Source organism: Rhinatrema bivittatum, unplaced genomic scaffold (genome assembly GCF_901001135.1).
Source record: "Rhinatrema bivittatum unplaced genomic scaffold, aRhiBiv1.1, whole genome shotgun sequence".
Lineage (NCBI taxonomy): Eukaryota > Metazoa > Chordata > Amphibia > Gymnophiona > Rhinatrematidae > Rhinatrema > Rhinatrema bivittatum.
The window spans coordinates 1-72089 of NW_021821327.1; the positions used below are offsets into that span (position 1 = coordinate 1).

At 42.4% G+C, this 72089-nt stretch overlaps 1 protein-coding gene across 1 annotated transcript; it reads left to right on the top strand.

Moving 5' to 3' along the window:
• Window positions 1-2644: 2644 nt before the first annotated feature.
• LOC115082594 (dual oxidase 1-like) lies at window positions 2645-38098 on the top strand (the record flags this gene model as incomplete). Its single annotated transcript, XM_029586810.1, is given in 13 exon segments — window positions 2645-2818; window positions 5564-5713; window positions 5716-5791; window positions 6189-6282; window positions 7781-7956; window positions 13000-13072; window positions 14766-14852; window positions 22092-22270; window positions 23951-24181; window positions 25446-25545; window positions 27314-27363; window positions 30464-30591; window positions 37847-38098. Coding segments are annotated over 13 exon segments (1770 nt in total), but the record flags the coding sequence as incomplete, so codon positions are not given.
• Window positions 38099-72089: the final 33991 nt, after the last annotated feature.

Below are 72089 nucleotides of genomic sequence, written 5' to 3' on the forward strand. Positions count from 1 at the left end.
TGAAAATTTGCAGATGTTGTTTGATGAACGTGTTCGGCTTGATAAGAAATAAAAAGTGGCTCATTTGTCCTGTTTTTCATTTTGTTTCAAACAAATACATATCCCCTGCCATTGGTCGGACCCAGCTAGACCATTTTATGTTCTTAAAGGAACAAGACATTGCTCTCATAAGTAATGGATATAGAAATGATAACAAATAGGAGGCTTATTTCTAGTAAATATACAAAAAGTGGTATATTAGGTAGGAATAAGCAATTGGGTGCATTGAGTCTAATTACATCTTTATTAAGAAATAAGTTAAACATCAGTGGTGTGATAGATATTAGGAATCAGCTGAACAGTAATGGCCGAATCTTGTGGAATTCACTGTCAGGAACACTTCAGTTGACTAGGATGAGTCTCTTTGGTGGAGTCTCAGGAAGAGTTAGGTTAAACAGCCAAAATTTGCTTTACTTCTGCTGCTTTACCTGCAGAAATGCCTTTTAAAATTATCCTCCAAAGGGACTACTTGTATTATCACTCAGAGTGAATTCCGAGAGACTGAATTGTTAATATAGGTTTATTTAGGATCTAAATGCCACACATGCTGGCTTCGCAGTCAGAGAGACCCTTCCCTGTGGCCTGTAAGTAAAAAAAAAGTTAGACTAGACTTGGCTGCCACCTAGTGACCGAGCCTAGCATTTATGTTCTAGGCTGACTTCATCATATACAAAAATAAAAGTTAACAAATAATTATCTATTGGACTAACTTAATGTATTTCTTGGTTAACTTCTGAGAGCTAAAAATCTTTCCCTTAGGTCAGAATCTGAATGAGGAAAAGATAACATCACCTGAAAATATAAAGCCGTAAGTGAACCATGAAAGGTCTTCCAGCAGAAGGAGGTGGGGGAAGGGATTAGAAAGTGAAAGGCCTTTCATGATTCACTTATGGCAACCAGGCTGTTTTATATTTTCAGGTAATGTCATCTTTTGCTCATTCGAATCCTGACCTGAAGAAGAGAGTTTTACCTCCCGAAAGCTAGTCAAGAAATGTATTAAGTTACTCCAATCAAGAGGAATCACTTGATCTCTATATATTTTTTTGTTTGTCAACTTTATTTCTGCACATTCAGATGGACTAACATGGCCACTGCACTCCATACGTCATATATAGGAATGAAAACTGAATGTTATCCAGTCGAGTTTCTTGTGCTTGCAGGAGATGCCATGGCAACCAGACTGAAAACAAAGTCATGAGCAGAGTGTTGTCTAGGTCTAGGAGATGATCCAGTCAGGAAGGAAAGTCCGGCTTCAGGGAAGGGCAGAACCAAAGCTATAGCGATCACACATGGGAAAGAGAAAAACATGCTGCACGAAACGGGGCTACAGACCCGGGGATATTTCAGGCCAGCCAGATGGTTTGTCTGTTTTACTAAATCAAGAATGGGCAGAACTCCCTATTCCATAATCACCTCCCCAGCTTTGTTTATGCTTTTTGCAACAAATTGGGTAACTCCTTTCTCTCACCTGTGCTGTATCCATTTCCCAAATGAAGACCATCCTTATTTGAATAAAAAAGAGTGCTAGTTCATTTTTACAGCAAGTGGTTAATCTAAGTCTATTGACTGTTTATCAATAGACTGGATTGCTGTTGAGGCAGCAGTCAAAAATAGTTTTTGTTGATGAGATGACGTCTTTTTAGGGTGATTACATAGTAACATAGTAAATGATGGGGGGGGGGGGGAGACTGAACCACAAATTTAATATCAAAGAGAGTCAATTTGGCAACCCAAGTATAAACTTTAGCAAGAAAAAGGGGCCAAAAAATTGTTACTTTTTAACACAAGCCTAAATGACGGTGTCAGCAAGCCTGTCATCGTGGTTTTGACAAGAAACCCAACCGGTCTTCTCAATCATTCACCATCATTATTTTTCTTTATTAATTTTCAAAAAAACATTTTTGTTATATTTTTTCAATTTTCTTAAAAAATAATCAACTCTCATCCATGAGAGTTCTCTGTAGAAGATGACTACAGAGACCTTGAGTCCATTTTGAAATCGGCAAAGACTCTTGCAACAATATTTTCATATGCCCCTGAAGAAGCAATTTATTGCGAAACACCGGCCGTGTTGGGCTGTGTTTACCATCTTGTTAAAGAGACTGCCATTTATATATATATATCTCTCATGGATGAGAGTTGATTATTTTTTAAGAAGATTGAAAAATATATAACAAAAACTTTTTTGAAAATTAATAAAGAAAAATGATGGTGAATGATTGAGAAGACCGGTTGGGTTTCTTGTCAAAACCACGATGACAGGCTTGCTGACACCGTCATTTAGGCTTGTGTTAAAAAGTAAAAAATTTTTGGCCCCTTTTTCTTGCTAAGGGGGAAAAAAAGACCCAATGGTCTAGCCAGTCTGCCCGGCAAGCTTTGTGCAGGTTACCCTCTCCCCATGATGTTAGGGGCAGTAACTATTGCTCCATGCAAGTTACCCCCCCCCCCCCCAAGCTATTAAGGGTAGGAACTGCCGCTCCGTGCAGGTTATCCCATGCCTTCTGATAAGAGGAGAGACACACATGCACATGGAAGATTAATATCTGGTATGCTTGAAGGGTTTCTGCACAAATTTGAATTTGATCATGCATCTTTATCTCACTAGGTTTTATTTTTCGATGGCGAAGAAGAAAGAAACAGCTTCATTCAAAAGCTCCACAAAATTGAACTTGCGTTGAATATGTCTGAGATGACGGAGAAAGCACTGCTGAAGCAAGCAGTTACAAAAAAGCAGAGAAGCCAGATCCTGGAGACCTTCTTCAGGCATTCATTTGCACAGGTACAGCAGCCCTCAGGTGCCTCACATTCAGTTTTATAATGAAAACGTTTGGGAGAACTAGTTTATGATTTTCAGTTTGCAAATCTCAATGCCACCACTAGAGCTAAAAAAAAACAACAGATCTTGGGAAAAAAAATAGATTGTGATTGTGTATGTTATTTTGTACATCACCTAGGGCCTCGGCATAGGTGATCAATACATTTTAATAAAATGCAAATACAAAATACAAATTTAGTCTCAGCCAAAAGATCAGGCTTATAACTCTGAACTTACACTTGATCTTAGCCAAGAGGCAGCTGCCAAGAAACTGAGGCAGTCCTGGTTTGTCTCACTGTGGTTTTCGACTGCTAGATCCAGTTTCTCTTAAATCGTAAGACAGGGTGTGGTGGTGAGAAAATAGTTAAGCATCCAGTTCCCTCTTCTGCCTGCACATTTCTCTCTAAGCAAGGCTTGACTCAGGATTCAGAAGATAGCACAGGCTATCTTATAGTGACTTTGTTGTATGTAACTACATTGTAGTGAACATACTGTAAATTGTCCCCTCAACGCACAATTAAACTCTGGAATTTGTTGCCAGAGGATGTGGTTAGTGCAGTTAGTGTAGCTGTGTTTAAAAAAGGATTGGATACGTTCTTGGAGGAGAAGTCCATTACCTGCTATTAAGTTCACTTAGAGAATAGCCACTGCCATTAGCAATGGTTACATGGAATAGACTTAGTTTTTGGGTACTTGCCAGGTTCTTGTGGCCTGGATTGGCCACTGTTGGAAACAGGATGCTGGGCTTGATGGACCCTTGGTCTGACCCAGTATGGCATTTTCTTATGTTCTTAATATTCATTTGAAAATCATATTAAAACTGCATCAGCAAGCCACCAGCTTTTTCAGTTAGTGAAAATGTAAGCAGCATCCCTACAGAAGTTGCCGTATTTCTTCAGAAGAAAAGCCATGTGATTTACTTGTTTTATTTAATCCAGCTCCGAGTTTGCTTGGGTTACATACTTGCATTATTTTGTAGGCCATATGACTTTCCCATGATGGCCTACGTCATTATCCTCTGGTTAGTAACGCAGCCCAAACTCTGAAATAGTTGTACAAAGAGCAACATTTTTTTTTTTAATGGAAAAAAAACAGGCATGCATTCGGGAAAGCCCTTATGTTTGTTTTTGGATCATAACGGGAGAGACTGAATTTGGAGCAGCACAAAGGAGAGACAAGAGGGCAACCAGAGGAGGAAGATCTGGCTGAGTTTTTTTTGTTTGCTGTTGTCGCCGTGCCGCACTGGCCATTCTTCCTCCTATAGCTTGACCCTTGCTTCTCCTTCATGCCTGCTGTTTTTCCATAAGACCCCATTACAAACATGTTTGAAAGTTACAGCTTTATTGTTTTCTGTAGCTGAGACGGAATTTTATAGCCATGAGGAATCATTTCATGAGTTAGCTGAGTTTATTGAGCTTTTGCTGCTGTGCTTTTATGATAGGTTTTCCCTGTTACCATGCAAGTGATGGCAACGTTGTACTACTCTGAGCTGGGGCACTGGTTCTATAATGTTAGGCACAGGGATAGAGAGCACTAGAGTTAATGTTTATTTTTAATAAAGTAATTAATAGAAAAACAATTGACATTTTTGGATTGGATAACTACAGCTGCTTAGTGAAACAAAGAAAAAAAAAAAACCCCTGCAAAGCAGCATGACATTGTACATGAGTTGGTAGCCCAGTCCTGATTTCATTTCTTTTTTTGGATTTTTAGTCTGCCTTTCCAAATAAGGCTCAAAGTGGCTTCCAGCATTCTTGGTATTCATGTACAATATGTCCATTCTCAGAAGAGCTTACAATCTAAATGGATACCAGGGAACAGGAGATAAGGTCACTTGCCCAAGACCAGGCAGTGGGAGAAGTGGGATTTGAACCCTAGGTTCGCTGGTTCTTAACCCAGTGCTGTAACCACTAAGCCTCTCTTTCTCCCAGTCCAGTCTGAGCTTTTTTTGTCTTCTAGACTGCATTGGGATAGGTGTTTTAAGGGTTTGTTCAAAAAAAGCAGACTAGACGATAATGATTTTACGATAAAATTACAAACTTCTCGAGCATGAAGATCTCGTCAAAGTGCATCAATCACTAATAGTGCCCAGAACACAACAGGAACGCTTCTTGGATTGAAGCCAGATGATATTGTAGATGATGAAACATGAATCCAAACAGATGATCAGAAAGGGAAATATTACATCCTATATAAGGTATGTAAAATAGTAAAAAAAAAAAAAAAAAAAAAAAAGTTTATGGAATACCCCTAGTCAACCAGTCATTTTTTTTTTTTGTAATTCTGGGACTAACGTATAAATTTAGTCATTTCTTCCCTGACAAATCTTTTATCCCTTGTCGGGCTTATCATCGAATCTGTGATCCCTGAGTTTCTCCCTGATAGTTGTAGCAGAAATGGTGGGATCGGGCAGCAATCAAGCCCATATAGAAATTGTACCCTTTTACATGTAGGATCTAGATGAGGTAGGATGGGTTGTCCATTTCTATAAAACTGACCACTAGTATGCACATTTATTTACAGTGTTCCTCTAATTGGCTGCGCTATTGAAATCAATGAATGTGCCCGAAATCAAGTTTGGTTAAAGTCTATCAGCAAATGAATGGAAAGCAATCTTTCCTTCCCATTCTCCTAGAATTAGTTAAGTAAGGAATCTGGGCCCCGTGCACGGACCATTTGCTCATGCAGTGCCCGTCTCTGTGTCCGCAGGTACTTGATATTGAAAGGTCAGATGCTGGAGAGTTTACCTGTGAAACCCCTTGGAAAGTGAGAGAAGCTCTGAAATGTGAGTTGAGCAGAGCTGAGTTTGCCGAATCCCTTGGGTTGAAACCCCAGTCTATGTTTGTGGAGTCCATGTTCTCTCTCTCGCTGATGAAGACTGCAATGGATATTTGTCCTTCAGGGAGTTCCTGGCGATCCTGGTGATCTTCATGAAAGGTGAGAGCCAGCTCCATTAGGACAAGGCAGTGTTTGAGAAAAGATGTAACCAGCGTGCAAATCATGAAAGGGGCTTTTGCTTCATTCTGAGTTATTTCCATTGTCTAGCACTTTTTGCATACGTTCCCCAGCCATCTATCCCCACTAATCTCTGGTATTCATGACTATTGTAATTTAAAGAGGCAACACAATTCTTGGGATTAGAGTTGCCACCAAATCAGGTGCCTTATACAGCTCTGCTGGCAATTTTTACCAGAGAAGAATATCCATGACTTATGTATAAACATTTTTTCAGATTATACATAAGCCATGTATAATCTAAACATTAGACAATAGCGCAGAAACATGACCAACTGATCTCTCTCTCTCTCTCTTTCTTTGCTTTCTTCTTTGACAGGTTCGCCTGAAGAAAAATCTAAGCTGATGTTTACAATGTATGACATTGATGGAAATGGATTCCTTTCCAAGGAGGAGTTTTTCACAATGCTAAAGTATTTTGCTATTTTACCTCTTTAGATTAAAACATGGACTCCTGTATATGTACGATATTTATATACTTAGCCCTATTTACCTGCCCCCTCTCCCCACTGGGAACACCCCTTCCCTCCGTGGCTGAACGTATGCATGCCGTTAAACAGCCCACCTACACTCCCCAGCAGATGAACAAATCCGTGCCGAGTCGGCGTGCGCATTTCTCCCTGTGGATACAAGGATGCATTCTGTTACAGAGCACGCACATTGCTACATGCAAAGAGGCCAGACAATGATCAGAATACCATGTTATACATGTGAACAAATTTTTACCTGCCTGAAACATGCAGAAAATGGCTGTCTGTACAATCCAGGAGAAAAATATATATATACATTTTTTGCATTTCGTATTCAAGAACAGTTTTGGTGGGATACAGCGCAAATAATGGTTTTTGAACGGCGACTGCGTGACCAGTACATAATTGTATTGAGTGTTTGTGCCGGTCTTGCAGGATTATACTCCATGCGATGGGCATTTCAGTTTCTGCAGTTCATTGATTTTGTAGTTGTACATAGCACACAGGAGATTTGACCACAAGAGACATCAGGAGAAAGTCTTAAATGGTATATTCTTTCTGCAAAGTCAACCGTCCATTATGTCCCCTTGTCTATATACCTACTGTGCTATCTAAATTTAAAGAGTTGTTTTAAGGAACAGCATGCAAACTCCAAGAAGCATGCAAAAATACCACAACCTCTGAACAGTTTTTCATAGCGCATTGAACATCATACAGGCCTTCTGTCCACTAGTGGGGCCTTTCTGGCACCTACTTGCAATATGCGTGCCATCTTTTAAAACAAGACTTGAATTTACAAGCAGCTTTTATGTGTCCAAGGCCCACTTTCATGGAATGTATTGCCTGGGGTAACCAAGGAAGAATTGTCTCTGTTGAAGTTTTGAAAATTGTTAAAAGCATACTTACCTCAACAAGCTTTTAGCAACTGATAGGCCCTTAGAAGGGCTAGTTTTGATGGTGTTATGCAATATGGAATCCCTGATGTCGATATTTAAGGGGGGCGATGTTCTTTGTTTTTATATCTTTATATGATTTTTTAAATCATTTTCATGATTTTAGGGTTTTATGTGTTTAATACTGTTTTTATGACTATCATTTTTTTATTTGGCTTATGGAGGTTATTGTTGTAAACCGCTTGGGATTTATGATAGGCGGCCTAGAAATATTGTTCGTAAGTAAATAAATAAATAAATAAGAGAATGCTTCCCCTACAGTTTGTCCCTATAGAAAATAAATAGCTCTGCTGGAGTTGGCCATCATGTTGATCGTTATGTGGGTAATGGGATAAGGAGATCAAAATAAAGAACACTAAAAGAATTTATTTTTTTTTTCCTTTATTCCTGCCCTCTTAGCTTTGTTTAGTTGAATTAATGCAACTTTCTGGTAGTCTCTATTTCAGGGACTTCTATTTTAAGCTTTTGGGTTTTGCCCCTTATTTCAGGTCCTTTATTGAGATCTCGAACAACTGCCTCTCAAGAGACCAGGTTGAACAGGTCATTGAGTCTATGTACCGAGAGGCAGGGTTTCAAGACAAGGAAGAGCTGACCTGGGAGGACTTTCACTACATGCTGAGGGACCACAACATGGAGTTGAGTTTCACGCATCTCTGCTTCAAAGGTCAGTGGGGAAAATACATCTAGAGACATCCGAGAGTGTGCTTGAAATATTTCTCCTAGGTACGAGGATCCCTTGTAGAATAGAGGAGCTTTGTGTGCTGGAGAAGTCTGAACTGGAAACTCTCATTAGTCAACTCACACTGTTTGGAGCACGACTCATTTCTCTGTGGGGAGAAATGCACTAGACAGGTTTGAACTGGTCTTTTCGAGGGTAAGTTTCAAAGGCATTTCTGTGGGTAAAGCAGCATTTTACCTGAGGAAATGGCTTGAAATAAAATTGCTTGCCCAGTGTGCCAGTAAACTTACCTGCATATACCTTGTTTTGCACATAAGCTTATCCGGACAGCGCAGAGCTGCTCCTGTAACTATCTTGGATCTTCAAAAGTATGCATGTAAAATTGCAAGGAAATTGCAAGGAAATAGCAGGTATAACTTGTGAGGGTTCTCAAAGGGCAATTCCAGGAATAAGTTCCCTTTCAAAATTGGTATAATTTATGCACATATTTGCTGCACAAATTAGGTGCGATATTACAAAATGACCCTATGAATGTTTACAAAAGCTACGCTTCACATGTTTCTTTTACAAATCTGTAACATTTTAACTCTAATCCAAGTTCTCTTGACATCCTTGACATTATTAAAAGAAGAACTTTTTGCATCTCACTGAACTCAATTTCAGGTCTGAATGAATTCACTTTATATAGTATTCATGACGTAAAATGGGGAAAATACTATATGGAGGCAAAGTGAAATGAGTGTTCAGGACTGGTGACACCCGGGTTGCAAGCTATTCATTAGCACAGGGTGGCAGCTTCTGGTGGTGATTTTGGGACGGCTGGAATTCTCTCTCTCTCTCTCATGCAGATCAGTATCAGAAGGCACAGCAGGCTGCTACTTGCTTCTCTCAGTTAATAGGGGAGGTGAAAGATAGCAGCTGTGTGCTGAAGTTACTGCCTTCGGCACCCAAAGGAGAGGGGGTAGGCTGGCTGAGAGGAAGGAGAAAGGTGGAGAGAATGAAAGGAGAGAAATGGAGAGAGCAGCAAAGAGGAGGCAAGAGTAAATGCTGGTGGGAGATGAGGGGTGAATGCTCACTCCAGTCATGGTATGAATTGCCCCATTGTACTTTTTCCTATTACTAAACCTTTTTGTATTTTGCGCCTGGAGGATGGTGCTGAAGTGTCCTCACTTCAGCGCCTTCCTCTGATATGGCTGGTGCCATTTTTTAAAGCACTGAGTCCTGAGCGTGAGGGAGTCGGCGTTGATCCTGCCCTTTTCAATGAGGATATGGGAAGAAGGTAAGTGGGAGGCCAGGGTGGGAGTTATCTTTAAATGGGGAGAGAGGATGGGAGGTTGGAAGGGACCCTGCCCTCATCCTGCTCCGGCATTGAACAGGCCCTGGCCAGACCGGATTAATTTTTGGCCCAGGAGGTGGGGTCATAAGGGTCTAGAAAACCCGAACCAGAGTCTCTGGAGGCCTGTTTACCCCCCCCCCCCCCCCCCCCAAAATGCCACAAATACCCAAAACATTTTGGGTATTTTCATAGAAGGCTGTTTTCAGTTCGTTCCATTTGGAACGGACTGAAAATGGTCTAATGCATTGCATTTTTGGCATTTTCTTGAAATGAAAGCACATCCTTAAGATTTACCACTGTAAAAAGTAGCTGCCTTAGCCAGAAAAAGAGAATGAAAAACAACAGAGACAGGGCAGGGAGATTGAAGAGACAGGAGATAGTGTTACCAGAAATGGAAAGGGTTTTGTAGTTACTGCCTTGGAGACCCACAAGCCGTGCTTTAAGGTGAGTCTCTGCTTCAGGAGATGGTCTTGCACAATACCAAATACATTCTTATAAGCTTCAGCTCGAAACACGACGCGTGTTGGTATTGATGGGAACTGTGAAATATTTATGAAAAGCAAGAAGAAGCATAAACACAAAAATAAGTGCTTTCTCTATTTTGTTTACATAAGAAATAAAAAAAAAAAAATACCCTGAATTTGGGACCAATGATTAATCATAAAGCAATGAAGGCTTATAGGGGTGGGTAGTGCTTAGTATGAAGGTCCTTTCTAACTCTTAGCGGTCCTAATTTTTAAATGTTTTCTTGTCAAGTTAAGTTGTTACCATTCCTCTGATGTTGGATTGCATTTGATTTGATGGTTTGGTTATCCACTGATATATGTTTTGCCAGGGCAAGGCGCTGGCCATAGTGCCCACCTATGTTAACCTTTCCAACTCCTCCCCTCCCCCCACAAAAAAAAAAAATCAGTTCTGACTACGCCCATGGATCAGAGTGAAAGATGGAGAAACAAAGTGGAAAAATGGTACATTACTTTGATCAACCAGAGGGAGTGTCCTGCTTAAATCTCAGAGTATTGAATCCAACATTTCAACAGGATGAGTCAAAGCACTGGGAGTTAGGAGGGAGGCATCTTATTTATTTATTTATTTATTTGTGTTTTTCTATACCGGCATTCACGGCAGTTCGTATCATGTCGGTTTACATAAAACAAGGGGTGAGCAATACATTATAACGTACATAGCTTCCCTTAACGAGTGAACAGAACTCAGACTGAATTATTAAAGTATCTATTTCTCGTTCTCTCTCCCATCTCCCTTTCCCCAAGATCCTCTCCGTCTCCCTCTCCTCCCTTCTCTTTCACTTCTTCTGTCCTCTAGGTCCTGAGTCTTGTTGTTTCCAGGTGGTTTCAGATCCTTGTCACTCCTTCATCCATGCGTATGTGCAGCCTGGGCATCACATGTGTGTGTACACAAAGCCATAGCCTCACACATGCTTAGGGTACATTTTCAAAAGCTTAAACTTTTACATGGGTAAAAATAGAACTAACCTACGTCAAGCAGCCATATTTGGCTAAATGGTTTTTTAGCCAACAGAAAGCATGAATGTACTTTCCTAACTTTTGACTGTACAGAAAAGAGGCATTCTGGGTGAGACATGTTTGGAAGCTATGCATATATATTTCATTATAGAAAATGTATGTGGATAGAAGGCACACCATTAACACACATACTTTATGACCATGTTTAAAACTGTGCACAGCAAGTTGATATTTAATCATTTTTAAACCACTGTTTACAAATTAAAAATCTGATTAAAGCGGTGAACTTACAATTATACCTGCTCATTTCTATGCTTCTTTTAGTTCTGCAGTGTGCCAAATCCCTAGAGCAGTATTTTGCGTAGTAATGGGTCATTGCTAGGATTTATATTTGATGTACCTTAAAATCTATTGCCAAATCCAATGCATCATATTAAAGGGAGGCTTATGGAACATCTATCTGGTTCAGTGTAATGCCAGAGCCTTGGTGAAGAAAAACTGCAGTCCCAACATGTAATTAAAAAAGAAATTAAATGATTTAATTATTAAAATATCTAAAGGCTTTTGAAAACTTCAGATGATTAGTGAGCATGTTAAACTGCCTGCCTCAGGGAAGCTCCTTTATATCTCCGTGAACGCAGCAGGCTCCGACAGATAGACAGGCACGTTCTTGATGCCGAAACGCTGCAGCACTGGGATACGGAGAATTTGATGAGTTGCGGTTGAGTGGATTTTCGGTGGAAGGGTTTGCGCCGATTTGGTTTTTTTCAAGCCTCTTTTGGATGGATTTTTGGATGGACTAGAGGTTGACATAACAGAAGGTCTTCTCTGACGAAAGCGTTTAAGATACAAATATGGTTTCCTTCCAGTGCCCGATATGATTAATTGATAAATTTGAGACAAGCAAAGTGGAGAGGCTGCCAAGCGCCAGAACTGTGATATACCAATGATGTAACATTTTCTCTGAGCCGCTTAGAGAAACCATTCGGCGAAAGGAACTTTTTGTTCGCATTAGGAATATTCTGACTTGGGCTTTGTGTATTGTCCATGATATCGCTCCTGATAAACTGTTCTTTGGGATTACTCACTAGTGGAGGCCTTTGATTAGATTTTATGGTCCTTGTATTTTTCTGTTTTTTGTCTTTGTGTTTTTTAATGTTGTGTTTGTTTTGGTCTTTTTGACGGTTTGGGACCTTGTCTTTAGGTTTGGTGTCGGGTCCTGGTATTTGTATGTGTTTTTATGAATATTTTATGGTTTTCAATGTATTTCTGCTTCCATTTGTATATGATCTATGTTTTGTAGAGTACATTAAAGGACAAAGAGGTATTGTTCTTAAAGCAAGAATTGTGATTTTTTTTTTTATCAAAGCATTTTTTCAAATAAAAGGTTGATACACTTTGTACTGTTCTAGGTAAGTTTGTAGGGCTTTGTTGTATCCTGCCAACAATACCAGTAAAGAACAGCAGCTTTGGTGTACATGTGGTGTTTAGCTAACAGTGGCAGGGCTGATAAGCAAAAGAGCCCCAGAGAGGAACAACCAGAAAGGCAAACCCTAAGGGCCTCAAAAGTGTCTTCTCAAACTCTGGGAAGTCATGAGGCCTATCCTTGGCTATGACTGTCCCAATGAGCCCCTGTGCCCAAACCGAGATCAGAAAAGGTTGTCAAATTCAGCCCATTACTAGCAGTGTCTCCCTTGAACTAGAAGGCAAGAGGAAGGATTTGGTTGGAGAAAGGAGGTAGCTGCCATATACCAAGCAGTAACTGGAGAGCTCCAGGGAGGAAGAGTCCTTAATTCAGTGAGCTGACTGGAACTATGCTGAATTTTCAGACCAGAGATTGAGTTTACATTTTGTCTGCACCAACACCAGGAAAGACTTTACTGTAGAACAATTTGAGTGTCAGTGTGCTGATTTTTTGGACTGATTGGGTTAGAGTGCAGAAGAGTCCCAGAGCAAAGAAAAAACCCTAAGAGCCTTGAAAGATTTCTTTTTACCCCCCCTGTGCAGGAACCGTGGGAGGCCATGGGGCCTGAGCTGGGCCATGATGGTCCCTGGGTGCTCCCGTGTGCCCAAGAACTTGCCGGGATGTGGGGGCCACACTATCATCCAGTGTTGCATTCTAAGGTCCAGGATTGTTTCCCGTCATGTTCTCTGCCTCTTTCCTTTTTTGAATTCTAGTTAAAAAAAAAAAAAATCTTTTCATCACAGGTGTTGAGGTTCCTGAAGCATTTAACCAGATGTGCCGAAGAGTCTCCTTTCTGACTGCACCTGAGGATAGCTGGTAAGAACTCATAGGTTGGCACGCATTGGTTGAAAATACAGTTAAGGTCAGTCCAACAGACTCGCTGGGATTTCAAATATAAACGGGGCTTAGGTCGTTGAAGCAAGCATGCTTACAATATTTCCAGCCATGGACCAACGTTAACCAAAAAGGAAAAGCAATAAGTATGGTAAAACACACACATATTTAAACAACAGATAGAAATTCATTTTGACTTTTTTGGTCTCTGAACTTCCATTTTATTATTAGACTTGCCATTAACTAAGGTTCATGATTACCATTGTTTATTGTATTTGCTTTGATCTTGTTGGTATTTTTTTTTATATATATTATATCTTTGTTATTTCAATTTCCTTGTAAAGCCTGTTGCTGAATTATTGTTTATTGTAAACCGAGGTGATGTTGTTAAAGTGCCGCGGTATATAAAAAAAAAAAATCACGAAATAAATAAATAAATAATAAATAAAATAATTTGGAACCAGTGGTATTTGGTTTATAAACTAAATTTAGCCAGTTAGTTCTAAATTCAATCTTGTTGCAGGAATGCCGCTGTCCCATCCCCCTTTTTAATTGACTAAATTTGTGTGACTTGAAATTTTAACTGCACACATTTAGATGGTTGGGGGCTGTTCATTTTTAACTGGGTAGATTTACCTGGGTAAAACCTGATTTTAGCTGAGTAAATATTTAGCATATCAACCCCTAATACATCAATATTAGTCTGAAGACAGAAACATCTAGGATGTGCCTACTAATTTTTTTGTCTTTTGTTTGTTTATTTTTCAGAATTTTTTAAATTCAGTTTTCATTTCTGGGGTGTTTATTTTTTTGTTTTTGGGAAATAGTGCGCCCTATTAGCAAATATGGAGCATGGTTAGTGTGCGTTATTTGCTAATAGGGCGCACTATTTCCAAAAAACAAGAAATTCACAAAATTTTAGGGTTCCTAAACATTTTGTGGTTTGTTTGAAATAAACATGAAAATGGGTTCATTTGTTACGTTTTACACTTTCATTTCAAATGAATGGACATCCCTTACAGCCAGCACTCTAGGAAGGACTGCCTCAATTAACAGGAAAAGCAAACAAAGCTTCCTGTGTTCAATTATCAAGCGTTGTAGTAGAGCGAGGCTTTTATTCAGGAAGGGAATGTTAAAGGAAGTCAGATATAAATAAATGTAATATTCTAGCGATGGTACAACAACAGATACATTACCTCTGTAAGATGGCCGCCATTACTGTGGAAATGCGTGATTCCTCCTCAAAGTTCCGAGAGACGTGGACGCCATACTTGCAATGGGAAGCCGGCCACACTGGAAGATAGTCTTTTTCCATAAAACTGTAACACTCCTGCCACCAGAGGCCTGGCTCCTATCTCATATGCTAATTATTAGACGCTATTAACAGGCAACAGATCTTAACATAGTGGATAAGTCTTATATGCTAACTCTGTAGGTTTCTCTATTGACTCTGTATAGATTATGGATGATCTCATGGACAGTCGGGGGGGGGAGAAGGTACAGTGTTAGAGGAGCTACAAGTTATGTTCCTACAAGACTGTACAGACTTCATGTTTATGTATTACTACTGTTAAGGTTTCTATATTATTGCTGTTATCTCCTCTTTGGTAAAATCAATGAACAATAAATTGAAAAGAAAAATGTAATATACTTTTTTTTTTTATTCTCTTCACAGTACAATGACTCACAGTAAATCTGACAAGAACATGTATTTAGCAGAATCCGAGACACAACATCTAAGAAAGAGGTCCCATAAGAACAAGTATGTGTCCTATATGCTCTTACTTTTAAAGAAACGGCAGCTAGATGAGGTACACCTAGGATTTAGAAGAGGAAAAGGAACACGAGATTTTATTTACTTATTACAAACGATGCCTGACAGAATGATCTTAAAAAGAAAGATCCGTTTCCCTCCTTTGTTGAAGATGCCAAAGGTTTTGATAAGGTGAATCATAGTAAATTGGTAGAAATAATGTACAGAGCTGAGTTATCAAAATATGAAATTAGGCTAATCATTAATTTATACCGAAGTAAAATGGCTACAGTCAGAAAAACAGCAGGTAACACACAGAACCTGGAAATAGGAAGGGTAATTTTGTAGCATTGCACGTAACTTATGCAGCAAATAAGCGCATAACATAAGAAATGTAACTGGTTCAGACTAAAGGTCTATCAAGCCCAACATCCTGTATCTAATAGTAGCCATCCAGGCCTCGAGTACCCAACAGGATCCCAAAGAATAGATTCAATCATTTTTCCTCATAACCAGAGATATATAAACTTGGGAAAGCCACTTAACTAATAATGGTTTATAGACTTTTCTTACAGGAACTTGTCTAAACCCTTTATAAACCCAGCTGCACTAATTGCTTTTGCCACATCCACCGGCAACAAATTCCTCAGTTTGTGTACTGAATGAAAAAAATATTTTCCCCAATTAATTTTAAATGTGCTGTCTATTAGCTTAATGGAGTATTCTTAGTGCTAATTCTATTTGATAAGGTAAATAACCGATCCCTGGTCATTCATTCCTTGCCACTAAAGATTTTATAGACCTCTATCATATCCCCCCCTCAGCCATCTCTGCTCCAGGCTGAAGAGCCCTAACCTAGTTAGCCTTTCCTCATAGGGGAGCCGATTCATCCTTTTCATAATTTTGTCATCCTTCTCTGTATCTTTTCTAATTTCGCTATATCTTCTTTAAGATGGGGCAACCAGAGCTAAATACAATACTTAAGATGAGGTCGCACTATGGATTGATAGTCATTATGATATCCTCTGTTTTATTTTCCACTCCTTTGCTACTACCTATTTGCTTTTTTGACCACTGCTGTGTGCTGGGTGAAGGGTTTCAAAGAATTGTACACATTGACTTCAAAATCTTTTTCCTGGGTACTCGAGCGGTGATTCCCACAGGTCTGGAGACAAACTAGACTGACTCCAGCCTTCTTAAAACAGTACTCTTTTATATTATGTTATAACCTCACACAAGCACAACCACAGACTGTCTTCTCCTCAAGACAGTGTACACGCTTTACTTACAGTGTGTTGTTTCATCTCAGCTCAGTGTTTGGACAGTACTGCATACAGGAGCTGCCCCCCTCCTGGAGACCTGGCCTGGTCTCATTATCTCCATCTGGATTCCAGCTCTTATTTCCCAGTCTTTGCTCATGCCCTCTGAGCCCCACCTGCCCTGCAGGATCAAGCCCATAGAGCATACGCTCCTTAGAGGATTTAAGGTAGAGCAGGTGTCTAGCCTTCATTTGAAAATAGGGGAACAATAGGGGGTGCTGCCTCACATATCCCTCCCCTCAGCTTAGATCCTTTGGGCCCAGCATCTCTATTCTCTCCTGGCTCCCATCCAGGAGAGTCAAAGACCTCCCAGTCCCCTTCTCCTAGGGTTACCCTCAACCACATCATGACCACCAACCTGTATGCTGTTCACACAGGGGTAGATTTTTAAAGAAGCGCACGTGGGGTGCATTTGTGCGCACTACCCGGCGTGCACAAATGTACACCCAGTTTTATAACATGCACGCGCTGCTGCATGCATGTTATAAAATCCGGGGTCGGCTCATGCAAGGGGGTGCACATTTGTGTACGCTGAGCCCAAGAGGAGCCCCGATGGCTTTTTCCCATTCCCTCCAAGGCCGCTCCGAAATCGGAGTGGCTTCAGAGGGAATTTTTCTTCTGCTCCTCCCACCTTCCCCTATCTAACCCACCCCCCAGCCCTACGTAAATCCCCCCCCCCACCTTGTTTTACTTATTTACGACTGCCTCTGGCAGGTGTATCTTGCGCACACCAATCGGATGACGGTGCGCCATCCCCCGGCACAGCCGCTGTGCCGGAGGCCTCGGTCCCGCCCCCGGACCGGCATCATGCCCACAACCCCGCCCCCTTCCCGCCCCTTTTTCAAAGCCCTGGGACATGGCTCGGCACGCGCAGGAGCAGGTTTTCTGGGTTACACGCGTAACCCTTTGAAAATCTACCCCACAATGCACATCCTCAGTCCTTTAAGTCCTTTGCAGTCTCCAGGTTCAAATTCCATCCTGATGGAGCTTCATGGACCAACTAAGGAACCACCAATGCTGTTTATTTTGTATTCTCAGTTGATGGAGTCTCCACAGCGCCACCCTGTGGGCTCTCTGTGGGCTTTTTTTTCCAGGTTCTCCGCAGCACCTCCCTCCAGGCTCTCCATGGTTTCCTCCTCTGTATACTCTGACCACTCGCCCACACTGGTCGCTGTCTCTTTTGCAGCCTCACTCGCTGGGGTCTCCGCAGCACCACACTCTGGGCTCTCCATGGCATTTCTCACTTGCCTTTCCATGCCCACTCTCGGCTTCTGAAGGAACTGTCTCTTGACTCCTGGTAGTGTTGGACACCCTACAGAGCCTTCCTCTGGACCACCTGTAGTGCTGACATCCAAATTCTTGCTACTGCCTCCTCCTGGGCAGTCTCTTTTGCCCTCCTCAGGGCTCACTGTGACCCCTGTCAGGGTTCTTCACAGCTGCTTTCTCTGAGCTTTTCACAGGAGCTATTTCTGGACTCCCAGTAGTGTTTGGGCACCTACACTGTCTTCACCAGGACCACCTATAGCGCTAAGTATGTTCCTGTCTAAACAGGGATCAACAAGAGCTTGGCTTGCTTCCAGGTTCTTTTTCCCCTGAACTATGGCAAGCTGATGCTATATGAGGCTCTCTGTAGTGTTCTCTGCCATTCCAGGACTCTCTGCAACAACGCTTGCCAACCTTCTTCAGTCATGTTCTCAGACACCTGCATTCTGGTGCTGCACACTTTCTCTGCAGAATGACTTGCTTGCTGGATAAGTTTATCCGGCTAACTTGCTCAGCCATATAGCGGATGTATATTAGCCTCATATTAAAAAGCACCGGTTCCAGTATAGATTCTTAGGGCAATCCACTAGTTACATTTCTTCATTGAGAGAAATCACCATTCGGTCCTACACTCTGTTTCCTATCTTTTAGCCATTTATCAATAGAACATTTCCTCCAATCCCATAACTTTTTTAATTTCCTGATTAGTCTATCATGATGGACTTAATCGAATGCCTTCTGAAAATCCAGATACTCTAAAGCAATTGACTTAACATGCTTGTTAGCACCTTCAAAAAAATCTAACGGATTTGTAAGGCAAGATTTCACTTTCTAAATCCATGCTAGAACTACCCCATTAGTCTGTGTCTATCCAGATGGTGAGTAATTTTGTTCTTCAAAGTAGCTTCTACCATTTTGCCTGGCAGCAATGTCAGGATCACCTTATTGTAGTTTCCCGGATCACCCCTGGAGCCAATTTCTAAAAAATGGGCATATCTTTGGTCACCCATCCAGTCCTCGGTACTGCAACTGATCTGAAAAAAAGGTTAGAGGTTATTAGTAATAAGTAACCTCACTTTCATTTTTTAATACTTTCAGAGCTCTGCGGCGTATACCATCTAGTCTTGGTGATTTGTTATTTCTATTTTGTCAGTTCTCTCTATTATGTTTTTCTGGTTCACTTTGATTTGCTTCAGCTCCTCTGAATCATCTCCTTCAGATAATTTTGGTTATTCAATCTATCATTTTTTCAGGTTTAGATTACTGTAATAGCCTTTTTTTAGGTCTGTCGGATTCTACCTTAAGACCGTTGCAACAGATTCAGAATACTGCTGCCCATTTATTAACAGGAACACCTATGAGACATCACATCACCCCCATCTTGTATGGGTTACATTGGTTGCCCATCAAGTTTAGGGTGAAATACAAAATCTTGTCATTAATTCACACGCTAATACATAATCCGGATTCAACTTGGCTCTGTACCTCACTACGGTTATATAAGCCTACTAGAAATCTCAGATCTACCTCTAAATATCTACTTCATGTGCCTACAGTCAGACTGGCCAGACTAAATATAACCAGGAAGAGAGCATTTTCAGTGGCGGGACCCATTCTTTGGAACTCGATTCCAAATACCTTGAGATCAATCACGGATCATAAGGAATTTAAGAAGGTTTTTAAAACCTACTTATTCAAAATAGCTTATGCAGGAATCGAGGAAATGAATACCTCTTTTCAAAGTTCTTCATAATATTAGTACCGGTTTATGATATATATTTGGAGCCTAATAGCCTGTTTGTCGCTAACCACATGATAATTATGGCCTCTGGTTTCTTAACTTTCTTATTTCTGACTTTTCTTGTTTTGTTATAAATTTTTAGTTAAGCTATGTAAAGAATTAGGGATTATAATTACATGATGTATTTTTTTTCAACCTTTTACTATATTTTATTTAATAATTTCTGTTTATTTTTTATTAATTTTTATTATTTTATTTTTGTCTTGTTATAATTTGAAATTGTGAACCGTTTTGGTCGGACGCTCTCCGTGAAAATCGGTATATAAAATGTTTTAAATAAATAAATAAATAAATAAATTTTTCCAGTGTATATATTTCCCAACACTCTCCTCAGCAAATAAGTCATTTTTCTGCTCTGGTTTTGTCTTTCCTGAGCGTTCCTTATACCTCTTGGATATTTTGTGGTCCAACCAACCCTCTCACAGCCTGCTGGAAATATATTTGAAAAAGTTTTTCTTATGGATGTGCATTCATTTAAAACGAATGCCAGAAATGCAACGAATGAGGCCATTTTTTTTATTCCAGAAATGTTTGGGTAATTTCATTATCATTGCCATTTAAAAAAAAAAAAAAAAAAAAAAAAAAGGGTCTCCCTCTTACCCTATAAAATGCAAGCAGGGTGCCCAGGCTTGCCTGGCTGAGCTGAGCTATATAAACACAGCTTAGCCCAGCGAGTCTTTGCAGCACTATATAAATGCTTTAATAGTAAAAATAGTAATACATAATTCCAAGCAGGGGCTGACCTAAGAATATGCTTATATGATATTTGTTTTATTTTCCCCAAGATTGAATCAAAAGTACAATTTAATGAGAACACAATTTTTTTTTTAAAATCAGTACATAGTAAAATAAAGCAATACATAACCTAAATTGAAAAATCCAATTTGAAATTATATATCAGAGACCACCCAAGGAAATAAACCCAGAAAATAACATCAATATATAAATAAATACATCAGACACTATAATGGGCCCATAGACAACAAAACATAAAAACACAGACATAAAAAAAAACATGAAAACATAAAAATACATTAACAGCTTATCTCAAAAATAAACAAGCACCAGAAACTCTGGAAAAAGTCACAATTTTACTGTCAGCTGACAATGGCACAAAAATTTATTTTACATCTTTATAATAGATTCTAGTTTCTTGTTGCTGATAGTGCCAGATAAGGAGAATTGTAATAACCATCCACAGTGTCCTTATTGTCTCTTGCAAGAGATGGTTATTAATGTCATCAATATAATCCAAAGTGCAGTACTGAAAGTAATCTTCCTTATCGCTGTAGAGAAGTGCAAAACCAATCCAATGGGAAAAGAGGGATGTAAATACTTTAACATGATGGATTGAATAGGAGTCCACGGAAAACAACCCACTTGTGAATATAATCACAATTGCTTGCTCTGAAATGCAGATGCCCAACATGTTTCACCAGAGGTGGCTTCTTCAGGGGCAGTGTTAATCACTTCAGAACCCCAGTAGTGTCTTCACAACGCGAGATGCCAAATGCAGATCATTCACACACACACACCTACAAATCTATGACCATCATTCATAAAATCTTAAATGATGATCTTCATGGACTAAAAGGCTTAAACATTACCCCCCCAAAACCCACAAAGAAACCTACGCTCCAACAACACAGGATTCCTAAACATCCCCACCTTAAGAGACGCTCATCTTTCAACTACGCGAGAGAGCATTTTCCATTGCTTCCCTCAAATTTGGAACACCCTACCCATAGAACTGAGGACCCACCACATCCAAAAAACATTTAAAAAAGACCTAAAAGCATTTTTATTCCGCAAACTCTATTCTAACTATCTGACACCTGATCATCCCAGCACTCAACAGAACTCGCAAGCATAATCCTCCTCCTTCATGCTCTCCTGATGTACCCTCCTTTTCTACCCCTCCCAGCTCACTCCCTTGATCCGTTAAGTTCTTTGAAAATGTTCTCCGCAATATTCTGTTATTCAATGACTAAGCAAATATGTTGATTGTTCACAAAACCCTACTGTTCCCAACTACTATGTTAACTCCATTTGATTGTAAGATAATTGCATATGTTGGATGATAATTGCAGATTTGTAAACCGTTATGATGGCTCTACCGAATAACGGTATATAAAACCCTACAAATAAATAAATAAATCCACACACATGCCGCAGACTTGAAAACACGATGTGTGTTCCAGCAAATGACTTAGAAAAACAACTCCCCTTTATGATACCTCTTGAAGCCCACTGCGTGGCAAGAGGCGGTGGATTACATTTTAAAGCACAATTAGAATTATATTGATGCTGGCTCCCTGATCATCTTACTGTAATAGCGAATACGAGTATTTAAAATATTATCAAGGAGACATCAACATGGCACTGGCATCCCTGTACCTTGGTTACATCTTCCAGGCAGATGGCGCCTTTTTTTTTAAGGTAATGGGGGACCCGGGCGGGAGCGAGTGGGCATGGCTCCTGCCCCTTTACAATGAGGATCTTGGAAGTGGGTAAGTGAGGTCCAGGATGGGAGCGCCCCAGTCCCGGTACCTTTAAATGGGTGGAGGTACCTGGTTCTGGGCAGGCCCCGGTGCCGAGCTGGCTCAGCATTTTGGCCATGAGTGGGGGCCTGGGGGGCACAGCGAGCTCCACTAGAGGTCCTTTTAAATTGTTGTGTTTTTGTTTCAGTTTAATGGGTTGGGGTTTTTTTTTCAGTTTGGCAAATAAACCGGGGGCTGCACATTCCTAATTGCTAAGGCCTTTTCCTCATGTGCTTTTTATTTTTTTCAGACATAGGACTATTTTACAGCATTGCAGTGCCTGCAAACTGTGCAAGTTAATATTTGTATTTTTTTTTTCCTCCAGAGCAATGTCATCAGAATCGCATTTATATACAGAAGCTAAAAAAGAAAAATATGAAAAGAGCAAAATTTACCAAAACGTCCAGCAGTTCAAGCGCTTCATTGAAAACTACCGGCGTCACATCGTGTGTGTGGTGATCTTTTACGGCATTGCGATGGGAATGTTCGTGGAGCGAGCGTACTGTAAGAGTTCAACATCTTTCTCCCACTACCCTGTCCCAGAACAGCCAGAAAAAGCCCGCCTGTAACCGGAAAGCTCTGCTGGTACACGGAGCAGCGTGAGGGATATTCATACAAACATTCCTTCTCTTCCATCATATCCTAGCAGATAGTTTCATTTTTCCCGACTTGCTATCAGATGGCTCTGATTAATAAACTGCAATAGTACGAGTCCCACGGTTTGTGACGACAGCAGTAAGGGGTTTCTTCCCGTGCCCGGAACCACGCAGATAGTACCAGCAATGGTAACCTCCATGTGTTAGCTCCCACTCCCACCCACCCTCCCATTTGGAATCTAAATGAGCCTGAAGCCCCTGAATTAAATCTCCAGCCCTGCCCCCCCTAGCAAATCTAAAAGGCATAAACTGTGAATCCCTGCCCTGGTCTGATATTCCAAAGGAACCTCGGGTTGTAAAAGGGGTAGGAGTGAGCCCCAGTTGCTCATGTCCCACTGGTGACGGTAGGCGTGACCCAGGGATCACTTCTGCTCCTTGACCACCCAGGCCCCTTGAAGGATAAAGGGGGAAACAAGGGGCATGGGGGACAGTCGGTATTGGTTGGAGGGGACCAATATTCCCTCCAAGGAGTCATTAGGTGTGTACACTTTTTTTTGTGTGTGTGTGCGTGAGCAACAATTTTTTTTTAAACCAACAATTTGTAGTGCCAGTTTTAGCGCTGCATTTCTCTATATAGCGGAAAGAAAATAAGCATGTGAGCATCCGTGTAAAACCAGTGAGCGGTGTTCCAAAATGTACGAGAGATCGCTCACGCGCTCAGCTTAGAGGGAGCTACGGTGAAGACTTCTTAAAAATTGTAGATTGGGGCGCTGTTTGCATCCGGGATGTGAGGTTTAAGCAAACGAAAGATGGCGCAAGGGGGATGTTTTGGTGCTAGGGTTGGGGGGAGGGGGGGTTAATTTGGCACATCAGACCCCTTTAAAAGAATTTATGGGGGGGGAGGAGAACTGAGCATCGGCACGTGCATTAACACGTGATGCTCAGCCTGAGATGGTTAACCACAGCTCCTGAGCTCTCTTACTGCTTTTAACGCATGTTGTTTATATTTTAATGCACCTTAAAAGCTGCTCTAGTATTAGCACAGTTTAGTAAATAGACCACATAGTTTGAAGGGAGAGCTTACTAATATGGAGTGATCTAACTAAACTCTGTTAACATAAAGCATATTATGGTGTGATGGAACTTGGTGATGTCATTCTTTACTTTCGGAGAATGAACTTAAGACCAACACAGCACGATACAAACTCTTAAGTATATGTAGCGTTATTGTTTCTCTAGCAATGCATCTTCTTAAACTTAAGATCCCAGTGGCATTATTGTGCACTCCCATGTGTCTCCCATTGGTGCTCTGCTAGGCCTGTATTTTTACATTCATTATCAAAACTGAGCCCTTACATGAAGAACAGCAAGACAAGTCATGGTCCCAAGTATGAATGCTAAGGTTACATTTCTACATGCATTCATTTTTAATTGTACTTGAATGTTTAGCTTTCCCCGCTCCCTTTCTTTGCATGGACTGATATTGCTTGGATCTGATGTAAAAATATGAACTTACCTCAAGGTCCTGGGGGGAAGAGCTTCTCACAGCGCTGGCTGCTGAGATCACCTGTCTCTGCTTTTCTTGCAGACTATGCCTATGAGTCGCAGCACACTGGCATCGCACAGGTCACTCTGATTGGCATCATTATCTCACGGGGCACGGCTGCCAGCATCTCCTTCATGTACTCCTACATCTTGCTGACCATGTGCCGCAATCTCATCACGTTTCTGCGAGAAACCTTCCTGAACTGCTACATCCCCTTTGATGCTGCTGTGGACTTTCATCGGTTGATTGCCAATGCTGCCATCATCTTAACAGGTAGTTCACTGATGTCTGTCTGTCCGTCCGCGAATGGCTTCTCATGGTGAAGTGCACATTCCACATCTCTACACTGAAACAAGGTGGCAGAAAAAGAGCATTCGGTCTATCAAGTCTGCCTATCTGGTCCACACAACTGCTCAGCTGTACAATTCCTCCCACTGCCTCGGAGATTCCCCATGCTTGTCCCCTGCTTTCATGACTTCAGATATTGTCCTGATCTCCACCACCAAAACTGGGAGGCTGTTCCCTCTCTGTAAAATAAATAAATAAATAAATAAATAAATACTTCCGTAGATTATTCCTCAGTCTAAGGGAGTATTCTCTTTTTACCCTCATTCCATGACCCAGAGTCTCCTTTCCACTGAAAGAGTCCAGCTGTCTGTGCATTGATGCCTCTGAGATAGAGACATTTAAATATCATATCTCCTCTCTAGGGTATACGTGTTTAGGTTTTTAAATAAAATGGTAGTCTCAATTTAGCTCCAAGTGAACAAGTGTATACATCACAAACAATTAGAAGTAGGCTGAAAAATGGTAGAGATTATAATTGTAAGTACAGCCTGCTATCATTTGCCCATGGCTAGCGTACGTTGGACAGTACTGGAGAATGTCATTTTTTTGCCTGATTCCCTCTGAATTATCATGATTAGTGATTGCAATCCTATAAATCATGCCTATGGGGAAATATCCAGACAGCGATTACTCATTGGAGTTTGTTGTCCTATTGCTACTAAAGCTTACTACGATAACAGAGATGATAAATTGGATGAATGAAGGAGATTCCAAGGAAGACTTAGCTGACACATTTTAAGTAAATTCATGCTTTTTTTTTTTTTTTTTTTTGCAAGGCAGTATTTGCAGAAAGGAATGGAGCTAGAAGAGCAATGTAAGGTTGAACATACACTAGATGCAATGACATAAGTTCCCTGTATGTACCCGGATCAGTCCAGACTCCTGGGTTTATTCATCCCTGCCAGCAGATGGAGACAGAGAAAAGCCTCATTGACACTGCTTGATAAGCCCTGGTGCCACCTGCAGTAGCTCAGTATTTCAGTGAGAAAGCTCTCTCATTCTGTGGAGTTAATGCTCTTGCAGTGCAATCATGAAGCAGAGCAATGAATGTGGATGACGGATGACAGGGATCCGAGAGGGTGAGAAGAGAAGCAGTCATATTAAAAATATGAGACCGGCTGCCTGAGCTCTTTAAAAGCAAAGAACTGCCAGAGTCCAAAAAGAAATTTACTTTTATTTTCTCTTGCAGTTTTTCATACAATCGGCCATGCAATTAATATCTACATGTTTTCAATCAGTCCACTCAGTATCCTCTCCTGCCTGTTCCCCAATGTATTCACTGATGATGGGTAAGTGCTTTCTTTACTAAACTGTTTTTCAAAAGTATTTTCAAATGAGGCTGAATATGAACTGCATGACTACTGAATGTTACTGGCAAGTCTAGTTACAAATGTAGTCTGACTAGTTTAAGTCTCAGGTATTTATAGAATAGTCAAAATTTGAACAGAAATGTAGTCTATAGGCCTGATTTTCAAAAGCATTTACAAGCTTAAAACTGGGTTTTGCACATGTAAATGCACTTCACACGTACAAGTGGGCTTTTGAAAATTGCTACAGTATATGCCATTAAATTATCAATAGGTTTTACCTGTCTTAAGTGCACTTAACGAGGGTAAATGGCTTTTGAAAATTGCTACGATAGTATGTTCCATTTACATCCATAACTTTGAAAATTTGCCTGAAAGTATTTTAGTTTTACAGATACTACATCATGGCTTGCATACTTGCTTAATGCTTCATTCTGTGAATAAAAACCAGGAAGTTGATATTCAGCACTTCTTAGTTAAGATAAGTAGTTACGTATCCGGCTACATGGTGGCCACTGAATATCCGGCGATGATCAGTGGTCGCCACTTAGCCAGTTAGGTATTTATCCAGCTAAGTAGACAGCCATATATTCTGTGGGCGAATCAGAGAGGAGCTTCTTATCCGGTTAACTTACATGGATAAGTAGCGATATTCAAACTTATCCGGTTAAGTAAACTGGCTAAGTTAGACCTACTCTATAGCAGTTCTAAAGTTAGCTGGCTAAGATTTATCCAGCTAAATGGCACTTTCTCTGGGTATGCTGCTGAATATCCAATGTAAATGGTAAGTCTTTTCAGGCTAACTTACATGGATATGTTTCAATATCTCCTCCCAGATGTTCAAGGTAGTTGAGCGAAAAGGATGCACCAAGCTAGAAGTTTTTAGTAACCTACATAAGCATATTAATGTTAAAATCAAACTGCCTAATTTGTTCTTAACAATCAGGTTTAATTTACACACCTAGTTTATTATTTTACATCGTTACCGTACTATGATGGCACACGAGTAATTTGTAATCTATACCACCCATATTTCTCTTTACCGTGCCCTTCTGTAAACCGTTGTGATGGTTATTTAACTTAACGACGGTATAGAAAAATTTTTAAATAAATAAAAGTCGTATCCTCCTTGAACTCTCAGAGCAAAGTTGGAATTTTTCTGAAATTTTATTAGAAACTTGCAGGAGAAAGTAAGTGGCTTTTCAGAGGCTGGGGACTTCAATAATATTCTGCTAGTTTAGAAAACATGGCTATCAAATCTTATATGGGCCAAATTTAAGAGTATGGCACCCATAGGCAGAGGACCGGGGAGGGTTTTGCCTCCGAAATCAAAGAGCAGCAGGAGGAGTCCCAGTCTGTGGGTGCCTTCAGAATTTGGTGCCCTAGGGCAGGCCTATGTTGCCTATGCCTGAGTCCAGCCCTGCATATGCTAATACTCTGCCATAGTTACTATTTTCCCTTTAGTTTCTAGGCTGGTAATTGATTATTTTCTAATGAGGGAAGTTACTGCAAGTTACTGCTCAGGAAAATAATTGCTGTAATAAAACAGAAAAAGGAAGCTGTAAAGGTGCCCTGGTTCCAGCTTTAGACAAGTCTTCACCAAGTAGTGAGTCATCAGTCAAAATAGCAGGATTATATTTACAATTCTGTAGACGTTTTAGAAGAAGAAGCCAAAATAAGTATAAATCTCCTGATGACAGATTTTGTGGTCAACTACTGAGAAGGACAAACCCAGTTTATTTTCTTCTAGATCAGAGTTGCCGCAGAAGTACCACTGGTGGTTCTTTAAGACGATCCCTGGTAAGAAAGATGGAAATGTCATTCCTTCCCTTTTGAGAGGATCATTTTTCCTGTAGGACATCATAATATAGGAAACAATGATTTTGTTTTCCTCCTCTTTGACCAGAGACCTGCACAATATGGCGTTTATGAAAAGTATTTCTTCCTGTACTATGACGTCCAGAGAAATAAACATTATAGTTGTTACTAAACCATTCCGGTCTGGATGGCACCATAAACATGAAACTTGGTGTTGCGTACCAATGGTTCTCAACCTGGTTTTCCAATACTCCTTAGCCACTCTGGTTTTCTGGATCTCCAAAATGACTGTCTATGAGAGATTTATATATACTGCCTCCGTTGTATGTAAATCTATCTCGTGCATGTTTATTGTGGAGATCTTGAAAACCAGAGTAACTAGGGGGTACTTAAGGTCCAAACTAAGAACCACTATTGTGCACCACTAATAGCCCACTGCTTAAGAGTGCTGGCATCAAGGGTTGAGACTTTAAAACATGCCTTGGAAAACAAAAAATGGATCCACTGTTTTGTACTGTTTCAAAAGTCTTACAGCAGTCATAAGACCCCTGTATCGATGATATTTGTCATTTTTAAGTTACAATTGAGATTGCTTCAACTTGCTCCCTTGCAGTTCCCCCATAACACCCATGTACTGAACGGCGTCACCGATTACCATTCTATGGAGCCGATGTAATAAGACCCGCGGCAAAACAGGCGCTAGTTATGAGCACAGGTTTTGATCACTGCGCACGGCTGAAGATGCTGCTTCTGCGGGATGTGAAAAAACAAATTATGCAAATGATTTGCGCACAGAAATCCATACGCATACAGAAAAATGCATGAACCTAAGCGCAGTAAGGGCCTATGTAATAAGTGGCTGCATCCGCGCTGAAAACTTGTGCCAATAATCTTCACCTAAAAGCAAGCAAGCGAACGGGTCTCCCTATTTAGTGAAAGTATAACCCTGGAAAGTATTTTTAATATTTCAAATAATTGTGCTGCAGAAAACCTGGCAAATATTTTCATGGAAGTTAATTCACACTGGCATAGCAGCGAGATAGGCACTCAGTTGGGCACCAATGTGGATGCTTGGGTGCCAACATAGGCACTCAGCTGGGAGCGAATATGGACACTCTGATGATGCCCAGAAAAGGTGCCTAGCAAAAGGCACTTACTTGTTTTTTATTTATTTTTTATTTGTACAGTTTTTATATACTGGTGTTTAGTCCAAGGACCATCACATCGGTTTACAATCATACAATTTAAAATTCATGGTACATAGGTCAATACAATAAAATAAGATTTACATAAAAGTAACAAATTTTTCCTGGAAAAGTGCACACGTAGTCAGTCTATACAATCGGGCACCCAGAAAGGCTAATTACCAATCTTGCTGCTCAGGCACTGAGCTAGGTGCTCTTCTGGCCGTGTATCTGGCTGCTCGGGTGCTGAGTTGGCGCTCAACTGGTCGCAAAGTTGGCTGCTCAGATGTCGAGAAAAGCGCCTACAGAGCCACCTACCTTAGCCGGCCGTTCCAACAACGAGAAAAGCGCCTAGCGATGCTGGCTGCTCGGTCGTTCAGAAAAGCGCTTCGCTAAGCTGGCCACTTGGGTGCTGAGATTAGCATTCATCTAGATGGTTTTCAGGATGCTCAGATGCCGAATTAGGCCCTCCCTCCCCCCCCCCCCCCCCCCCCGAGTCAGCGCTGACACTTAACTTGTGCCCTGACCGTGGTGGTAAAAACATCTGCACTAACATTAGTGCGGCTCCCTGCATCCTTTGCATGCTGTTAGCATGCATTGGCATTTGTACGTGCTTTTTTCCCGCACACAAAACCCTTATTACATCCCCATATAAGGGCTTTGTGCAGGAAAATACTCGTACAGACCCGTAGCAGCTTATTACATCGGGCCCTATATAAGGTAATCTCACCATAGAAATAACAAAAATCTGTTTATGTTAATTTCTATTTCCAAGTAACTGGTTTTCTTACAACTTGTGGCATGTTTCTTCCCCCACAGGATTCATATAAAGACTTTGAATCATTAACATTTTTTTTTTTCATATAGACTTTTTGGGATTTTTCACCTCTCAGTATATGGTGCTAGCCGCCAGTTTTTTCTCATATTGTGATGATTTATTTAATTGTGAAAAAATTAATAAACAGATTTTTGCTCTGTTAATTTCTATGGTGTTTCCATCTCTCTATATCTATTATGTGTGTGTATGTATGTGTGTGTATGTATGTGTGTGTATGTATGTGTGTGTATGTATGTGTGTGTATGTATGTGTGTATATGTATGTGTGTATATGTATGTGTGTGTGTGTATGTGTGTGTGTGTATGTGTGTGTGTGTATGTGTGTGTGTGTATGTGCATATATATATACACATACATACACACACATTTTGGGGTAGATTTTCAAAGGGATACGCGCGTACCACCCCCCCCCCCCTGCACGCGCCGAGCCTAAGCCCCGGGACGAGCATAAGTCCAGGAGCTTACATGGAGGGGCATTTCGGGGGGCGTGCTGGGAGTGACGCGGCGTTTCGGGGGGGTGTCGGGAGTGACGCGGCATTTTGGGGGCGTGGTTCCAGCCCGGGGGCGTGACAGCGGCCCCTGGACCAGCCCCCAGACCGGAACATGGAGCGCGGCAGCTGGCCCGGCGCGCGCAAAGTTACGCCTGCTTCGAGCAGGCGTAACTTTCGTGATAGAGGTAGGGGGAGGCTTAGCTAGGGCCGGCGGGGGTGGGTTAGGTAGGGGAAGGGAGGGGAAAGGAGGGAGGAAGGCGAAGGAAAGTTCCCTCTGAGGGAGGGAACGAAGGCAGGCTGTGCGGCTCGGCGCGCGCAGGCTGCCGATTTTAATGGCTACGCGCGTATCTATTGAAATCCCGCGTACTGTTGTTCGCGCCTAGTGCACGAACAAAAGTACGCGTGTGCGCAGATTTATAAAATTTGCCCCATAATGAGGCCGAAGGAAATATAGTAGTTGTTAGCTAAGTTTGTTCAAATTGACTATTAAAAGCCAAATTTCAAGAGACTGTTCTTGTTTGTGAAGAGCCATTGCAGATTCATTTACTTTGCAATGCTGTCCTTTTATAGGAATGACGGGGATACTTCTGCTGATGGTTCTTGCTATTATGTACGTCTTTGCTACCCGGCACTTCCGGCGCATCAGTTTCCGTGGATTCTGGCTGACGCATCACTTCTATGTTCTGATGTACATTTTGGTAAAGTAACTTCTGTTTCTGTGCACTCACCTGTTGGTGTAGATATTAGAACTAAACTAGAAAAATGCTTGTGCAGCGGTACACGCACGCCATACATAAAACCCTTTGCAATCACTGTAACCCGGCAATATTCCCAGGGCTTCTGCTAACCTCATTGGATTCCACTTTCACAAGTCAGCAAACCCTATTCTTGAACCATATATTTTTTTTTTTTTTACTTACACATGTGCAAACATATTTGACAAAGATGAAACAAGAGTTACAATACTGTACTATTATATTTTTATTCATAAATAATGTCAAGCTCCCATGAAGTGGTGTCAGCCTCTGCAGACACTTCAGAATGAGACTGTATGGCTGATCACAGGAGAGAGAGATGGAGGGACCATATTACTCTGGTGTTGTCTGCCTATTTCCTGGTGCTGTTGGCACGCTGCTGGATGAGCTTTAACTCATTTCCCTTGGGCTCATTGAATGTTGCGGATACGCAGTTCCTCTCGGATCTTTGGTCGTCACAGTGTGGTTTGTTTGATATTCCATCTCTTCATCAAGCTTGCCTCTCAGAAACTAGAGATCGGGCCTTCCCCATAGCCGTTCCTACCTTCTGGAATTCATTTCCAGAAAATGTGTGCTTGGTTTCCTGTACTAAGACTTTTAAGGCAATATTGAAAACTTTTTCTGTTTCAACAGGCCATCTCTGACTTTTTGTAATTACCTGTGTATGTTGACATTTTTTAAATAAATTTTTATATAGTTAGGGGTAGATTTTCAAAGGGATACATGCGTAACCCCCGAAAACCTACCCCTGTATGCGCCGAGCCTATTTTGCATAGGCTCGGCAGCGCGCGCAAGCCCCAGGATGCGTGCGTATGTCCCGGGGCTTCGAATAATGGGTGGTCCGGGGACGGGGCCACTGTCTGGGAGCGTGTCAGGGGCATGGCTGCAGCCCAGAGGCGTGGCCTGTGTTGGGGCCTGGCGCGCTGGCAGCGAGTCGGCGCACGCAAGTTACATCTGCCAGGCATAACTCTACGAAACAAGGTAGGGGGGATTTAGGTAGGGCTTGGGGGTAGGTTAGATAGGGGAAGGGAGGGAAAGGTGGGGAGGACCAAAAAAAAAAGTTCCCTCCAAGGCCACTCCGATTTCGGAGTGGCCGTGGAGGGAACAGGGAAAGCCATCAGGCCTCCCCTCGGGCTCGGCACGTGCAAGGTGCACAAGTGTGCAGCACCCCCTTGCGCGCGCCAACCCCAGATTTTATAACATGCGCGCGGCAGTGCGCGCATGTTATAAAATCGGGTGTACATTTGTGCTCGCCGGGTATCGCGCACAAATGTAACCCGCGTGCGCAAAATATAAAATCGGCCCCTTAATTTTTTTAAAAGATTTTTTACTATGCTTGTTTTTAATTTAATTTTTTATTTTTTTTTGCATTTTTTAATGAATGGTTTTTACTATATGTCGCTTTGAACCGTGGCAACTAGTGGCTAATAAATAGTGAAATAAATAAATAAGATAAATGATAGAGCAGCACAGAGCAGTTGTAGAGCTTTGGTATGATTTCAGGTATACTTGGGGTGGAGAGAGCAAATCACCTAACACGGGTAGCAGGATGGCCTGGCTACATTCTCAGCTTAGAGCAGAATGGATAAGGAGTGGCATCTTGCAGGTAGTCATACTTGTATGGATGAAAGCTGAAAGATTTCCTTAGCACAGAGGGAGTTGGTGAGGGCAAGGAAGGATGATGACCAGTGCTAGCGTAGTATAGGCAGGGTAACTGGGCAGACTGGGTGGGCCAAATTGTCCTTATCTGCTGACATCTTCTACATTACTGTTGTATTATGTAGATTTGATTATTGTGACTTCCAAAGTATGCAAGTTATTACAGTCACCTACTGATATCTGTGATATTCTGCTCTGCTACAGATCACCACCCACATACTGTAAAAAAAAAAAAAAACCAAAGGGAGTAAGATTTGAATGCAAAAAGAAGTGGTTTATTTATAGATAACTTCCAGACCTCTCATCCTAAAGAGGCTTTTGCGGTTGTGAAATAATCATTAAGGTTTCTCAAACATGGTCTGATGTGCATCAGATCTGCTTTTGATATTTTCTTCACATATGTTTCCTTTTTATTCTTTACCCTTTCTCTGCAAATGTACATAATCCTTTTTTATACAATAGTATTGCATAGTCTTTCAATAATAGCATTTCACACAATATTTATCTTTATTAATATTTGCTAAGCACTTAACACAATCCCCTTAGCGATGTACACGGCAAAACATACATATTTCATTATTTAGAGCGAACTTAAGCTACCTTACAAATAAGTACATGCAAAGACAGATCACACTAAATTCTAGCCACAATGGTATAACAATGCGTTGTTTTATGCTTCTTTCATGCAGAGTCATGGAAGGTCAAGTGTTTAACAGGATCCTTGACTAGCTGGGTTACTTGATATTTTCTTAGTATTACCAGATTAGACAGAAGGAAAGACAAACTGAAGAGTAGTAAATCACTGGACCGGATGGTATACACCCCAGAGTTCTGAAGGAACTAAAAAATGAAATTTCAGACCTATTAGGTTACAAATTTTTACTATCATTAAAATCATCCACTGTACCTGAAGACTGGAGGATAGCAAATGTAACCCCAATATTTAAAAAGGGCTCCAGGGGCGATCTGGGAAACTACAGACTGGTTAGCCTGACTTCAGTGCCAGGAAAAATAGTGGAAAGTATTCTAAACATCAAAATCACAGAACATATAGAAAGACATGGTTTAATGGAACAAAGTCAGCATGGCTTTACCCAAGGCAAGTCTTGCCTCACAAATCTGCTTCACTTTTTTGAAGGAGTTAATAAACATGTGGATAAAGGTGAACCGGTAGATGTAGTATACTTGGATTTTCAGAAGGCGTTTGACAAAGTTCCTCATGAGAGGCTTCTAGGAAAAGTAAAAAGTCATGGGATAGGTGGCGATGTCCTTTCGTGGATTGCAAACTGGCTAAAAGACAGGAAACAGAGTAGGATTAAATGGACAATTTTCTCAGTGGAAGGGAGTGGGCAGTGGAGTGCCTCAGGGATCTGTATTGGTACCCTTACTTTTCAATATATTTATAAATGATCTGGAAAGAAATACGACGAGTGAGATGATCAAATTTGCAGATGACACAAAATTGTTCAGAGTAGTTAAATTACAAGCAGATTGTGATAAATTGCAGGAAGACCTTGTGAGACTGGAAAATTGGGCATCCAAATGGCAGATGAAATTTAATGTGGATAAGTGCAAGGTGATGCATATAGGGAAAAATAACCCATGCTATAGTTACAAAATGTTGGGTTCCATATTAGGTGCTACAACCCAAGAAAGAGATCTAGGCGTCATAGTGGATAACACATTGAAATAGTCGGTTCAGTGTGCTGTGGCAGTCAAAAAAGCAAACAGAATGTTGGGAATTATTAGAAAGGGAATGGTGAATAAAACGGAAAATGTCATAATGCCTCTGTATCACTCCATGGTGAGACCGCACCTTGAATACTGTGTACAATTCTGGTCGCCACATCTCAAAAAAGATATAATTGCGATGGAGAAAGTACAGAGAAGGGCTACCAAAATGATAAGGGGAATGGAACAGCTCCCCTATGAGGAAAGACTAAAGAGGTTAGGACTTTTCAGCTTGGACAGGAAACGGCTGAGGGGGGATATGATAGAGGTGTTTAAAATCATGAGAGGTCTAGAACGGGTAGATGTGAATCGGTTATTTACTCTTTCGGATAATAGAAAGACTAGGGGGCACTCCATGAAGTTAGCATGTGGCACATTTAAAACTAATCGGAGGAAGTTCTTTTTTACTCAACACACAATTAAACTCTGGAATTTGTTGCCAGAGGATGTGGTTAGTGCAGTTAGTATAGCTGTGTTTAAAAAGGATTGGATAAGTTCTTGGAGGAGAAGTCCATTACCTGCTATTAAGTTCACTTAGAGAATAGCCACTGCCATTAGCAATGGTAACATGGAATAGACTTAGTTTTTGGGCACTTGCCAGGTTCTTATGGCCTGGATTGGCCACTGTTGGAAACAGGATGCTGGGCTTGATGGACCCTTGGCCTGACCCAGTATGGCAGGTTCTTATATTCAAGGTTGATATCATTGTCCACTTAGAAACAAATGATCTGACTGGCAGTCAAGTGAGTGGAGTGCAAGAGGACTTCATGAAATTAGGGCAGTATCTTAGGCAGCTGTCAAAGATGTTTTCTGAGGTGCTAGCCTACATATGTAGCTCCAGGATTTTCACTGCATGGCTGGTAGGGATCTGAATATCCCTAGAAAATTGATCACCTTACTCAGAAAACTGTTCAGATTTTTCAGTTCAGCAAACAGCGAGCACTATTTACCAGCACAACCAGCCCCCTCCCCCCCCCCCCAGTCTGTACCTACCCCATCAGGATTTCCAAGTGAGAAAGGGGGGCAGGAGCAGGCCCCAGTCACTCCTGGCCCATGGCTGCGATTTAAAAATTGCGCGGGTCTCAGGGCCACCTGGGTCCAAGCTGTTTTACAGCCATAAAGCATGTCAACTACTACCTCCATTTAAACTGCTGAGGGAGGTAAAATGTTTAGGAGGTCTTTTATATTCTCTTCTAAAAATGGAACAGTAGGTAGCAGCAGTCGCAAGGAAAGATTTTTTCAATCTTCAATTAGTGAACCAACATCATCCATTTTTTGGGTTACAGAATTGAGAATGATTATGTAAGCAGTAGCCCTACTATAATGTTATGTATGTGGGTCTTCCTAAGAACACCATGCTTAAGCTGCAAATAGTGCAAACTCCTGAGGTAAGGATTACAACAGGGCAATAAGTGATGGAAAAGAACAACTCAGTGTAAGGCTCTGAGTGAGTCTGGGTGTGGATTTCAAATTGATGACACTAACTTTTAAAGCTTTGAGAAGTTTGACAATTTCCTTGGGATAGACCAAGCAGGCAGTTAAGATCTAGCTAGGAAGCCCTTCTATTTTGTCCTCAAAGGAACTAAGACTAGTATAGTAACAAACAGATCATTCATGGATGTATTTTCTACAAATATGAAATTCCTTGCCGATTGAGATCAGAGAAAAATTAGGGGTGAATTTTCAAAGAGTTACGCATGTAAAAATTAGCATATAATGCTTAAGTAGAATCTACTCACGTACATGCTGTTTTAGAAACATCAAACAAGTGCATGTATTTTTGCTTTCACATGCACACATACGCGTGTAAAAAGGGGGCAGGTTAGAGACTTTCCAGGATGAAGCCAACATTTACGTGCATGAGTTGCATTGTAAAAGACACTTACACTTGTAGATTTGCCAACTCACTCATGTAATTTTACACCTGTTGATTACCTTGCATGTATAATATTGATCCGGTGGGGTGCTTGGGTGAATTGTGGGAAGTTCAGGCTGATGAACCAGGAGGCTCTTGATGAACGGGAGAAGGAGTGGTCTGAACTGGTGGAGTAATTGGTAAAACTGGTCATTTCAATTACATGTGCATGTTTTAAAATATGCCAACTTACACACACAAATTCTGATTTATGTAAGTCCTACTTTATTTTCATGCACAAAATATACATGTGAATATTTTTAAAATAGGTAGGAATAGGAACAGCATGTGTGTTCAGTGCATTGAAATACTCGGTTATATTGTATTCATGAGTAAGCATACATATGTGCATATTTTATAATGCATGTGTATCTGCTACGCGTGGCTTAGTCTGTGCACCACCATATATGCATATGTATGCCGCTGCACGCAGTTGCTTGAAAGTTATCTATTGTGCTTTTCATCAATAATTGAAAACAAGGCTTTTTGCAAAGATTTCCATATAGTATTTGAAAAGAGAAGGTTGCGTATTCTGTGATTTCTCATGAGGGTGGTTGGTTGATTGGTATATAATACTGGAAACCTTTTGTCTGAAGAGAAGGCTTAGGAGGAGGAAGGGTAAGATATCGTATGACAGATGTGATGTTAACAATGGGGTTGTTAATGATCTGAAACTGATATCAATAACCCTTGACAGAAGGGAAGAAGTCAGAATGCTAAGATTCAGTCAGAGTGCATACACTGGTCCAGTGGGGTAGCACAACATTGTGAATTGGCTAAACTGTGGTGGTAATAGAATCTAGTGAGATATGGGAGATGAGGGTGCACGGTTTTAATTTGTATAGTGGGTTCTCTTGGGGATTTTAATTATTGAAGGCATAAGTGGAGAGAGGATATAAGATATGAGGGTTTGGGGGTTTATGAATTATATTTTTTTCATGGTACATGTAAGGATTTTAATTAAGACTCATGGGGACAAGGGAGGGCTAGTGAGGATGGTATATTGTAGTTTATTGGGAATACTGTGTACTTTGATCTAGTACTGTAAGCTGCTCTGAACTGATTGGAAATCAGAAAAAGTTGGCTATAAATCTAATATTAAATTTTAAAAATTTGTGTAGGTGGACCTTACTGCCTCTGCCATCATATTCCATGTAGTCTTGAAATCTCATGTATAAAACACTTTCCACATTTATTTTAACCTGGCAGTTGCCTCCTGCTCCTCTGAGCCTTCAGCTCAGTCGAAACCACGTCTGGGATCCTGGTGCCAAGAGCCTTCATTCATACCCCTTTATGCCCCCAACATACCTAGTCTAGACTTTGCAGCAACGGTCCTTCAGCTTAGGGGACATACACTAGGGTTCCTTCTGGAATCTTGAAATCGTAGGCCCTGAATCTGGTCACTAGGTGTCACCCTTGAGCAATGACCACTGTTCCCTCATTTCGCTTGGGCAATGTAGCGCACAACTTTATGTGCACTGCTCTTTGAAATGCCATTTTATTTTTGTTTTCTTATGTGTGCTAAGTTTTCGTTTGTGCTCTTATTTCATGACCTGTGTACATGTGCGCACACACATACACAAACTGGGAACAATGGCAATAACAATGACCATGACTGGTTCCCCAGCATCTCTAGCCTACCCAGGGAGCAGAAGACCTGACTCAGTGATTGAACTGGGGACCTTCCATATGGCGGAATGCAGCACAGTCACTAAACCATTAGGCCAGCTCATTTTTGTTTAATTTTTATGTTGGCCCAATAAAAGGTAAATCAGCCTGCAAAGAATCCCTTATACTACTCTTCAACTCTTAGGATTAGCCCGTATCACTCCTTTCTATAACAGTCATTTTCATTGACCAGTGATTTAACATTGACTGTGCTTTATTTTCCAGATTATTCTACATGGAAGTTGTGCTTTGATTCAAGAACCCCGGTTTTATGTCTACTTTCTTGTCCCAGCTGTCATCTATGTGTCAGATCATCTGATTAGCTTGAACAGGAAGAAGAAGGAGATCAGCGTGATCAAGGCTGAGCTTCTTCCTTCAGGTAATATCTTGCTCCAGAAATACACTCATGGCTGTCATGACCTTAACTTCCCTATAGCCTATTGCAGTTTAGAGAACAGGATTATCAGGTCTGTATAAATGTGCATGTCATTTAAAAGAAAAAAAAATATCAATACTGCTATCCCTGATGATTGGAAGCCATAATAAAACCAAACCTAAAAAGGTCTAGAAGTTTTCAAATAAGACCTGGAAACACCTCCCCTTCCTTGCTGTCCTTTACCCTATGAATGGATGGAGGAAGGAGGTTGAAAAGTGAATGAGAGTGTGTGCCCTTAAGCAGATTTATTTAAATTTGATATTCCACTTTACCAAAATTAGCACAAAACAAATTACAAGTAAAGCTATAAAATATGCAAGCAAACATCATCATAAATAAACCACATTCAATACATAAAGCAGAATGCATAAAATCTAATCAAATAATACAAAATGAATAAAGCTTATGTGCCCAGAAAACCATAAATAAATAATATTAAACACATTTTAGAGGGTCACGTGATGTGGTGGACTCGGTGAGACGCGTCTTTCCGAGCTCCGGTGGTTCTCCCCCGCACCATCGCTGAACATCCTGTATTTTTCTATCGTTTTCTGGTCCAGCGCCCGTACTCAGCTACCTCTACTTGAGGTTTATCCACAGAGGGGTTAACCGCTCATCTGCATGGCTACCAGAGCGGTGCGCAAGGAAAAAGACAAGGCGAAGGCCCCCGATGTCAAGATGGCCGCCGTGGTAGAATCTGAGTCCCAACCAGACGGCGAATCGCTTGAAGATAAAATTTCACAGGCGGTGGTGAACACTTTAGATGTGAGGCTTCATCAGCTGTCGGAACAGATAGCGGATGTGCGGGCTTCCCTAACGGAGTTCGACGGGCGTACCGAACGGATCGAAGGCAGAGTGGGCCTGGTTGAGGATGATGTGGGCGCCTTGGAGAAGAAGGTGGACGAACTTAGTAAACAGGCCCGGGCCCATGAAGAAAAAATCGACGAACTTGAAAACCGTTTGCGACGGAACAACTTAAGATTCGTGGGTTTTCCGGAAGACTTACCTGAGGCTGATCTGCCCCGCCTGTTGGAAGCCTGGTTGCTTGGCGTGGTTCCCTCGCTTGCGTCGCCATCCGGTGGACTATTTGAACGAGCACACAGGGTGGGCCGGAGGCCTGAAGGGGAGGCAAATCGCCGTCCACGGGTGGTTATTGCCCGGTTTCTTCATTTTGGTCATCGGTCTTTAGTGTTACAGCACTACAGGAAAGCCCGTGATCTGCGATATGAAACGCATTGCATATTGATATTTCAAGACTTCTCCCCACGTGTTTCATCGCAGAGGAAAGCCTTCAATGAAGTCTGTACGGAGCTTGTCAACAAACAAATTCGTTTTGCGCTGATGTTCCCAGCTCGCCTTAGGGTCTCTCACCAAGGGCAAGTGAAATTCTTTGACGCGGCAGGGGAGGCACGATCTTATGTACGAGGCCTTTCGGGCCCGAATCCAGCGGAGGCCACATGAAGAGAGAGGCCATAAGTCCTTTCCTCACTAGCATGGCAATATGTGCACGCAGGGCACAGGGAGATTTGTGGCGCTGTTGTTAGCGGTGTTATTGTCTTTCTTTTTTTTTTTTTTTTTCCTCACTGTTCTGTGGCTAAACGCATTATGTTGTGTGCTATTTACCATGTAAACTTGTAGCTGAGTCTTTGATTGTGTATGTGGGCTCTGGCCAGGGACCCTGATTTTTGTTTTGTTTTTTATCCATGTCATGGGTAATGTTTAGTAACAGATTTGGGCAGAAAAAATGTTTCTCAGCGGGGGGGATCCACCGAACACATCAGTTTATCCACGTGTTCCCTAACCCATTTGGGTTTGACTTTCTTTTCGCTAGGGGGGGGGGGGATGAAAGACAGGTATATGATGCTTCCACACAATAGCGGAGGCTTTTTTACCTGTAGGTTCCTTGGGGGGAGGGGGGGGAGACACCAGTAGAGATTCTCGGGCTTGAGGGGTTATTTACCTGGTCTACCTTTTTGGAGGTTGGGGAAACAGCCATAGCAAGATATTTGGCTCCATGTAGGAAGAGGTGGCAATATCGTGTGCTGGGTACTTTGTTTAGGCAATATTATGGCTCTTAATATACTAACATGGAATGTTGCGGGTCTGGGTACTCCCATTAAGCGGGAAAAGGTGTTGGCTCGTCTATCGAAATTGGGCTCTAAAATTATTTTCCTACAAGAGACGCACATGCTTCCTACTGAGGCGCTCAAGCTTAAGAAGAAAGGGGTGTCGCAGGTATATTATGCAACAGGCACATCCAAAAGTAGGGGAAGTAGCAATACTGATCATCAATCTATTTCTTTTGTATTGCTTGAGAAGTGGCTGACCCCCAGGGCCGTATCTGTTAGTAAAGGGAAGTCTTATGGGGATGCCTATTCTTCTAGCATCTATTTATGCGCCTAATGCGTATGATCATACTTTTTTTTACCACTATTCTATCACATCTAAGTAAAATGGGGGACTGCCCTATTATTTTAGGGGGGGGACCTGATGTTGTAATGGACCCCGAACTCGACAGGTTCCCCGAACAGGGCTGGCCAGCAAGCGAGTGACCGGAAAGGCCCGGGATTTTTATGTAAACATCTTTCGTTGTAGACCTTTGGCGGGTCCTAAATCCGGGTATGCAGGATTGATACTCATATTGCCAGAGCTCATGCAGCCAAGTCACGCATAGATTATTTGCTATATCTGAGACTTTGTTTTCTAAGTTCACTAAATCCACCATTGAGGCTCTGGTAATATCGGATCACTGCCCTGTGACTGGCATTCTTTCTATGGGAGGAGGGGCTCCAAAAGGTCAATGGCGACTACCCGTGCGCTAGATAATGACCCAGCATTTCCTTTATTTCTTAGGAGCAAATGGGAGGATTATTTGGCAACTAATGGTCAGCATATAGACCAACCGATTTTATTGTGGGAGGCCGCAAAAAGTGTCCTAAGAGGCGATATTATCAGTTATGTAAGCTACAAAAGGAAAAAAATGGATGGAGACATTCTCGCCTTGGAAAAAAGAATGAGGGCCCTTAAACGACAGTTATACGCGACGAGGCCCCCGGGTGGAAATGGAGTTCAGGGAGACCCAGACTGCTCTCAACGACTTGTTGCATGCTAGGGCGGCTAATACGCTTAGACATAGACAGTATAATTTCTTCCATTATGGAAACAAAGCGGGGAAATTATTGGCGAGACTAGTGAAAGCACAGGATCATCTAAATTTATAGCCAATCTTAGTACACCTTTGGGAGAGGTTAAATCGGTTTCTAAGGATATAGCAGACATATTTTCTGAGTATTATCGGCAGCTGTATTCAGCGGACTCAGTGAATGAGGGGGATATTAGTGCTTTTTTAGAGGAGCTTTCGCTGCCATGTCTGACAGAACCTCAACTTCAGCGATTGCAGCGTGGGATAGAAGTTGAAGAAGTTCTCGAAGCCATCAGAGAACTTCCAAACCATAAAGCGCCCGGCCCCGATGGGATGACTTCTCTTTTTTACAAGTCGTTGAGTGTTGAGCTTGGCCAGATTTACCCCTGGTTTATGAAGCTATGGCAGATCAGCAACAGATGCCCCCCACTATGCGCTCTGCCACTATAGTAGTTTTGCCAAAGGCGGGGAGAAACCCTCTACTACCCTCCTCTTATAGACCGATCTCGTTGTTAAATTTGGACATTAAGCTTTACTCCAAAATCATGGCTAATCGCCTAAAGGCTTTAATGCCTCTATTGATCTCTCCAGACCAGGTTGGTTTTGTCACAGGGAGGCGTTCCACAGTGAATATCCATAAAGTATTGGCTGCACTGGAAGTTAGTCCTAAGTCTTCTGTTCTCGACCCATTGCTAGTCACATGCGACGCCGAGAAAGCATTCGATAGAGTGGCCTGGCCTTTTTTAAAATTAGTCCTTGCCAAAATGGGATTCGTTGGACGAATTTCTGAGTATATCAATGTTCTCTATTCCAACCCCACGGCGCGGATTTTGGTTAATGGGGAACTCTCGGAAGAGTTCGAGCTACAACGGGGGACGCGGCAGGGGTGCCCGCTTCCCCTCTTTTATTTATTCTCACAGTGGAACCCCTAATTCACCAGTTGAAGGCCACCCCGTTGGTTACTGGCATCCCGGTGGGTGACCAGACTTATCTCACGTTGTTGTTTGCTGATGACATTTATTATTACTATCTCAGGCTAGGACGGCGCTCCCTGTGGCTTTAGATATTTTTTCCAAGTATCAACAGTTGTCTGGGTTTAAATTGAATCTCGATAAAACGGAAGCGTTGGATCTCTCAGGATCACTGAAGAATAGCTGGCCAGATTTTCCTGTCAAGTGGGCCTCCTCCACTATTAAATATTTGGGGATCACTATTCATCCAGACCCTCAAAAGTGGTATCTCCTTAATATCCCCCCTACTATCCACAACATGACTGCTAAATTGAAAGGCTGGAATTCGCTTCCGCTGTCCTTACAGGGACGCATTGCAGTACTTAAAATGGTAGTGGCACCTCAATTATTGTATAAATTTTTAATGTTGCCTTTCCTTCTTCGAGGGCGTGACCGTCGGCTTTTACAAACAGAAATCCGGCGGTTCCTATGGAGGGGCAAAAAACCACGCCTGGCGTATTCCACTCTTATGGCCCCGAAAAGTGCTGGGGGATATGGGCTCCCTAATTTTCTTTTTATGCTATAGCGGCCAATATGAGATTTTTGGGGGACTGGATCTGTAGTACATCTGACTATACAGATTTTGCATTGGTTAAAGCAATGTGCTCCCCTGTGGACCCGGTTGCTTTGCTGCATGCCTCAACCCCAAGTTTCCAGCAATTACCGGTACGCTTTACCCTGGTAAAAACCGTTAGGGCGGTATGGACACTTCTTCGTCATAGAATGGCCTTGTCCCCAGTGATTTCCCCCCAATTGCCTTTGTGGGGAGCCTCAGTGGAATCCATGATTGTACTACCACGATATCATAGTTTTAAGATATCCTCCAATTGGCCGCTGGGTGCTCTTTTAGCCCCGGACACAGGTCAGATTTACTCGTTTGCTCAATGTCAGGATATGTTGGGTTTTGGCACTCGTCATTTTCTTTTATATGGCTATCTAAGGGCAGTTGTGGCTAAGCTGTTAGCGGGGATGGAAGGGAGAATAGACAATGTTAATTATTCTGCATTGATTACATGTTTTCAAACGCACAAAAGCTCATTATCTTGTATGTATTCTTTTGTTAACATGATCCAACCATGCTATTTATGACTCGCTTTCTCGCCTGGTCTGCTGACTGCCAAGAAGATCTGGGGGTCCAGATGCTTAAAAACTCATATGTGTCTATCAATCTGATTACCAATAATGTGGAACTCCGGGAAATGCAGCAGAGGATTTTTCATCTGATTGTGTTTCGCCGGCCAGGGCGTTTCAGATGGGATTGATACCATCGGCGGCATGCATTCGTGTAAGGACTCTTCAGCCACCCTTATTCATTACCTCTGGGACTGCCCACATAGTCAACATTTCTGGGATGAAATCAAGAGATTTCTTTCAGGGGTGTTCGAACTGAAGTCCTGTGGTCATGCTCTTTTTGCATCCTTAATAACGATGTGGGTGACCACAGTCTCAACATAGACAACTCTGCATTTGTCGCAAAGGCTTGCCTGATTGCTAAAAAGTGCCTTTTGTTGAAATGGTTGGAGGCTGCAGCACACCCTGGGATCTATGGTCCTCAAAAATGACTGAGCTATACCAGCTGGAATACGGCTCAATGTACAAACGTTTCACTCCTAAGAAAAACGATTATTCAAGGACATATGGCTCAGTTATTACGGGACTCTATCCCCAACTGTTCAACGGTTGGCGCCACTGACACTCCCGTGATAGGGTGGAGCGGGGATATAATAGATATTAACTGTGGAGAGCCCCCATGGCACCATACATGTTTTTTCCATCAGGACCTCTGTTAGGGAATATTATTTCTGTCTTTTTTTGTTGTAATGGTGGTGTCCCCAGAGAATGATGTTCCTCTGATCAGCGATCAGTTTAGCTTGTGAAATTGCGTTTTGAATCTCTACTGGGGGGGTGGGAGGGAGGGGGGAGGGAGGTTGGGGGAGGGTCGAGGGGTCTGTGGGAAAAACAATACTTCATGGAGACGTGTTAGCTAAGTTATCTCTTGTTCAAATGTTGTGTTGTCAATGTTTTTGAGCTCTCCAATAAAATATATTGAAAAAAAAAAACCCCAAATAAATAAATAAATAAATAAATAAATTTAAAACCAGCTAAAATTATTTTTTACTCAACGCATAATTAAGTTCTGGAATTCATTGCCAGAGGATGTGGTTACAGCACAGATAAATGCAAGAAATGCTGTCTTCAGCATGGTAATATAACACATAAGAAATTGCCATGCTGGGTCAGACCAAGGATCCATCAAGCCCAGCATTCTGTTTCCAACAAAGGCCAAACCAGGCCACAAGAACCTGGCAATTACCCAAAACACCAAGAAGATCCCATGCTACTGATACCATTAATAGCAGTGGCTATTCCCTAAGTAAACTTGATTAATAGCAGTTAATGGACTTCTCCTCCATGAACTTACCCAAACCTTTTTTGAACCCAGCTACACTAACTACACTAACCACATCCTCTGGCAACAAATTCCAGAGCTTAATTGTGCATTGAGTGAAAAATAATTTTCTCCGATTAGCCTTAAATGTGCTACTTGCTAACTTCATGGAATGCCCCCCTAGTCCTTTTCTTATCCAAAAGTGTAAATAACCGATTCACATCAACTCGTTCAAGACCTCTCATGATCTTAAAGACCTCTATCATATTCCCCCATATTCTATTAATCGATAATATTTGGGTACTTGTGGCTCGGCTTGGCCACTGTTGGAAACAGGATGCTGGGCTTGATGGACCCTTGGTCTGACCCAGTATGGCAGATTTTGGTATCATCGGCAAAAAGACAACCCTTTCGTTATGTTGCTCACAAAAATGTTGACAAGAACTGGTTCAAGGACTGATCCCTGAGGCACACCACCACTAGTAATAACCACCTCCTCAGAGAAAACTCCATTTACCACTACCCTTTGTCGCTCTCACTCAGCCAATTTCTAACCCAGTCAGTGACTGTAGGATCCACACAATGTATTTATAAATCTTCTGTGTGGAACTGTGTCAAAGGCCTTACTGAAATCCAGGTATACTAATGTTTAGCGCTCATCCTCTAATCCAACTCTCTGGTCTCTCAAAGACATTGATCAAATTCATCTGACAAGATTTACCTCTGGTAAAACCATGCTGGCTTGGATCTTGCAATCCATTGGATTCCAAAAATTGCACTATCCTCTGTTTTATCAGCGATTCCATTAGTTTGCGCACCACTGAGGTCAGATTAATTGGTCTGTAGTTCCCAACTTCCTCCTTACTTCTCCTTTTATGAATAGGAGCCACATCTGCCCTTTTCCAGTCCTCTGGAACGACTCCAGACTCTATGGAAGCATTGAAAACGTCAGCCAGCAGAGCTGCCAGGACATCTGTTACCTTAGTACCATCCGGCCCCATTGCCTTATCTACTTTAAGTTTAGTAGTAGTTTTATACAATTTTTATATACTGTTGCACAGAAACAAGTTCTATCTCTACAGTTTACAATATATGATTTAAAAGAGAGAAAATACAAGTGCTTCATAATATATAAAATTCATAAAACTACTAAATAGATACTAAAATTAATATTAAAAACAGATAAAAACAGAATAAAAGAATAACATGGAAAAAGAAAAAATGCCTGGCTTATACCTCAGTGATTGTTTTAAATGCCTATTTGAAAAGCCATGTTTTTAGGTCTTGTCTAAATCTCTTCATATTCTGTTGTAACCGTAATTCTTGTGGCAGTTTGTTCCAGAGGGACGGGCCTGCGATAGAGATTGCTCGATCCCTTACTTCACTCAAACGTGCGGACCTTATTGTAGGTACTGTCAGGAGGGCTTTATTTGCTGACCTGAGATTGCGCTGGGGGATGTGTAATTTTATCATCGAGTTTAACCAAGCGGACATATCACCATATAGTATTTTGTGGATAATGCATAATGTTTTATGCATTATTCTGCTTTCAACTGGCAACCAATGTAGATCCTTCAATACTGGAGTGATGTGATCCCTTTTCCTAGTATTTGACAGAATACGAGCTGCAGTGTTTTGCAGAACCTGCAAAGGGCGCAGTGTCGCTTTTGGGAGTCCTAGCATCGTAGAGTTGCAGTAATCTAGACCAGTTAATATCAAGGCTTGGAGTACTGATCTAAAATTTTTGTGTGAGAGTAATGGCTTCATACGTTTAATATCATCAATTTATAAAATCTTCCTTAACTTTCTTAGAGATATGTACTTTAAAATTTATTTCATAGTCCATGATTAAGCCTAAATTTCCTAGTTGAGTCTACTAATTTGTAGTTTGTTATATCATTAAGAGTCACCACTTTTTTTTCTACAGTAACATTTTTTCAGTTAGCTCCTCGTAAACACACTGAATGAAAATCAATTGAGGTTTACCTCTCTTCCAGTCTTATTTGTATTTGTTTTTTCGTGGTCCTGCTCCAGGCCCTTCCACATGGTAATCACATATAATCAACTTATCATTATTCCACATAATAATAAACTTATTCATACAATTAGATAAGATCCACATTTTCTGTCCTGTTTGGCATAGGCGTACTCTGTTGGCCAACCTATTTTTGACATCTGTGTGAGATTTTTTTTCCTTTGCTGTTCTGTCCATTCATTGAAGAAAGTGCAGGCTTTCTCTTTTTTCATGCTTGATATATTTGAAAAGTTTAATTCAAGCGACGTGCAGAACTGGAGGACTGCATTGACTTTTATTTTCAAATAGGAATTGTAATCACACAGTTGGAGCAAGAGGAATATGCCATTTGCCTTCTACAGAACCTTTGTCTTGCTGAGAGGACTGTACTGAAGAAACTGTATGTGTCCTTTCACCCTGTAAATAGAACAGCCATATTTAAATGGTAGCATTCCTATTTTTAAAGGGTTTCTTTGCAGCAATAGGGGCAAAAAACATCTTTAAAAGAAAATACAGGGCCAGATTTTAAGACGTACACGCAGGCGTAGATTTGAATACAACCCGGCGCACACAAATCTATGCCCGATTTTATAACATGCGCGCGCAGCCGCGCGCATGTTATAAAATCCAGGGTTGGTGCGCGCAAGGGGGTGCACACTTGTGCACCTTGCACGCGCTGAGCCCTAGGGGAGCCCCAATGGCTTTCCCTGTTCCCTCCGAGGCCGCTCCGAAATCAGAGCGGCCTCGGAGGGAACTTTCCTTCCCCCTTCCCCTACCTAAACCCCCCCCCCCAGCCCTATCTAAACCCCCCGACCTTTGTTTAATATGTTGCGCCTGCCTCCGGGCAGGCGTAGGTTGCGCGTGCAGGCCGGCCTCTGTGCCGGAGGCCTTGGTCCCGCCCACGTCCCGGGACATACCGCGCAGGCTTGCACGCTTTGCTGGGCCTATGCACGGGAGCGGGTTTTCGCGGTTACGCGCGTAACCCTTTTAAAAATCCGCCCCACAATGTTCTTACAGATGTAATACATTCATTTCATGATATACCCTTTCAGCTAGATTCACGGATATTATGCAAAATTTGTTTTCTTTGTTTTGGGGGGAAGAAGTAGGTGTGTGTCAAAAGCTCTTCTGGATGATGTCATCATGTTGTCCTAGCTTGTAGTGGGTTGCCGTTCTCAAGCAGTCGTCACAAAATCTATTATTATGCTGTTTGAATCTTTGGAAAATGATTTTGTAGGCATGCGTTTAACCTGAGGGTTTTTTTTTTTCTCTCACAAGAGTGATAAAGGGAAATGTCTTTTCACACAAAGTCAAAACCAATGACAAAAAAAATGATACTCCCGAGGTTTAAGAAAGTACAAAGAAAATTCAACTTTTTCAGCTAAGTGGGGCTTGATTAGAGTGTTTGGTGAATGTTTGTTTTCTGGACTTTTCAAAGATAAGGGTTTGTTTCAATATATTTTAAAGCATATGAAAATGTCTAAATAAAGGCTTTTTTTTCACTAGTGGCTCCAGTGATTATATCAAGGGCAACAATATTGTTATGTATTGGCTACATGAAATCATGTGCGAGCATGGCCCAGTATTACGAAGGAGCCTAAATATAGTCAGATAATATTGGAACAACTTCATGTATTCATTCAGTACAAGGGTTATTTAACAGACAGGCATGTTCATAGAAAGTAACACAAAGAACTAGATATACTAAAGGCCTCCCCCCCCCATTTTGTGGCTATTGGAAAAAAAAATGCTTAGTGCAGCTGACCCAAAGCAAACAAAAGTCGTGTTTTATGAAATAATTAGCCAGTTATGCCTTGAGTCACTTAGACAGGAAAATGGGTGCTCTGAAATGTAACTGTTGCACAGCATATCGGGGGAAGCAAATAAAGAGCCCAGGATTTTAGCCTACTTTCTGAAGGGAAGAAGGCCTATGAGATCACTGTTTCGCTATAAGTGTATCCCCCTAATAACTTCTTTTTGGTATCGTATTTACAGTAAATTCGGCACATGTCAAGGGGACTCAGGTTTTTGACAGGGCATATTTTTTGATCTGCACATGCATGCATGTCTTAGAGCTAGTTCCATTAGCATGTGTGCAACGTTTTTGACCATGAGGCTGGACTTGCCTATTTAGTTCACAATACAGGTGTACTGTATATGTTTCCTGCAAAAATGCCTTCTTAACGTAAAAACAATGATCCCTCTGCTTCATGGAAACTCAAGGACTTATACATACTTATAACTTGACCTTGGAGGCTGACGAGACAGGATTTAAGATTTTGATGGCCCATAGTCAGAATGGCCCACGCAGAGCCCCTTTGAAGCTTTGCCACTCATGGCCCTAAAGCAAGCAGGAGCAGGCTTCTCTTTCTCCTGGATATTTGGTGCAAGAGGCAGTTTGTCTATGTTGCTTATTCCTAAATCCGGGCTTGGAGGCCGATAGATAAAAGTTGCGGTGTGACTGGCTGAAGAGGTTGTGATATCATACGCCTGTTATAATGGCCAGAAAAATGCCTTACTGTTACATCACACATCTTCAAACACAAAGTCCAGAAAATCATGAACGTATCCTGTTATATAGTAACATTAAGACAGCACAGGTTGGGATGGCCTAGTAGTGGCTCAGATGGCAAAGGCCTTACACTAGAAACTGACACAGTATTCTCCCTGCACTATTTAATAATAATTCCTCAAGATTACAAACATTTAATCTTATATAACAAGGACCATAACTAGAACCTACCACCTAAAAGCAGTTGTGGTTCAAACTTATAATCAAAGGTCCTGGAGACGTTAGTGCTGTGCACTGCCATGTAAAAGGTTCTTGAGTCAGTTCTGTAACATTCCCACCTGAGCTTGATATGACTAGGCTCGATGAATTTCTGGATAATATTGGATTATCCCTGACCCTTACACCTTGGTTCGATCCCAGAGTCAGGTCGTCTGCTCCCCGAATGGAGCTGGGTAAATACTGTGGCGGCAGTTCATGGTTCCCACAAGGGGAGAAGGGAGTCAGGGTCATTGTTTGAAGAGGACACCTGGGGACTGGATTCAGAACCCATGATTGTAAGGTTTTGGAAGGAGCCTTGAATGGCCCCTGGCTCGGGACTATCATTGCAATGATCAAACTAGGTACGTTGGGGACAGGAGGTTCTACAAGGACAAGCTGGATGGCAGTTCTCATACATGGGTGACATCATCAGAGGGAGCCTGACACAGAACTTTGATAGCAAAGCTTCTAGAAGTTTTGAGCATGCCCCACTGGACATGTGCAGCCCAAGCCCTCCCCCACATCCCATGAAGGGCTCCTCAGCCTCATCTTTTCTGTGCAGGTTGCAGTTCATCTCTCCCTCTCTCTCACAGCTTCTGCAGTAAAAGTTCTGGAGCTGCAGGAGCTGTTTCGAACAGGGTCCTGCATGTTTTTCGTCCTCTAGGTAGGGGTTTTAAGTTCAGTTTTAAGTTTCTTTATTTTTTCTGTTAGCCACATAGTGCACCAGTTCTGGTGCTTCAAGGCAGCATTTGTGGGTGATTTAAACCTCACCATCGAGTAGTTTATTTGTGTTGCTTATTTTTTCACTGATGCCAAGAAAGCCTGTGTCTTAGGTAAGTGCTCCCTACACAGCCGTGTTTGGTCTGTTATACCTCTTGATCAATTGGTGCTTTGCTGAGGAGGGGGGGGGGGGGGGTGATGACCATGATGTTTCAGCACCCTTGATATGGCTATGTTCCTAACAAGACATTATTCCTGGCAGGTGCTCCTCTAATTTGAGAGAGTTTAGCCCTGCCAATAGGCATTGGCATCGGACCATCAAGGGACCCTGAAGCTGCTTCGGACAACGATGATGCATGACATCAGGGTGGTATTGATCCTTTCTCCTCCCTTCCATCGTGGTTCAAGGGACCAGGAAGGAATAAGAGGCATCAACATCAGGTCGATGCACAGTGCACCTCGGTGAGGAGGAGCTCATCTTCACCACAGTCCTGGGATTCGCATCACTCTCCATCAGGCCCAAGTGATTTGACTCGCTTCTGTTTTTCAGGAATATGTGGCCTCTCCTTCTGCCTCCCAGTCTGTGCTAGTATCAGCAGTTTTTTGAGAAGGAGCTGAGCAAAAAGCTCCAGGAGGCCTTGTAGCAGGCAATTTTTCACAGAAACCAGAATGCACAGTACCAAAAGAGCCTCACGTTGTCAAGAGGGGAGGGATCATTTGGGATCCCCTTCCCTTATATCTCTACTGAATCTCTCTGTCGGTACTCCCATCCTGTCTTCCCAAGACTTTCTCAATCTTTCCACCAGTCTCTCTAGCAATTCCCTAATCCGGTAGTGACCATTCTCTCATTCCTCCACCTTGTTCCCACCAGTCTCAAATCAATCCAATCTCAATCCTCCTACCAGTCGTTCTTTCTCAATTCCCTCACCTTGTCTTCACTAGTCTCTCTTAATTTTCCCAACCTGCTCCATCAGTCCCCTACCTCATGCTGGCACTCTTATATGGCGCTCATGCTGGTGCCACCACACACGTTGGTTTAGGCTCGCACACAAACACACTGGCTGGTGCTGTCTGTCATACACAATGGCTCTCGCATACACACAAACTGGCTTGCGCCATCACGCACATGGGCTCTTGTGCTCTTGCACACACTCTGTCACTCCAGGCCTCTTTTTCAGCTGCTGAAAAGAGGGATGTACTGGTGACCCCGCTGGGCCGCTTCTTCAGTTGTCATCGGCCCTGCAAAGCTGATCTTTGCTGCTGGTAGAAAGAGATTCCTTAACTTGCTCTCCCCCATGTCAGTAGATAGGGTTCTTGCTCTCTTCCCAGGCAGCTGAAGGCTGAAAAGCCACATCCTGCAGCCAAGCCCAGATCTGTGGTGCTTTGACTGGATTGGGGAGGGCATAGTCCAGGTTTCAGTGTGATTGAGAAACTGTGAGAGAGGATCTGCATAGGGAAGCAACAACAGCACCGTTCCTTTACGAGATAGACCACCTTGTCTGTGTTACTGTTGCCTCTTTTACACCTCTCTCTCAGTTCAGCCTTTCTTCTTTCTCCTTGCTGGTCTTTGTCCTCATTCTCCTGTCTGACGCCAGTATTATGCTTGAGCAAGCAGAGGTTTTATCTGCTGAAGCCCTGCAAAGTCTGGATAACCTAATCGGTTTAGACCAAGTTTGTTAGTAATTCAAATGCATGCCCTCGATCAGCAGTTCGGTTACGTTTTAATTTGTGCAGATTCAGACACGTTCTTCAAGTCACAATGCTGCCACTGCACATTGGAAAGAAAGTGGGACAATTCCTGGAAGTCGGGTCCTCCCCCATCATTTTATTTTTGAAAGGTTTCAGAGGTAAAATTCAGGTTATGTTTGCTATGTAAGCAGTAATGCGCGTATGGGTGTGTGCTTTTCTAAGCAATAATAACACACGAGTGGGTGGTGTTGATAAATGAAAGGGTTGTGTATTTAGCTTCGGGTCTATAAAGGACAGAGGCTTATCATACTGTTGAGTGTGTCTCTCTGTGACCCCCCCCCCTCCTTCTCAGTATCTAAATAGTTAGACCTAGCCGAACCAAACTTTGTGTAGAGGTTTGCCGGGGTGGGGGTGAGGACAACCATTACGTTTTTGTACCTTTCAGAGTTTTTAAAAAGGGGGGGGGGGGATGAAGAACAGGAGGAGGGCAAAATCTCTCCAAAACACAGGCTTGGAGGGGCAAATGCCACGCTCATTATGAGCCAATGCTTTTATTACATAAACCTCTGGTTGCAAGAAAAAGAAATACCATGAATCATAAATTTATTTCGTACATGAAACTTCAAAGTGGACTTATTTAAATCGTGTGTCTCCAAGCGACCATCATAAAGCACTGGGTTAACCTTGTATTCCTTATCCGGCGACCCACAACAAAACTTTTCTGTGCTTAAAATGTATTAATCATCAGTCACTTGAGGCAACACTTTTAAATAGTTTTTTTTTTCATAATTTTTAATACAAAACCTTTTTTTTTCTTTTTTTCAAAAATAACTCTTATTAGAAAACCTTTTTTTGATTTTTTTTTTTCCAACCGCACAGGGTTGAAAACAGACTTCAGCCTTAATTTTCAAAGGGGATTTTACATTTTCAAGTCTGCTTTGAAAATTAGCAGGACTGAGCATAGAAGCATGAAGGTTTAGGGGCATACTTAAAAAAAAGTTTGCGTTTAAATGATTTCCCCTCTCTAGCTCTGTCCCCAGGAGTGCTGTGTTGCACTAATGCATAAAAGTGAGCACAAAGTCACTTCCACATATACTTCCATAGGTTCAGCCCCTAGGGTAGCTTTCAAAAAGCCTATTTATGCATGAAAAACTACATTGTACCCGCATAAATGCTTTTGAAAATTCACCCCCTAAATCTTGAGAACCATTGGGCCAGTTCTAACAAAACTTGAAAGTGGACAAGGGCATAAGTATTTGGACAGAGTGACATTTTGTTTGCTTGTTGGCTACAGACATTTTTTTTTTTTTGGCAACACAATGATATTTCCCCCCCCCAAATATATCAAATTTCGCGTACAGCTAGTACCCTGGGGGGGGGGGAACGGGACATCTGACTTTGGACTTTTAAGTGGCAAGTGATTTGGCAGGAGGATGGCAGGGAGAGAAATTTAGAAATGTTCCCTGAAGAAATGCATCGGAAGGAAGGTCAATATAATCGCATCTCGAGAACTGCAGGGCCAGTTCTTATAAAATGTTATATCTGGCTGTTGGGAACACTGGTCTTTTACTGGAATGACTGAAATGTCGGTAACTCCTTAAGTTACTGATTTGTTGACTTCATCACACGGTGGTTTGTCAGTGTTTGATGTAATGACAGCTCAGATTCATGATATCTTCAAAATTCTGGACTATGAAATTGCTCTCATGTTTCCTTGCACTTCAGTTTGTAACTATCGCTGGCCTGAGCCTGATCACTATTGATTGTGTGTATGTGGAGGTTCAGTGTTAATTTGACTTGTCTGAAAATGAATGTTGTTTTTTCAGAATGGTCGACTGTGGTATTCCAGAATATACTTTGGAATTTGTTGCATATCGAAAGCTTTAAATAAGTCTTGACATATCGATTTGTACATCTGTTAGTAATACTGCATTCAGAGAGAACTAAGGCTGTCTAGAATGTCACACATTCTACTGACTTAGTAGAACCTGCACGCATTGCATGGCAGGAAGGTAATCCTAGGGCCTTCAGTGCCTGGGACATATTGGAGATCCCTAAAGCACGGCTCTCTCACTGCTGGACCTGTCCTCTTAGAACAGCAGTTCTCAACCAGTGTGTTGCGGCACTCCAGTGTGTCGCCAAGCACATGCTGCGGGTGTGTTGCCACCCTTCCCGGTCCCCCCTCTGCTCCCCCTGCCCCAGCGAAATAGGAACATATTTTCCGCCCGTGCTTAAAACGATGGTAGCCCAGGCGGAACGCGGCAGGAAGAGCCATGGTCTCTTCTTCCCGCGGCCCGGAAGAGGAAGTGGTATGCAGCAGCCGCGCACATGGGGGAAAAAAAGACCATGCTAGTGTGTGCAGCAACGGCCCGAAGAAGAGAGGCGCGGCCTGAAGAATGAGCAGCATGGCGCGGAGCAAAAGAAGAGCAATGTCAGCCCCTGCGGCCAATGAGACTCCTTTCTCAAGGCCGCAAGGGCTGTAAGTGGAGGAGGCTGTTGCTGCCGCCAGTTCAGTGGAGGCGGGGGAGGAGAGAGAGAGTGAATGAGCAAGCAAGCATCTGTGTTTGAAATCCTGTGTATGTGTGTGTGTGTGTGAGAGAGCCAGCATGTATGTAAATGTGTGATTGAGATCCTTTGTGTAATGTTTCAACATCCTTATTTTTATGTACCTATTGTAAACCATTGTGACGGAAGCTACTTAACGACGGTATAGAAAAGACTTAAATAAATAAATAAATCTCTAATGTTTACTATTCATGCAATTTCTGTTCAGAGTACTTATCTTTCCCTTGTGTCATTCTTAACAATAAAAATAATACTGGGCCTTTATTTTTTTATTTCCGCCATGAATTGTAATGAGCAGCGTGTCACACATGAGCGTGGTCTGTCAGGTGTGTCACGATGGGGAAAAAGGTTGAGAACCACTGTCTTAGAAGATCACAGCAGGAAAACTTTGAGGAGTGTTGTAAAAGATTGCTTCTGTTTCTTTTTTTATTGTTTCATCTGTTTTGTTAATTCTTACGGTTACAGGGAGCCCCCTTGCCACCTTAAAGAACAGTAAACATATGAACAAAAACAGTGCATCAGTTACATTGAAGGATCGCTGTCAGGATGGATACATTATTTATATACAAATATTGCTTCTTTCAGCTGTTCTACGTTTATATATTCTAGTAAGATAAAACTGTATTTTACCATATTTCTACTTTTTGATTAATCTTAACTCTTATAAAATAGTTCACTAAAAATATGGCTTTTATTATTATTCAAGTTTGAGGGAGTACTTTTCAGCTAAGCAAGAGTGGATATGTGTTGATGAATGAATGAGTATTTGGAGCACACCTTTTACCTTTCAGCATTACAGACAAAAAGATACCCAGTTCTGGCCCAAGATGGGGCTTTTGTGACTGAGGCAGGCCTTCCTGCGGCTTCTCATGTTATATACCAAGAAACTTTCAGCAGTTAGACAAAAATGTGATGTCCTTTCCTAGGACGAGAGCTCTCTAGCCCGGGCACAGAATGAGTACTTCGAGGATGATGATATGTTCTGTGTTTCTTAAGGCTTATCATTGGGTTTGCTTGCAACATATTGACAAGAATATGATTTAGAATCTGCCCCAAGGTAGGAGGTGATAACGTTACAGACCTTGCAGGGATAACCTCAGGCAACAATTTCTAGTTTAGTTTTCTGAGATGCTGGCCATGCTCTGATCTGAAAAGATCAGAGGATCATCAGAGAACAAGCTTTTCCTTTCTTGGTCAGATGAAGGGTCCATCAGCCCAGCATCCTGTTTCCAACAGTGGCCAATCCAGGCCACATGTACCTGGCAAGTACCCAACTAAGTATCCCATGTTACTAATGCCAGTAATAGCAGTGGCTATTCTTTAAGACAACTTGATTAATAGCGTTAATGGACTTCTCCTCCACGAACTTATTCAAACCTTTTTTAAACCCAGCGTAGCCGCGCGTATCTTATAAAATCCGAGGTCGCGCGCAAGGGGGTGCACATTTGTGCAACCTGCGCGCGCCGAGCCCAGTGCGTGCTGCCTGTTCCCTCCGAGGCCGCTTCGATTTCGGAGCGGCCTCGGAGGGAACTTTCCTTCGCCCACCCCCCCAGCCCTATCTAAACCCCCCTCCTTTGTTGGCAAAGTTACGCCTGCTGAAAGCAGGCGTAACTTTGCGCGCGTCGGCCGGCTGCCCCGCTCCGTGGTCCGGTCCCGGGGGCTGTTCCGGAGGCTGCGGCCACGCCCCCGGAACACCCCCGGGCCGAAACCACGCCCACGTTGCCGTCCCCGAAACGCCCGCCCCCGCCCCTAAACGCCGCGTCATCCCGCCACGCCCCCGACAGGAAGCCCCGGGACTTACGCACGTCCCGGGGCTCTGCGCACACCGGCGGCCTATGCAAAATAGGCGCGCCGGCGCGCAGGGGTTTTAAAATCCACCCCACTATTCTTAACTCTAAAGAAAAGCCACATTACTGAATTCTTATCTAATTCAGAAACAAGGAAACTATTAGAGTGGCACACCTAGGACCCTCTTCTTGAGAATTCTCAAGAAATTCTGGCCAAAATCATTTGATCTTGCAGACTCTGAAGCTAAGGAATTTTTGGTGCGCTTCTTGGACGGAAGCAAAAGAGGCCTTGTTTAAGGGAGGCAAAGAATCCTCGGGAATCTTCTAAATTTCCCTCAAATATCTCTTTAAAAAAAAAACCAAACAAAAACCTCCACTGGGCTTGTCATGAGAATCTGAGGGAAACTGAGAACGCTGTCAAACGCTTGCATTTTATTTTCCGGTATCTACAGCTTATGCTGAACTCCCAAATTGTCCTTTTATAAGGTTGACATTCACACTGCACACAGTCCCTAGCTCTTCAAACGATTCTATTTCCCCTCCATGAAGAACTGCAGTATTGTCCAGTCTGGTGATTTGATCTTTACGTTCCTAAAGAGAGGGCCCATGCCCTCTAATCTCTTACTGACCGGTTGCTCCAAGCTTGTGATGGCCTGCCAAATGGACTCCATTGCAGTGACTTCTGTCTTCCCCATCTTGCTGCCACCTCCCCCCACCCAGGAGGTACTTGGGTGAATCCCAACACATCTACACTGCACACTGCCGACTCTCCACGTCCTGCCGCCTCCAACAATGGCGCATGTTCTACCACAGGGTCTCTCTGGCACGCTGGCTTTATACTGGGCGTCTGAGCAGCATGCAGCTGCCGGCGCATGAGATCCCAACAATGGAGTCTCGCCAGTAAGGCTGTCCCCGGGAAATAAAACTAGTGCTTCCTGGTAACAGGAAAGTCTCATGAACATCCGGGGCTAAGCAGAATCTCAGCCTTGGGTTGGGGAGAGGCTCCTGTCCCTCCACCAACAATAAGAGACGTTGTTCTCAAATGAAACACTGACGTACCCGGGACAGCAAAAAGCCCACTGGACAGCTGTGCAGAGGAGACTGAAATTAGTGGAAGCTGCCCAAATGTCTGGCCCTTCCTGGTCTTCCTCAGTACAGTTGAAAGTCTCTCAATGTAGGGAGTCCCGAGATGCAACGTTCTATCCTTCAGATGCCATCTTGAGATCCCCTCTGCAACGTTATTTTCATTCGTTTACTCAGCTACATAGGGGTAAATAAGCAAAATTAGATTTTAAAAAGTGCAATGATGCTCCCTTAGGGGTGAATTTTAAAAGCGCGGGCCAAAACCTGGAGATCCACGAGTATGTTTGGCTGGCGCCTGCCGAGCAGATTTTAAAAGTGCACAAATAAGTTACTAAAAAAAGGGGAAAGGGGCGTGGTCTGGGCACATATGGGCATTCCGGGACTTTAACACGAAATGTGTGCTTAAGTATTTACGCGCACAACCGCGCGCTGGGGTCCTCTGCTGTGTAACTTTACTACTGCTATGGATGGCATGTAAGAAATAAAATAAAAATAACTTAAGTTGTCAGCAGGGTTTGAAGGGTCAGGTTAACAGGGTAAAGGGGGCTATTTTAATTGGAACTGGGGAAACTGGTAAATTGCATTTATTTATTTGTCGAGTTTTATTTACCGTTTGGTTTCGCCATCACAACGTTTACAAAGTTTCGAAGATTAACAGAGTTTTTCAAAAAGGTTCAATTAAATGGTTAACATAGAATTATAGTTTAACAGAGTTATTAACGTTTTTATGAACTTAGTTTGTAGGATAGATTATACATGTTTTGGTTAATTGTTATGTTATTTTTCTTACATTGGTTCAAATATATTTTGCATTGGCGCACGTGTCTACTAAAATCACCCACTTACCTGGTAGAGGCGGCATTTGCGCGCACATGTACGCTCATTCAGCCTATTTTATATCATGCTTGCTTATACGCGTGCATGTTATAAAATGGCCACATCCTTTGGCACGAACTCACATACGTGTGTACATGTGCGCCCCCGTGCCGGTATCAAAGTTACCATTTTAGAGTTTTGTGGTAGATTAATTAGGTATTTAAAGATAAACATTTTAGAACTTCCCCAGTCATGTAATGATGTATTATTTCCATTCAAAATGATCAGACTGGGTGAGAAATCTCTAAATGCTCCATACAGGTTGTACTATATCCAGATACTAGAAGGAAACACAGGCATTTTGGAAGAAAACCTTGTTATGTATTGTACAGTTTCACTGTCGCCAAGGGCTTTTTGATAGAATCAGCATGATTTATATGCCTTGGTAAGTCAAACCTTGCACTGTAATAAGATTATGGGAGCGATGTTTCTCCCAGTCTGTATACTGAAAGAAAATGATACTGAGACTGCAAGGGAATTAGCAAAGGACTACTAGGTCAAACCAAGTTCAGGTTGGAAGAGGCCAAACATTGCTATCTGAAAGCTGTGATGTGTTATCTGAAATGAGTATTGTGGGCACAGTTCAATTTCCGGTGGACTGTTGTCCATCTCACTAAAGCCACTAATTGTTAGGGAGGTTGGGGTTTTGGTTCTGGATGTGGTGGATGGGAGCTCTGCAGAAAGAGAGCTATTCTCGAGGAACCGAGGAAGCTGTACTGTTACCTTCTTAGGTATTGTGGCAGGGCTATGCCTAGCCAGGCTCCCATTGGCTATAGGTAAATCCCCCCTGTTCATCCAGCTAGAGAGTTTTCTGCTGGCACAACTTCTCCTGAGAGTTTTCATTGCTGGTTCTGAACAAAGCTGCACCAACATATAGTGGGCTGGAATGGGTCACTTTCCTCAGATTACCCAGTAAGGGAGACTGCATCTTTCGGATTACTTTGGTTTCCCTTCAAGCTGTAAATCAGGAAGCACGTGTTTTTGTTTTTAATCTTTTGTCTTTTTCATTAAAACAAATAAAAGTGCAGCTATTGTGTTGTCTTTTAGACCCTGACACTGATTTGGCACCGATTGATACTATTGTTGGCAGTCTCTGAGGAAAGGCCAAAGATTGCGTAGGCATGGAGACAGGTTGATTCTCTCATTCCGAGAGGTTGTCCTGCTAGATCAGGATTCTGGCACATTGACAGGGCGTTGTGGGGGATGAGAGAATGAGAGGGGAGGCCTATGCTGTTTCTCTATGGAGAAACAAAGTTTGGTTTCTAGTGCTGTCATGCCAGCACCTTCTCAATAATTGTACATTAATTAGAATATTTTAGTAAAAAGTGAAATTGTGTTTTATTTGAAAGCTGTTAACTTTAGTAAGCTGTTCTTGTAACACCACAAGATAGGATGAGTGTTTATGTCACTAGAAACTTGAGCTAGAGTTAACAGCTGAATTTGATGATTTTTTGGCCACAGTAAATGGTGGTAATAGCATCTGTACATTTTCCTTTGTATCCAATCTTTTTTGTTACTCATCGAGTAGCGACACGTCTATTTCATAGTGCCATGATTTCTGATCACACCATCTCCACACACTTCTAAATATCTCAACAGCATTGGTGTTCAAACATTGAAGCTCATTGAATTTATTATACATTCTATCACTGAATTTCATCCTCTTGACAGTGTACTATACAATGTACTGAAGTGATCTAATATTAATCTCCAATCATACTAATGTAGACTGGGGATGATTCCAGACTTTAGGAAATAACATAGTAAATTATGCCAGATGAAGAGCAAAATGGCCTATTAAGTCTGCCCAGTCGAGATTCGTGAATTTGGGTAAATGGCGTGTAGAAACTCCCATATGCAATCCTACACCAACTTCCTTTCCTCCAAGTCTTATACCCAACCCCTCCCCCCAAGCATGCCCTAAATCAGGGAACGGGACACACCTGACAGATGGTTCTAACATGTGTGACACACTGAACATGTGACAGTCACGGAGCTAAATGTAAACATATGCTCTGCATCCACAGGAACCCCAGCAATGAGTGCAGAGCAGATCTAGGGCATTACCCTGTACAACTCGCCATACAAAAAAAGATATTCTGGTTCTGATGACATCTCAGTGAAAGCAAAACAAACTCCTTTTACTACCATGCACAATATGAAAAGACAGTAATCTACCACTAATGCATATCCTATTGAGAAAACTCAACAAATAAGATTGATACAAATGCCTACATGCTAGTAAAATACCTCACCTTGGTCACACATCCAGAACTGACCTTCACCAAGTACAGAAAAACCACAAATTAAAATATGAGACAGAAACTGGAATAGAAAACAAAAAAGCCACTCTGCATGCAGTGCAAACATGGAGAAATGGAAAGAGAAATATAGTACCTAACATAGTCCCAGGATCTGCAATAATACACACAAACTAATCCACACAAAGTTACACCTCTATTATGGAACACACGCAAACAGTAACAACCCTATCTATGAAAAGGCAACACTACAACTATTAAACCAGGTCCTAAACACTAATACACCTCCTATTAGGAAAACAGAATAAGCCAACCCCTATAGAGTCCCACACAGAAATAATTGTAAGCTTTACTAAAAATATTACAAAACAGCTGCTGAACAGAATAACATCCAACAATTAAAAACTCCTAAAAATTATTAAACATGTCCAAATATCAATAAAATATTTCAAAACAGCAGACAAAGCATAATGCCCAATAGTTAAAATGGCAATCAAGAAAAATAAACGTAAAAAGCCACCTTTACTTACCCTTTCCAGCAACTCTCTTACTCCTTTCTCTTGCAGGCCAATAGCACTCACCAGAAGCAGCAAGGGCTGCTGAAGCTCTGTCCTCACAGTCCTCTTCCTTAGGGCTCACAACCAGTCACTCACACACACCAATTAGACCCCACGACCAGTCTCAGTCTCAGTCTCTCTCTCTCTCTCCAGACTAGTCTCTCTCAATCACACATCCAAGCTTTCACCCAGGCTCCCATTTATACCCACACCAGGCTCCCATTCTCACTTGCATGCACTGGGCCTCACTGCCAAACCTCTTCTTCCTTCCCTGCAGGGATGGGCACCAGTTCCACTGCGGCTTTACTCCGGCGGGCCTTTTTTTTTGCTGCCACAGGGATGGGTTCTTGTTGCACCCTTGCTTGGTCGAGGTTGGGTTTCCTCTTTGCTGCCACAGGGATGAGCTCCCATGGTGGCCTTGCTTCATTGGTGTCAGGCTTTGACACTGCCATTCCTCCTAGCCCCCACTCAAACCACCCCAACCCTAAGCTATACGATGCCCCTTCTTCTGCCTCACCGGCCAATCAGAGGCTTCCTCCCTTCTTCCTACTCCCACTGGCAGGTAGAAGAGAGGAGGCTTCCGATTGGCCTGTGCTGGGACAAGAAGAAGGGAGGAGGCTTCCCATTGTACAGTGAGGGCAGGAAGAAAGGAAGCTTTGCATTGGCCCACGGGGGCTGGAAAAAGGGAGAAATGAAGCTCAACTGGGGAAGTGGGACACCGGGAGCTGTGACACACCTGCCGGTGCTTGGCGACACACTGGTTGAGAATCGCTGCCCTAAATCATAATCTACCACTCCCACTATCAGGCCAACTCCCTGGCTGTCCTCTACATCCTATTAAATTCTGCAATAATCCTCACGTCTACCAATGCCAGTGAGGCTGCTATAAAAAAAAATCAACAAAAAAAAAACAGTTCAGCCTCCCCATGCTCATAGAAGGCCTTTGATCTAACCATGGTCTCTTCTATACAGATCATCCTAGCCCTCTTGGAGGCCCCATTCTGTTGTATCATTGCTGTATAGGATTGCAACTGACCCTCTGTGCAGATTAACCTAGTGCTTTACTCTGATGCCTGATAACAATCATAGCCCTGCTATTTAGAGTTGTTATGCATAATCCAAAAGTATGTTTCAGGCAGAATTTCTTGTGGGGGGAGGGAGATGTGTACAGCAACTTCATTAAATTCAATTTAGAATTTTCACTTTTCAGTTCTCATATTGCAATCAGAATCGCATTACGACCAAAACTGATCCGGGCACTGAAGGCATATAAGCTGTTTATTATTGCCATCGTAACCAAGGCTGATGGTGAGCACCAGGTGGTTCTAAAAATGCAAACTCCTGGAATAATCGCTGTCTTATTTTTTTTTTTTTGTGCTGAGCAGTTTCCTGCTGCTTGCATAACTGTGAGTCTTCATTCTCAACTTTTTTATAATTCTCCCACCCTTCATGTAAGCCAGCCATTGCAATAACACCCTTGGTCATGAGTCACCAGCCATGGCTCCCTCCAAAACGTACATGTGCATCCCGAGTCTGCCTGCTAGGTGTCACCGTTGTGCTGTGCTTGAGACTCTTTCCCAGGAGCTGTGAATGCTGCCTCCATAGCATTCACAGTCCCAACCAGCCCAGGGAGTGGAAATCAGGTTCTGTAAGTGAACCCACATTTCCCACTTGGTGTCACCGAGCCATCAACAATCTCAAAATGATTGTTCTTTATGCATTGCATATCTGAAGTACATTGCTGGGCTCTAGTGACAGTCTAGGAAATGAATGCCACCTGAAGCCTAAGGTACAACTTCTCTTAGGAACTTTAATTTTTGTTTGAAGGTCCAGAGACCTGTGGCTGTCGCGAACGATCGCTTTAATTCTTTTTCCTTCTTTCTTTTTTTGTAACATAATCTTTATTGAAGCAACATGTCTTAAACAATGGCCGAAAACAGAATAAAGAACATGGGCAGAAGAAATAAAGGAGCATCTGATTCCAAAGCTACATGTCACTTCCTTATTTCCAATTTACCCCTCCCCCGTACCCCAAACACACACAACCTCATTCAACTCACATTCACACATCCAGAACAACACAGGAGCGCCAAATTCAGCATAATTACAGAAAGAAAAAGTGAAATGCAGTTACCCAACCTTCCAGCTAGGTACCCATGCCCAGAGCATGAAATACTTCTTTAAAGATGGGATCATCTTTTTGGTGCCCAAGTCTTTTTTTTTTTTTTCCTCTGGAGTTTCACACGCAGCTGTATGAAACATCGTCTGTTGCCATTCCGAAAAAGTGGAATAACAACAGAGTTCCAATGGGACAGGATGAACTTTTTAGCCAGAGTTAGGGATAGGACAATAAACCGTTGACCTCCCCAGGAAGAGCTCAAGTATCAGTAGAAAGGTACAAGTATAAGAGGCCACCATCCCATGTGACAGTACATCCCAGAACACGTTCAACAGCAAAAAACACCTGTTGCAAATAAGATTGCAGCTCTGGGCATTCAGCAAACATGTGACAAAAATCACCAAGCAAATGGGAACACTTCAAACATTCATCAGGAGCCCATAGACCCATCTTAGCCCCTAGAACTCTGGATAAATAAAACCTGTGTATGATCTTAAATTGAATTTCTCACAGATTGGCAGGAATCCAACATTTATAAAGCACATCAAATGCCCTAGTAATATCAGACACTTCAATCTCAAGCCGCAAGTCTGCATTCCATTGCTCAGCCAATTTTTCTAGGTGAGGCGAGGACAAGGACTTGTACAAAAAGTGTACCCAAATACCAATTTTTTTGAAACGGGGAGTAGTTTCCAAAAAAGGTTTTTCCTGCATCCCCCAGCAAATTGACAGTGCATAATGTCTGCTCTGTAGATAAGCAAAAAATGTTCCATGGGAATGTCTCACTGATCACACAACTGTTGAAATGACCACAACTTGTGCTTTTCTATGTCTACTAATTGTCCAAGCATTACCAGTGAGAAAATCGCTATTGCCCGTAAGGAGCAGAAAAGGGGTCACAGAGGTTGAACTGTGAGCCAGAGTCCACCACCACTTCCAAGCTTTCTGAACCACCCCTATGCAAAAAGTGTTAAAACCAAGTTTGCGTAGTGCAGGCATGGAAAGGTGAAGCAAATACATCCCCTGATAGATGAGGGCCCACTTTTCCAGGAGCCCTCTCAGGATTGTATTTATATTGCCGAGAAGCCCAGTCTTGAACATAATGTAAAAGACAGTTGTCATTATAAAATCAACTGAGCTAAAGATTTCCAGATTATCCCTAACAACTGAAAACCAGGTTTTTAATACAAACAAAACACACTTTGAAATGTCTGTATGCCAATACTAGAAGTCTAAGAAGTAAGATGGGAGAGTTAGAGTGTATAGCAGTAAATGTTGAGATTGACATAATTGGCATCACAGAGACCTGGTGGAAGGAGGATAACCAATGGGACAGTGCTATATCAGGGTACAAATTATATTGCAATAATAGAGAGGATCAACTTGGTGGGGTGTGGCACTTTTTGTCCGGGAGGGTATAGAGTCCAACAGGATAAAGATCAATAAAGAGACTAAATGCTCAGTAGAATCTATATGGGTAGAAATCCCATGTGTGTTGGGTAAGAGTATAGTGATAGGAGTATACTACCATCCTCCTGGACAAAATGGTCAGACAGATGATAAAATGCTAAGAGAAATCAGGGAAGCTAACCAATTTGGCAGTCAATAATAATGGGAGATTTCAATTACCATCCAAAACAAAAGTGCAGAGACGAATGTTCAGTCTCAAAAATTTCAATGCAATTTGTTGAAAAGCAAGATTGTTTATTATTTATATACGGCAACTCCACTGATTTATAAAGCAGACATCTTAAAGCGTTTAAGATGTCTGCTTTATAAATCAGCAGTGCTCTGTTGTTTTTAGATTTCAATTACCCCAATATTGACTGGGTAAATGTAACATCAGGACTTGCTAGAGACATAATGTTCCTGGATGTAATAAATGACTGCTTCATGGAGCAATTGTTCATGGAGGGAACTATTTTAGATTTAATTCTTAGTGGAACACAGGATTTGGTAAGAAAGGTAATGGTTGTGGGGCCACTTGGCAACAGTGATCATAACATGGTCAAATTTAAACTAATAACTGGACGGGGGACAATAAGTAAATCTGCAGCTCTAACACTAAACTTTCAAAAGGGAAACGTTGATAAAATGAGGAAAATAGAAAAAAACTGAAAGGTGTATCTGCAAAGGTTAAAAGTATTCAACAGGCATGGACATTGTTTAAAAATACAATCCTAAACACGCATTCCAGATGTATTCCATGCAATAAGAAAGGTGGAAGGAAGGCAAAATGATTACCAACATGGTTAAAAGGTAAGGTGAAAGAGGCTATTTTAGCCAAAAAACATCCTTCAGAAATTGGAAGAAGGATCCATCTGAAGAAAATAGGATAAAGCATATGCATTGTCAAATTAAGTGTAAAACACTGATAAGACAGGCGAAGAGAGAATTTGAAATGACGTTGGCCGTAGAGGCAAAAACTCATAATAAAAACATTTTTAAATATATCCAAAGCAAGAAACCTGTGAGGGAGTTGGTTGGACTGTTAGGTGACCGAGGGGTTAAAGAGGCTGTTAGGGAAGATAAGGCCATTGCAGAAAGACTAAATTAATTTTTGCTTCTGTGTTTACTAATGAGGATTTTGTGGAGATACCAGTTCCGGAGATGGTTTTCAAGGCTGAGTCAGACAAAATGAACCAATCACTGTGAACCTGGAAGATGTAGTAGGCCAGATTGACAAACTAAAGAGTAGCAAATCACCTGGACCGGATGGTATGCATCCTAGGGACTGAAGGACCTCAAAAATGAAATTTCTGATCTATTAGTTAAAATTTGTAACTATCATTAAAATCATCCATTGTACCTGAAGACTGGAAGGTGGCCAATGTAACCCCAATATTTAAAAAGGGCTCCAGGAGCGATCCGAGAAACAATAGACCAGTGAGCCTCACTTCAGTGCTGGGAAAATTAGTGGAAACTATTCTAAAGATCAAAATCGTAGAGCATATAGAAAGACCTGGTTTAATGGAACATAGTCCACATGGATTTACCCAAGGGAAGCCTTGCCTAACAAATCTGCTTCATTTTTTTGAAGGGGTTAATAAACATGTGGATAGAGGTGAACCGGTAGATGTAGTATATTTGGATTTTCAGAAGGCGTTTGATAAAGTCCCTCATGAGAAGCTTCTAAGAAAACTAAAAAGTCATGGGATAGGAGGCGATGTCCTTTCATGGATTACAAACTGGTTAAAAGACAGGAAACAGAGACTAGGATTAAATGGTCAATTTTCTCAGTGGAAAAGGGTAAACAGTGGAGTGCCTCAGGGATCTGTACTTGGACCGGTGCTTTTCAATATATTTAGAAATGATCTGGAAAAGGATACAACAAATGAGGTTATCAAATTTGCGGATGATACAAAATTATTCAGAGTGGTTAAATCACAAGTGGATTGTGATGTATTACAGGAGGACCTTGCAAGACTGGAAGATTGGGCATCCAAATGGCAGATGAAATTTAATGTGGACAAGTGCAAGGTGTTGCATATAAGAAAAAATAACCCTTGCTGTAGTTACACGATGTTAGGTTCCATATTAGGAGCTACTACCACCCAGGAAAAAGATCTAGGCATCATAGTGGATAATCGTTTGAAATTGTCGGCTCGGCTGTGCTGAGCCGACAAAAAGCAAACAGAATGTTAGAAATTATTAGGAAGGGAATGGTGAATAAAACGGAAAATGTTATAATGCCTCTGTATCGCTCCATGGTGAGACCGCACCTTGAATAATATGTACAATTCTGGTCGCCACATCTCTAAAAGATATAGTTGTGATGGAGAAAGTACAGAGAAGGGCGACCAAAATGATAAAGGGGATGGAACAGCTCCCCTGTGAGGAAAGGCTGAAGAGATTAGGGCTGTTGAGCTTGGAGGGGGCGTATAGAAGAGGTCTTTAAGATCATGAGAGGTCTTGAACAAATAGATGTGAATCGGTTATTTGCACTTTCGGATAATAGAAGGACTAGGGGCATTCCATGAAGGATGTGGTTAGTGCAGTTAGTGTAGCTGGATTCAAAAAGGTTTGGATAAGTTCTTGGAGGAAAGTCCATTAACTGCTATTAATCAAGTTTACTTAGGGAATAGCTGCTGCTTTTAATCACATCATTAGCATGGGATCTTCTTGGTGTTTGGGTACTTGCTAAGTTCTTGTGGCCTGGTTTGGCTTCTGTTGGAAACAGGATGCTGGGCTTGATGGACCCTTGGTCTGACCCAGCATGGCAATTTCTTATGTTCTTATGTACAGATCAGGGACTGCTAAATCCATACATCTTTTCTCCCACATAAGAACAGCTAAATGTATCCTAGGTCAGACCCCCCCATAAAAAGGATGTCAGCTTTCTTGAGCCAAATCAGCAACATTTGGAGTGGGTAAAGTATCTTGGGGAGGATAATCATTTTTACCACTGCACTCTGTCCCATCAAGGATAGTGGTAAAGAGCGCCAACGTTCCAAAGCACTTGGACCTTCCTCAAGGTAGTACTAACATTTTGCACGTACAAACCGTGAGCTGAGCAAGCCAGTTGAATACCCAAATACTTCAACACCCCCCCCCACGCTCCATTTTAGAGGAAACATACTATGCCATGTAGAGGGGAGGTTAGCATCTAGAGGGAACTCTGAGGATTTATCATAATTAATTTTGAGCCAGTAAAAAGAATCGTACAGATTAATAACAGCTATAATGTCAGCTAAACATTCTTGTGTGTTCGCAAGAAATAGAAGCAGATCATCAACAAAACATTCTTAACTTAATCAATTTCCCACCAATAGATAAACCTGAGAAGGAAGGCATGCCCTGGAGAACAATAGTAAGAGCTTAATCGCCAATACTTAAAATAAAGGGCAGAGAGGGCAGTCCTGGCATATTCCTCTTCCAGGGGGGAGGACAGCGCCCCATTAACTGAGAATTGAGCAGTGGGAAGAACATATAAGGTCTATCACCCACCAAATATAAGACCATTCCACTCTATTGAATGCTTTTTCAGAATCTTAATTCCACAAGTAATCCTTCACTTCTTGTGGGGTACATAACAGAGTGAGAGTGGTCTTGAGCATGTTTACAAGGAACTTCTGTGGAAAATAAAGCCTGTCTGATCAAGGGATTCTATGGAGTGAATGCATTATTAACCTGCAGGGCAAGTATGGTGGAGAGAATTTTAATGTCCTGATTCATGAGGGAAATAGGTCTGTAGGACCTGGGGATAGTAGGGTCTCTATCTGGTTTTAAGAGAGAGGTGACCATTGCCAAGGTTGTTCTCGGGAGCCAAGCATCCCCTAGTAAAGGCCTCGACAAACATTTCCCGGAGAGGTGAAAAAATGCACCCCCAATATCTTGTAAAATTCCGGGCCGAAACCATCAGGGCCGGGAGCTTTGCCCAGGGTAAGGTTTTTAACCACAGATTGGATCTCCCCCAATGAAATAGGCTCATTCAGCTTCAAATGCTCCATTGAGGATAATCTAGGGAGTGTCACTCCATGAAAAAATGTACACCTATTAAAAACATCCGGCGATTCACTCAAATAGAGGTCTTGAAAAAATTCTCAAAAACAAAGGACTTTATCAGTGCCGACATGATCCACATCAAGAAATCATAGACAAGGGACAAAGGTTCTGGGCCCACATTTTTGAGGAGGTGTGCTAACAACTTGCCCAATTTGTTACCCCATTGATGTAATTTAAATCGATGGCATAGCAAGGTCTTGAGTGCATCTAATTCATGACTAGCGTCTGCCAGATCTCGCTTAGCATTGGCCATCATGTGTGCAATATGTGTGTTTCAAAAAAACTATACGCTTGATCAAGGCCAATTCTCTTTGTGCAGCCTTGTGACGTTTACTTATTTGGTAGGCCAAAATGTGGCCATGAAGCATAGCCTTGGCAGTGTTCCAAAAAGTAAGGGCAGATACTTCTTGCAAGAAATTCAATTCCCGATATTCTTCCCACTTAGTTCGCAAGAATTTACCAAAGTCTTAATCATGGTAGAGGAGTGGAGACATCCTCCAAGAAGGGCAAACTCCACCCTTAGCAGCAAAGGATAATTTACATGCAACTAAGATCAATCAGAAAGTGGAACATCATACATTTCACACAAACTTATCATCAAAAACAGGATTCAGAAACCAGGATATAATCTATCTTCAAATACATTATGAGCATGGGAATAAAAAGAAAACTCTTTCTTTATCTCTAGGGTGCAGAAAATGCCAGCTAACAATAACCCCAGGTTCCTGATATAGAAAGCCATCACCAATGTGTTCCTGCATCCAGCGAGGGGTCTTGGGGGGAAAGCAGTCTTCCAGGGGATTGTCTGATATGTTAAAATCTCCCCCTGAATATAAATGCATATCCTTCCCAGCGCAGTAGCACAGGGATCAAGAAGAAAAAAATCGATGGGAGTATTTATTTGGGGTATAAATGTTAACAAGAACCAGCTTCTTCCCATACAGTGAACCCACCAAAATAATAAACCTGCCCTCTGATCCTGTTTTTCCAGTATGAAAGGAGTGGATTTATAAAACGTATAGCGATGCCACTTTGATGGGAGGAGTAAGAGGAAAAATAGCATTGTCCCACCCACTCCCTATTCAACTTGGCATGCTCTACATCAGTTAAATGAGTTTCCTGTAGAAACGCTATAGAGGCTTCTTGCTTCCAAAGATCCATTAGAAGTTTTTTGCACAATCTGGGAATGGAGCCCATCCACATTAAGGGGCGGATTTTCAGAGCCCTGCTCGCGTAAATCCGCCCAAAACCGGGCGGATTTACGCGAGCAGGGTCCTGCGCGCCGGGAAGCCTATTTACATAGGCCTCCCGGCGCGCGCAGAGCCCCGGGACTCGCGTAAGTCCCGGGGTTCTCGGAGGGGGACGTGTCGGGGGCGTGTCGGGGGGCGGGCCCGGTCGTCGCGGCGTTCCGGGGGCGTGTCGGCAGCGTTTTGGGGGCGGGTACGGGGGCGTGGCTACGGCCCGGGGCGTGGCCGCGCCCTCCGTACCCGCCCCCAGGTCGCGGCCCGGCGCGCAGCAGGCCCGCTGCGCGCGGGGATTTACGTCTCCCTCCGGGAGGCGTAAATCCCCCGACAAAGGTAAGGGGGGGGTAGACAGGGCCGGGTGGGTGGGTTAGGTAGGGGAAGGGAGGGTAAGGTGAGGGGAGGGCAAAGGAAAGTTCCCTCCGAGGCCGCTCCGATTTCGGAGCGGCCTTGGAGGGAACGGGGGAGGCAGCGCGGCTCGGCGCGCGCAGGCTATACAAAATCGATAGCCTTGCGCGCGCCGATCCAGGATTTTAGTGGATACGCGCGGCTCCGCGCGTATCTACTAAAATCCAGCGTACTTTTGCTTGAGTCTGATGCGCAAGCAAAAGTAGGCTGATCGCGCTTCTTTTAAAATCTACCCCTTAGTGAACATAATAAAACCTCGGCCATTAGAGAACCCATTGATAGGAGTAACAATGGTCAAAAACATAATACAGAGAAGAGCCCCCCCAGCTTAGGCTTTTCTCCACAAGGGAAGCAGGAACTCAAAAAAGAAAAAGTGAACATAGACCATGTACAAGCTGCAAAATGCAATGGGCGCAGCACATATCCCCCGCTGAGAAAAGAGAAAAATTCTGGACACATCTATCAACAGACAGAAAACAACAGCATAATCACTCAACCATACACACAACCCCCCGATCCATCCAAACTGCCCCTCTCCCAAACCCTGCAAAATTCCCCAGGAACGCTGAGTCCTTGTGGAAACACCACACAGGACGTCTAACGCCAAGGTGATTCTGCTCTCCACGTTGAATTGGTAGTATGCTCTCCACAAGGCTCCTGGGATCGCCTCAGTAATTGAACCATGAAAAAATTTTCACGGTATTGAAAGAGAAGTAGAGACTCAGCTGCACTGAAAAACTCCAGATAAGGGGTCAGGAAAACTAGGTAGTCACACGACACTCCATAGAGCGCAGTCTGCATTGCAGGTAATAGTACACCAGGTACCAAACGAATGTTCAGAACAGAAGATCAAAAGTAGAGAGCGACAGGGCATGGTCTCCCCTCATCCCCCCAGTCAGCCATATAGCATAGAAAATACGCAGCAGTCCATGGTAGGGAGGAAAACCCCATGAGGTATGTGCAGGATACAAAACAAGCAGCATCACACAAAGGTGGGGTTTATTAGTAGAAGTGACCAGCGGAAATAAGGCCCAAACTAGTCCTTAAATGAGTCCACAAAAGCTTTTTGCTTCTACTGCAGTGGTGAACAGCTTCATGTCCCCATTATAGTACACCTTTAAACATGCAGGGAATTGAAGAGAGAATTGTATGCCTCGCCAAAATAGTTGGGAGCAGTACGGCGAAAATTCCTGCCTGGCAGATTGCACTTTTGTGGAGAAATCAGGGAAGACAAGCAGTTTGGCGAGTCATATTTAAGGTTGGTCGACTTACGAAACGCCATCAAAATCTTGGTTTCATCCATGTAATTGTGGTACTTAGCTATGACTTGGCGTGATCTTTTCAAGTCTGGGCCGCCCACCCTGAGACTGTGTCCACAATAATTTTCCTATCTGCCGTGGATAAATGCAATGCTTCAGGGAGCCATTGCTCACAAAAGGTAAGTAGTTCCTCACCTTGCACAGTCTCTAGGACACCAACTATGCGGATGTTGTTATGACGACTCCGGTTTTTCAGGTCATCTAGTTTGTCCTCCAGTTGTTTATTTTTCTGGGTCAGGGTTGAAACTGTGGTCGTGAGAGCATCTACATGGTCTTCATTAGTGTTCATTCTGTGCCCAATATCCGTGAGCAAGACATTGTAGGTGTCTACTTTATTGCTCATTTCTTCAACTGAAGCTTGAAGTTTTTGGAGTTGGTCAGTAATTGCAGCAGTCACTGCCCTGGTGAGATCTTTCAGCACCACTTCAGACAGACCCTCGACTGGGGGCCAAAATCGGGTGCCATTTTGTCATCTAGGCCTGCCACACGATCCAGCCCCAATCTCCTCGACTGGTTAGCTATTGCACTTAGTAGGTACCGAGCCCCCAGGAAAAAAGATTTGCAGAGGGAAGATAAG